This window comes from Brassica napus, chromosome A9 (genome assembly GCF_020379485.1).
Source record: "Brassica napus cultivar Da-Ae chromosome A9, Da-Ae, whole genome shotgun sequence".
NCBI classification, from domain to species: domain Eukaryota; kingdom Viridiplantae; phylum Streptophyta; class Magnoliopsida; order Brassicales; family Brassicaceae; genus Brassica; species Brassica napus.
This window is the reverse complement of record NC_063442.1, coordinates 19,587,246-19,637,919: the sequence shown is the minus strand read 5'-3', so window position 1 is coordinate 19,637,919 and position 50,674 is coordinate 19,587,246. Positions and strand designations below refer to the sequence as shown.

General features: G+C 33.9%; 5 protein-coding genes across 7 annotated transcripts; 1 reads left to right on the top strand and 4 right to left on the bottom strand.

Moving 5' to 3' along the window:
* Positions 1 to 12,296: 12,296 nt before the first annotated feature.
* LOC106360971 (NAD(P)H-quinone oxidoreductase subunit T, chloroplastic) lies at positions 12,297 to 13,383 on the bottom strand. Its single transcript, XM_013800657.3, has 2 exons — positions 12,880 to 13,383; positions 12,297 to 12,813 (listed from the first exon to the last, which is right to left on the bottom strand). The coding sequence occupies exons 1-2, from the start codon at positions 13,281 to 13,283 to the stop codon at positions 12,390 to 12,392; spliced, it is 828 nt and encodes a 275-aa protein (XP_013656111.2). The 5' UTR covers positions 13,284 to 13,383; the 3' UTR covers positions 12,297 to 12,389.
* Positions 13,384 to 20,434: 7,051 nt separating this feature from the next.
* Positions 20,435 to 21,942, bottom strand: LOC106360970 (uncharacterized membrane protein At4g09580). The gene is made up of 4 exons (XM_013800656.3): positions 21,559 to 21,942; positions 21,130 to 21,400; positions 20,882 to 21,052; positions 20,435 to 20,796 (listed from the first exon to the last, which is right to left on the bottom strand). Exons 1-4 carry the CDS (start codon positions 21,810 to 21,812, stop codon positions 20,665 to 20,667), a joined length of 828 nt encoding a protein of 275 aa, XP_013656110.2. The 5' UTR covers positions 21,813 to 21,942; the 3' UTR covers positions 20,435 to 20,664.
* Positions 21,943 to 27,877: 5,935 nt separating this feature from the next.
* Positions 27,878 to 31,529, bottom strand: LOC106360968. Of its 3 annotated transcripts, none has more exons than XM_048740890.1 (12): positions 31,371 to 31,529; positions 30,831 to 31,218; positions 30,431 to 30,750; positions 30,274 to 30,351; positions 30,080 to 30,182; positions 29,905 to 29,993; positions 29,604 to 29,715; positions 29,425 to 29,478; positions 29,283 to 29,331; positions 29,090 to 29,190; positions 28,878 to 28,996; positions 27,878 to 28,390 (listed from the first exon to the last, which is right to left on the bottom strand). In XM_048740890.1, exons 2-12 carry the CDS (start codon positions 31,197 to 31,199, stop codon positions 28,021 to 28,023), a joined length of 1,764 nt encoding a protein of 587 aa, XP_048596847.1. In that variant the 5' UTR covers positions 31,200 to 31,218; positions 31,371 to 31,529; the 3' UTR covers positions 27,878 to 28,020. The 3 variants fall into 3 exon arrangements, with proteins under 3 accessions (XP_048596847.1, XP_013656108.2, XP_048596848.1); XM_013800654.3 differs by having other exon boundaries at positions 30,831 to 31,211; positions 31,371 to 31,518; XM_048740891.1 differs by having other exon boundaries at positions 30,831 to 31,279; positions 31,371 to 31,469.
* Positions 31,530 to 37,234: 5,705 nt separating this feature from the next.
* Positions 37,235 to 47,053, bottom strand: LOC125578367 (protein ALP1-like). Its single transcript, XM_048740889.1, has 2 exons — positions 40,019 to 47,053; positions 37,235 to 39,940 (listed from the first exon to the last, which is right to left on the bottom strand). The coding sequence occupies exon 2, from the start codon at positions 38,900 to 38,902 to the stop codon at positions 37,679 to 37,681; it is 1,224 nt and encodes a 407-aa protein (XP_048596846.1). The 5' UTR covers positions 38,903 to 39,940; positions 40,019 to 47,053; the 3' UTR covers positions 37,235 to 37,678.
* A 206-nt stretch (positions 47,054 to 47,259) lies between these two features.
* Positions 47,260 to 48,249, top strand: LOC106359719 (peroxiredoxin-2B-like). Its single transcript, XM_013799367.3, has 3 exons — positions 47,260 to 47,538; positions 47,613 to 47,692; positions 47,815 to 48,249. Exons 1-3 carry the CDS (start codon positions 47,384 to 47,386, stop codon positions 48,066 to 48,068), a joined length of 489 nt encoding a protein of 162 aa, XP_013654821.1. The 5' UTR covers positions 47,260 to 47,383; the 3' UTR covers positions 48,069 to 48,249.
* Positions 48,250 to 50,674: the final 2,425 nt, after the last annotated feature.

Here is a 50,674-nt window from a genome sequence, read left to right as displayed (position 1 = left end):
TGATTAATTGATGTCATATTGGATTGTATTCGCTTTAGGTACTGGAGTTGGATCCAAGCCGAACTTAACTTGGAAAATAATTTGACAATTCAAATTATGTATATAAATGATAAATCTGAAATTGTATCTGTAAATACAAAAGATGAAAGAATATATTTCGTTGATTAAATCTTGACTTAGTATGGTTACACTCACTAACAATAAAATAAGATAATGTATTTTATTAATTAAATTCGGTTTAGTATGGCTATACTATACTAGAAATTTTCGTAGTAGAGACACTAAGTTTACAATAAGATCAACTTAGACTCACTAATGATCAACTCGCACACTCTATCTCGCTAGCTGCAATTTAGAAGCCCATCACGTTCGAGAAATACAAAAATATTTATTAACAACGAAGGTGGCATAATACATATCCACATAGCAACACAGTATAATAATGTTATGTAAAAAAAAAGTCCAAAATCGTTCAACCAATGACAGATAAACTTAGATAAAAACTAAACAAAACAAGTGCGATTATTTGCTAAAATCGCATAGAGACTTCACTTCATGGAGTTAGACTAACAAAGTCTCTCTAGCTTCAATGTAGTCTACAACAACTGTCTATAAAACAATTAGACGAATTTAAAAGATTATATAAACAATAAAATATTTAAGTTAATACATAAAATAAATAACAAAATTATTAAAGATTGAATTGTGTAGGAGACATAAAATATTTAGGTATTATGAGGATGGGTTTGAAGTAAGGGATTTTTGCCAAAACTAATCCATAACTTGATTTTAATCCCAAACCTATACCCAAACTTGAATCAAATGCAAAACTAACCTAAAAGCTTTGTGAAATTACAGCTCAGCCCCTTATGACCAAACAAAAAAACAGAAGCCATTTTTACGAATATAGCCCCAGTAAATCGTCTGAGTCGTCTGAGATGTTGGAAGTCGTCTGGACGACTGAAGTGTAAGTTGTCTGGTACCAGTTTATTTTAAAAATAATTTATAAATCTTGTAAAAAAATATTTTGATGCGTGAAAAATAAAAATCAAGTAATTATAAACAGTTTTAAGTGATGTAAATTAAGATATGATAAAATTGATTTGTTTTGAAGATAGATGAGTGGAAGTAGTGAATCATGAAATACTTTGGTTTAGGAGTTTGGCAAACATATGTTGTAGTATTGTATGTATTGTTAGGGTTAGATTTTGGAAAACTAAAATGTTTTTTTCAAAAATTAGTTTTCACCTATATGTGTTTATTTCTGTGTATAGTAAACACTTTTCAAGTTTGATTTGGTTTTATAAAGTGTTTAATTAGATAATTAAGTTTAGGGGTTATGTTTAGGGTGTGGACGACTTATATTTCAGTCGTCTGTTGAATAATTTACTCGGACGACGTATATTTCAGTCGTCCACATCGTACCGAACCTTTAATTTTACCAATGTACGTTTTAACCTAACAGGATCATTTTACTCGGACGACTTACATTTCAGTCGTCTGGTGAAGAAATTAAGACAGACAACTTACATGTAAGTCGTCCAAATATTTCCGCCTAAAAGTTTTTTAAAAAATTATTTTCCCGCTTAAATAATTTAAACCAGACGACTTACAGGAAAGTCTTCTATTTTAGTTTCCCGCTAAAAATATTAAACTCTTCTGGACGACTTACATGTAAGTCGTCTGTTTTAATTTCTTCACCAGACGACTGAAATGTAAGTCGTCCAGGAAGTCGTCTGAGTCAAAAATATTTAACCTAATTAGATTTTTTGTCTCCCTATATAAAGAAAAATTTACACATTCTCTCTCCTCCTCTCAAATGGCTGCAACAAAAATGTAATGTTCATCATTCTAAAACTCTTCAACCTCTCTCTAATCTCTTTGACTTGAAAACACCAAACTTTATATGAATTTTTCAGTTTTGTCTCATGTATTTCTTACTAATCTATCTCTTTTGCAGGTTTTTAATCAAATGGTACTCATCTTCCACTAATTTAAAGGTAGATCTATTAATTTTAGATATGTATTTTTGTGTGTTCTATAAATGTAGGTTTATCTAATCTTCCACTCATTTTCTCTATTTTTAAGTCATTTGAACGTTTTTGGATATGCAGGTTTTTCAGATTTGGATTTGATATGCAAGTTTTTCAGATCTGGAAGACTTCTGGGACGACTTACCTGTTAGTCGTCTGGACTTCTTGGAAGTCTTCTGACAAAGTCGTCTGGACTTCCAGGAAGTCGTCCGGACTTCCAGGAAGTCGTCTGGACTTCTAGGAATTCGTCTGGATTTTTCTGATCGTTTTGGTAAGTTCTTATGTCTGATTTTTCTTCATTTGGTAACTTCTTGTTGTATAAAGTTCTTACTTTTTTCCCAAACTAAAACTCTCCAAACCCACTCTAATCTCTTTGACTTGAAAACACCAAACTTTATATGAATTTTTCAGTTTTGTCTCATGTCTTTCTTACAAATCTATCTTTTTTGCAGGTTTTTAATTAGATGGTACTCATCTTCCACTAATTTAAAGGTAGATCTATTATTTTTAGATATGTATTTTTGTGTGTTCTGTAAAGGTAGATTTATCTAATCTTTCACTCATTTTTTCTGTTTTAAAGCCATTTGAACGTTTTTGAATATGCAGGTTTTTCAGATCTGGATTTAATATGCAGGTTTTTCAGATCTGGAAGACTTCTGGGACGACTTACCTGTTAGTCGTCTGGAAGTCGTCTGGAAGTCGTCTGGAAGTAGTCTGGAAGTCGTCTGGACTTCCTAAAAGTCGTCTGGACTTCCTGTAAAGTCGTCTGGAAGTCGTCTGAACTTCCTAAAAGTCTTCTGACAAAGTCGTCTGAACTTCCTGGAAGTCGTCTGGACTTCTTAGAAGTCGTCTGAACTTCTTAAAAGTCGTCTGGTCTTGTCTACTCAAGTGGAATCCAAGCTTGTCTTTGTAGAGGAATGATCTATAATAGTTTTGTTTGTGGTCTGTTTTGTGAATTGCATGTCTACTCTTTTAGTTGTGAATTTTTTGTAAAATCAGTAATAATGTTTTCCAAGATGTATTAAATGTGCTAACAATGTGTTTACACATTTACAAATCAATGAAATAATAGACTTCAGTAGCTTTTTTTCTTATCTTTGGATCTCTCATATGCAATAATAAACTCCAATGGCCTTTTTCTCATCTTAATAAACAAGAATGTTGGTAGCTTCATATTGATACAACATTTTAAGAAGCATTTAACCCTTCTTCCAACTCATAACAATAGTCATCATTATTGTCTATAACAATAATACTTAAGAGATGAAAACAAACAATAGTAACTAGTCAAAGCATATCATATTTTTTTATAGGTTTGTGTTGAAAAACTTAGTCAAATTTAGTAAAACTAAGGGAGAGAACATATTTTGTAAATATGAGTTTTACATATCTTGAAGTTACTTATCACTCTTAAAAATACAAGTTATTCAAAAACTAACGTAGAAGACTTAAAAACTAGCGGAGAAGACGCGGACGACTTCAATCTAAGTTGTCTAGACGATTAAACTATACGTCGTCTGGTCAACGCAGAGGTTATTTTTGCAATTGACTTTGAAATATGTTATTTCGGACGACTGAAAGTTAAGTCGTCTACTATTGTTTGGTTAAAAAAAAACTCCAAAAAAGCTAGACGACTTACATTTCAGTCGTCAGAGGTTAGTTTTGCATTTGACTGGATTATTTCAGAAGTTTGACTTTTTGGACGACTTACATTTCAGTCGTCTAGTGAAAATTAAAATAATAATATTTTTTTAAAAGTAGACGACTTACAATTAAGTCGTCATAGGTTAGTTTTAAAATTGAAAAAAAAACTTCAAGATTTAATTATATACAGACGACTTATAATTCAGTCGTCCACGAGACGACTGAAATGTAAGTCGTCCAGGATTTACCAGGTAAGACCAGAATCTCGGAAAAAAATCCTGGACGACTTACAATTAAGTCGTCTGGTGGACGACTGAATTATAAGTCGTCTGTGTATAATTAAATCTTGAAGTTTTTTTTTTCAATTGCAAAACTAACCTATGACTACTTAATTGTAAGTCGTTTACTTTTAAAAAAATATTATTATTTTAATTTTCGCCAGACGACTGAAATGTAAGTCGTCTGGGGAAGTCAAACTTCTGAAATTATCCAGTCAAATGCAAAACTAACCTATGACGACTGAAATGTAAGTCGTGTAGGTTCTTTGGAAATTTTTTTGAAACCAAACAATAGTAGACGACTTAACTTTCAGTCGTCTCAGGTTACAGATTTCAAAGTCAATTACAAAAATAACCTCTGCGTTGACCAGATGACTTCCAGGTAAGTCGTCTACAGCCAGACGACTTCCCAAGTAAGTCGTCTGACGAACATATCTGGAAAAAAACTCGATGTCATACTTTAAATTGGTGAGATAAGTTCCTTAGCATACATAAGGCTTCTCCAAGCACACAGAATCACAAACGAAAGTCACCCATCCAGAATCGTTAGCTTCTATGACTCTATGAACCATAAAAATTTTAGAATCAAAATCTTGGGTTTTTTTTAGCTCATTGTGGAGAGAAAGTGAGAGATATGTTGTGTTTAGTTCACAAGAATGGAAAAAGAAGAAGGGTAAATCGATTTTGGGAGTATTAAGAGCTTCAAATTGGTTGTTCATGGTGGTTGTGGTATTGATGACAATGGTAATCTTGTAATTACTTGAAGATGATGAGGGTGAGAGAGTAAAGATGTCATTTTCGAAAAAAAAAAAAATTGATGCATTTTCGTAAATTATATGAACTTGTGGGGTGAATAGGGCAAAACCAATTTTCAAAAAAAAAAGAGGTTAGTTTTGTGTTTGGCTTTAAGTTATAGGTCAATTTTACAAAAAGCCCTTGAAGTAAATGATAAAGTATGTTTTCATAATTTATGCAGAAAATATTAGCTCATGACCTGAGAATACTATTTGAAAATCAAAATATTTAAACTCTGATAAAAACCAAAACCGGATTACAACTCAAGCATTAAGAGATAGTTGTAACTTGTAAAGTTAGGACAAATGCAATAAACACACATCACCAATGTACATAAAAACAATGTCATGTGCCCATAATCTCCAGTTCTCCACAATACAGATTTGTAATCACACCAGTCACAAGAGAATCATGTGAAAAGCTGGTTCAAATCAAAAACAAAGACAATACAATAAATTTAAAAATGACCTTTAAAAATATACCCCTGTTTCTTAAAAATGGATGTTTTGGTGTTCGCACACATGTTAACAAAACATATTAATCATATATAGTTTTTTTGAAATTATCAAATTCCAATGTTTTTTAATCAATAGTCTTTCAATAAATTCAATTAATTTTATTGAAATTTGCAATTTTTGTATAAAAACATAAAAAATCTATCTTTGTGATACAAACATTTTCTCTAAAACTTTTATCTTAATGAAATGGAAGGAGTATTTAACAATGTACCAAATCCCGCGCAAAGCGCGGATTTCCCCTAGTATACATCATAAGAAAATAATAATATTACATTTTTACATTTAGTTTTACGAAAAGTTAGATAAGTAAACCTGGCAATTAAAATAAGAAATATACAAAATAATAAATTATAATATTACATTTTTACATCTATACGGATCTAGAAGTCGATCTCAGCATTACAACATGAGTTTACATTTTCTCGGTGCAGGACAGACAAATACCTAGGGATGACTTGGAAAAGTAGAGTTACTACACCATACCGCAAAAAATCAACTCTGAAATGCAACTATGTACTTTGTGTTTCGTTCTCATGGTTTTACATATGTACCACACGGAGTTGATTTACCCATTCCTTAGCTTCTTTCTCTCCATTACTATGTACATTTAAATCTCAGTGACACACTTTTATAAATCCCTATCGTATCAGGCGAGTTTGTATCTTAAAGTTTTGTAATTTCTCAGCTTTTTATTTGCTCCCGGACTGAGAACATGAGACAGGTTGAAGTTAGATTCTACACACGACCACATTGGCAATGTGGCTGTTCTATACATAAGAAAGTTGTGGGGTTTGAGACTCTTTCCGAGCTACAAAACTCTAAATACTTAGAGAAACGTGTTAGATAACCTGAGGAAAAAAAGAGAAAACAAAAGAGACATATCATCAGCGGCAGTGGAAACTCTGGAAGAAAAATAAAACTTGTGAGGCAAAAGATAAGCCAATTGGAATCTGTGGTTGGAGTAGAAAAGACAAGCTACCAAGATGAGAATATACAGAACATTGCATATACAAAGCGCTTACAACAAAGAAATGCAGTTAAATCAAAAAATTCTTACAGAAAGACCGAATTAGCAGAAGATAATGTAACCGAGGTTCTGGACAAAAAGGTAATGGATAAGAACAAAGAATAAAATTAGGGTTGAAGAAGCTTACTTCGGGTTTTATAGAAGTAAGGGACTTCAATTGATGAGGAGATAGAAGCTTAGCTGAGAAAAAGGTAGAAATAACAAACTCAGAAGACGTGGAAGCTAGGCTAACAAGAGTGAAGAACAGAAGTTCCCCAAGGCTGCGAAAAATGAAAATTTCATCCTTTTATCTTTATCTTTAATAAGATCAAAGAGGCGTGGAACATCCTCGGGTGTCTTCACTTTCTCCTTCAATCTTTGTAAATGAATGTTTGTTCTCCTGAAAAAATATATTGTATAAAGAATATCCGTTTTTAGTTGCAGGAGCAACTAGGCGAAAAAATATGAGGCTTTAGTATATAATCAAAAAAATATCTTATAAAAATCAGTTTGAAAAATCAATAAAATATAATAAATAAATAAATATTTTCTTTTGTAAGAAAACATTGTATAATTCGAATTTGGTGAAAATAATTAACAAATAATACTTTTATTTAAAAATTCACATGAGCTAATCCAAAATATAAAAATACAGAAAAACTAGAAAATATTTAAAAGAACGAAAAAAATAAAATTCATTTATGATATTATTTTTGACGCTTCATCAAATCTAGACCATTGGAAATAAAAACAAAAGAAATATCATGGATATTTTGTTTTTGTGGATACCAAGCTTATTCTTAAAAATATTCACATGAAAATTGAAAGAACAACACAACAGTGATTATAACATAATCAAAATATATTTAAAAAAAAAAATCTAACAAATAAATTTGCATTGATAAAGTAGAATTTGTTTTCTCATGAAAACACATCATGAAGTGAAGAAATTTATCACATTTGGAAATTTATCCAATAAAATTTTATCAGTAAAATATGAATATAATGTTATTTTCTACATTAAGCTCTAACTAGATCTCGACCCGTACGACCGTGTGGGTTTTATTTAATATTAATATATTTTATATTATGCAATAAAATATATCAATAAATTAATAAAATTAATGTTATATAGTATCTAATTTTATAGTAATACTTGTGTGGCGTATAATATTATTACTATAAATTTTTAAATTTTATATTTTTGTAACAAAATTTATTTTGAAAATATTATTATGTAACAATACTCATTTACATAATTTTTATGTTATTTCTAAATTTAAATTATATGTAAAAATTAAATTATGTTGAACCTACATGATAAAGAATTTGGTATATAGTGATTAATTAAACCAATTTAGTATTACTGTTTAAATAATAAACTGTATTAGTTTTAACTAAAGGAAATATACAAACATTAAAAATAGTAGTCTAAAGTCTTATATCAACTGTTTTATCTATGAAAGATTGTGTAAATTAATTGTATATAGTTTTAAAAGCATTTAAAAATATCAATTTTAAGTGATATAAATTTAAAAAACTCACATATGAAATAAGTCATAATTTATGTGCTAAATAGATAAAATATTTTTATTTTTAAATTAGAATTATAAATGAATATTTATTTTTAAAAACATCTTTTAAATTTATTACTTAAATTTAATTTTGAAAATTAAATCAATTTAAAATTGTTCTTATCATCAAAATATTATTAAACGTATTTTATATAATTATTAATTTTGGTTTACTATCAAAACTAACTTAAGTTGGTTTATAATTTTACGTTGTGATAATTAAAATTTTAAATAACCAATTTCGAAAATATGTTTTAAAAAGATTCTATAAGATATTGGAAAGACTTTGTTAGATATTTTTTAAGATATATATTAGTATTTAAAATAAAAATAAAGATATTAAAAGATATTATAATTAAGTTATGAAAGGTTTAATAATTTTTTTTAGGGATGGTCTAATTTTAAAAAATCACACATAAAATAAGTCATGACTTTTATTTTAATAGTATAGATGACCTGGTGTTTCGCTGAGTTTAAGCTCTCATTCTTATTCTTAGACTATGGTAATTATGATAGTTACAGTTACACTTTTCAAATGTGTGATTTTAAATATAAACAAAGTAGATTAAAATTATATTTTCACAAACACAAAAATTATGTAACTTCATTAGATATTGATAATTTAGAAATAAAATTTAATTATTAATAAAAATTAGAGTTTTTTTGACATTGAAAGGCTATTCTATTACTCAAACTTGAGGTGGTCTAGGTAACTAAACCGAAATAGAACAACCAATGAAATAGAGTACTCTATGGAAAGATCTCACAGTCCTAGCTAAGAAATCTGAAATCTGATTGGAGAAGCATATCTTGAGAGTCTATATCCTCTCCAATTCGGTCGCAAGCTCGGCCAAGCATGAGGCTCGTTGATCGTTGCAATCAAATCCTTGCAGTCCATTCCAAAATTTTGACAAGTCGAATGCTGGAGCATACTCTCCATCGCCCATCTCAGTGCTTCTTTCTCTGAATGTAAGACAGACTCTCTTCGAATATGATCATGTGTCCCCATAAGTTGAACCTTCCCCAAACTATCAAGCCAGATCCATCCATAACCACTAAATTGTGAAGTAGATGTCTATAACCCATCTATCATTCAGATATTACTCAAGCTTAAGACTTAAGGTTCTTCAATATTAAGGGCTTGTGGAGCTGTTGGTATTATCTCATTGCGCTAAACCAGGCTTGACACTCACGAACTAGCTCCAAAGGATCCCTGTCAATTTTGCTAAAGAGTTTATCGTTTTTAGCCTTTCAAAGATACCAAATTATCCAGAGATTAAGTCCCTGTCTAATTCTAGTTCAACAATATTGTTCTTTCTCCAGAAGAGATAATCCATATTAGCATATATGCTCGGAAGAGGGAACACATCTTGACTTGTTGGTGTCGCTGAGAGAAACCAAGCTTGTAAAACTGGCGGACATTCAAAAATTGCATAAGTTACAGATTATTCTGGTTCTCCTCATTGGAGACAGTAATTATCACATCTCATGTTATGCCGTAACAATAAAAATTAGAGCTATAAATTTACAGCTCTGAAATACCTGCGAGTTTCCCTGACTCTAACACCTCCCGTGCCTGATAACTTACAACCTGCATGTTTTAATTGTTATTTACTACATTTCATTCTCTATTGTTTAGCTTGAACTGAAAACCAAATTCTGTCTATATCCTATATTCCCAAATCTATTTACCAATTAAAATAATTCATAGAAGCATTAAGAACATCTATTCTATTAATAGAAGTCACAACTTCATTTCATGTGTGAAATTTTAAGTTGGACCATTTACCAGGAACTCATTACATTTAGTTGTCCTATATTAATATCACCTTAATTGTCCTAACATTAATGTATACAAATATCGTAGAGCATTATCCCAAAGAATAAACTAATAATCTCGTGCCATTAAGTAGATAAACCTATAATTATGGTTCAAGAAAATCTGTTCAAACATACTATTTTCCTAAATCTACTATTTACATTCAAATAGTAAATCATATTGATGGGACTATATGTTGTAAAATACAAACGAAAAAGACTTTAACCTTTTATAATCAAGCATACTCACACGAAATCATCATCTACGAGAAACAAGGAATCATTTTTACAGCTTATGTTTTTGTTCTTAGAACAGTAGGATTGACATGAGGCTAAAGAAAGAAGATGAGAGATAAGAAAAAAAATAAGCCTAACCGACAATTAAAAACATAAACTTTAATTTCCCTGGAAAAAAAACAGTTACTACTTTTTGGCTGTTTATAATTGGATTAGTCTAATTTGGAATGACTCATTTGATATGTTATCATAATATATTGGCCAATTTAAAAGATTTTTAAGTCACCGAACGGTTGATTAATGTATATGAATGTTTTACCATATATTATTCAGATTAATCCTTTATTCATATGTTGAGACAACTAATACTAAATGCTTAAAAATTAGTGTATATAAATATTTTAAAATTGTTATAAATATCAAATAAAACTACTAAATTATATTTTTTATAACATAAACTGAAAACTTACATATAAAATTTTAGTTTTAACAATATAAAAGTTAAGTTAAAAATAATTTGAAATGTGCTTAACTTTGTATATCTTAGCTTGTCTAATATATGTAACGAAAATCTAATTAAATAGATATAGTAAAAGTAACAAATACGTATGACAATTTCAAATAATTAATTTAATAGAAAAAAATATAAACAACATATATTGTGTTTGAAAAATAGTATAAATATTATATATATATATATATTAAAGTGATAACAAACACTCGTGCAGTTGTGCGGATCAAAGTCTAGTATTTAATTAGTTTACTAAACTCATAAACCAAATATCAGTAATTTATACAGAATTTGTGGATACGTAATTTAACTCATCTAAATTCAGTTCAGGTAATTAATCATGCTGTCTCATCTATCAATTATTCTAGAATCTAATAGCTTTAAGAACAACTTAGCTGAAAAACTAATTGACTACCCTAACAATTCAATCGAGTCAACAATTCATTCATTAACCTTTGAAGAACCCTAAATCTAAAAATGGTACTACTCAGACATGAGCAAGAAAACACAAATCAAAATCTGAATAATTTGCGTAATTAAATAATAGAGTAAAAAAAAAGTTCAAAATCTTCTCTCAACAGGTATGAGTTCAGATCTCTCTCCACAAAAATATCCATGCTCTAATCTCTCGGTATCCAAGCATAAGTTACAAAAACTCTAAAAATTAAGATATAATCTAAACACACAAATTGGGCTCTTTTGCCATTAAATAAAACTTCTGGAACTTTTTAATATCTTCAAAATTGGAATGTATTGAAAAAATGGAGGGTGACGACTGAGGCCAAGGGTGGTGTCGATTAACACATAGACTCATAAATTGAATCCAACTAAATCTTTGCAGGTTCATGGTCCGTCAGTCTCCAAATTTGTCCAAAAGCTGCAATGTTGTCCAAAACGAACCTAAATATGCAATGACTCTAAAACGACTCGAAATATATACGAAATACTCTAAAACCAGACTTATATCATGGTCAAAACCAGTACAATCTATGAAATATCAGATGTCGATCTTTATATTAGTTTTGACTATGATGTGATTCATAGGGAGAGATTGAAGATGTTTTTTTCATCTAAAGTTTATGAGCTCACACACAAAGTCAAAAAGGGGAAGATTGAAGAGACAGTTTTATATAAGGTTTTGTATTAGTTCGCGAAGTATTACAGGAGGTATTACATGTGTGTGTCATGAAGATGGGTTGTGTTAGAGTTTGTGTATTGTAATGTGCGTAGACATGTTAAGCTTGAAAAAGGAAAAAAAGAACATGTGCTTGAAGATAAACATAGATGGAAATTCGAAGAGTAAGTTTTCCATTAAAGAGAAAGGAAAGTTGTTTAAAGTGCTCCGGAAGATCTTGAGTAGCAATTTTATATATGGTATACAAGGAAGACGTGTCTCTACGAAGAAAATTGGCTATGCAAATTAAGAAAACGGAGAGATATATATATTTGGCGCTTGTGTGATCAAGATTTTGGTGCTATTGCTCTGTATTAGGTGATGACGTAGTTGGTGAATTATTTTCAGAGAGATTGAAGTCTAGACTCAAGGGAGTTTAGTTCAGAGTCATGTGATCCTAATAGATCGAATTTTAGACTCTATGGTGAGGTTTAATTTATGACTGAGTTATCCTAAATAGTTTTTTATTGTAATAGAAACGATGGTAATTCAAGAGAATTTTACATAGTTTATGCATTACCAGATTGGTCTAATTTCCTTTCTTGTTCTATGAATTTGAAAGAAAAAAAACTAGTCGTCATTTACGTTTTACTCTTTATGTTCTAGTCTCATCCTCACTAACATTTTTCATTGATATTGAGCCCAGACCAAAGTAACAAATTTGTCAAATACCGATGTCACCGAATCCAACTATGGCTAGACGACCACTTGTAATCGGATTATGTTATAATCTATAAATGTTCCATTTTCCACCTATACAGATTTCCCTGAATTTCATCTTCCCTGTATATAGCTCCTTACCTAGTAATAAGGATCTTTAAAGACAACCACATAGACTATACAACAAACGGCAAATACAATGATCAAAACATCGAACGTAAGGGCAGTCATGGCTTGATCACTAAGATCCATGTTCCTTCCACCTAACCGATCAACCATATCGGGTATAGATTCATAATTCCGAAATTCTTGCTCTTTCGGATCCTCAAGCTTCATTCTCATCTTCTCAGCTTGACGACTAGCAACCTCCTGAGCCAGTGTCCAGTCATAGAATCTCCTACTCTCCTCGTCGCTCAAAACATCGTAGACTTCTCTTAGTTTCATGAACTTGTCTGAAGCTGTTTTAAGTGGTAATGAAGTTGTGTCTGGATGATACTCTTTCGATAATCTCCGGTAAGCAGATTTTATATCTTCAAGATCAGCATCCGTGGAAACACCCAAGAATCTGACAATGATACAGATAGCATTTGTAATTCGATTTGGAAACAATACAAGTATCTTGAGGTCTTACTGGTAATGAGAATCAAAAGAATCTTTGATTAGTTCAGCAAATTTGTCATCACTGAAAAGATTGGTATCGTCAGGTTTGATTGTGTCGGATCCTCCACCGATCCACCCATCGTCCGGGTTTTCCCAGTGGATTCTTGTGTCTACTCCAGGCAATGGTTTTGTTGGACCTTGTGATGCGTGAATAAGCCTCACCCTTCTTCTCGTTATATTTCTAAATGCTCCCATCCTGTCAATGAACTGCGTGCTGTTTTGGATTTTTGGAAAACAAATGCATGTAGTTCGAGCATAAGTGGAAGCTGGAGAAGCCATGGCGTACTGTGTTTCAAGATAGTTTGTTGCTTGTTTCTTCTCTTTTCTTTTTTTTATGATTTTGGTTACGGTTTTGGCCGTGGAAACTTGTCTCATGGCCTCAATATATGTGTGGCTTAGAGTTTCTATCTCTTCTTGTCCTATCTACTGTCCACTAGAATATAAATGAACAAAAAATAAAGATCCATAAAAAATTCAGTTCACACATTTTCCCTGTTGGATAGCTTATGAATATTTTACAAATTATATATAATTTGCGGACCAGATATATCATCATGTAACATCAATTAGAACTGTTGTATATGACCATAAATAATAAATAAAATGCAAATATTCATAAGCTATTCAACAGAAAAAATGTGTGAACTGAATTCTTTTTTTTCTTTTGAACTTTGTTGAACTGAATTTTCTATAGTTGGATTTTAGTTACACTAATTTTCTGTGGTACACTGATTCCAGAAAGCAATGTATTAAAGAGGATATTTATAACCTACTAATTTAATAATATAAGTTATTTATTAATGGGGATATATTTAGAGACTGTTAGACACAAATTGTTAGACGAATTCTGGAGAGACCAGAGAGTTTGAATCAAACTAAAATACTCAACTAACTTAAACCATAAGTTTGTATAGTATTTGTGCAGTTAATCGTTTTTGGAGTTAAAATTCATCTTTCAGCGGTTATGGTTGGTCATAGAAAGATTCATCCAAAGAAATTCAGCTTTTAGGAATCAGAAACGTTAAGAGAAGACTCTTGCCACTACATGTGGAAGAAGATGCACTTTTAATGCACAGTGAAATCATTTCACTGAAATGTATGACTCGGTATTTCACACGTCTGTGTTTTGGAACCGATGGTAAGGATTTGATACCTGTACTTCAAAATCCAACAGAATGGTCTATCTTTTGTATAGAATTGAAGGAAATAGCGCATATGGAAAGTTTTCAAGATTTCCAAATTAGATATTTCTTCGAGCTGGAAATACAACATCAAATTCTTTAACCAAGACGTCTATAATATTTCATAGAAATAATTATTTTGTTAATGGTTCTATGCAGGTCTAGTTAAAACATCAAAACTAAAAAAATATTAGACAAAGTTTATAATTTCAGTGATATCAAATTTGGTATTATTAATATTTATATGCAAATTATATTAACATGCAAATTTGTAAGATTATAATGATACCTTATTGTAGAAATGATCTGAAAATTAGAGTTTGTTAGATTTTTCAGTTAAAAGAAACAAATATTCGAGCACTAAAGTTGTCTTCTCCATTTGGTTTCACTAAATCACAGGAGACGAGAAAAACTACTACCGATTTCTCGCTGCGCTGTATACAGTACATCCGCAGTCCAAGGGGCACAACTGAAACCCCGCCTAACATCACCGATCAGTCCTAACTGGCCACCCTATACCTACATTCCAACACTACAAAAAAAACATAGGCATTACACAACGGTTTTCCTTGTTAATTCATTGTCATTGGAGTATTATGACAATCACAGTTTTATCTTAAATCTCCCGTTGTTACAAATGATTCATCGTAAATTCTTTGTTAAGGTTACAACGAATCGTTTTTGTTGTAAACACAAATCAGACATATCCGTCGTAAATGTGTGGCTAAGTTTCGTCATAAGCACCTCGTAAAGTAGTCCTGAACTTTGAACGTTAACTCGTCGCTCTCTTTCATAAATTTTACGATTGAAGTAGTTGTTAAATCCTCCTAAGTGGTTAGGATGATGTAACTAGAACTTCCTTGTAAACTCTCCGTAAATGTTACGATGAGTTTTACGAGTATATCCTTGTAAAATCGTTGTAATGTTATGAGTATTTAACAAAGTCTTCCACATAAAAATAATTAAAATTAAAACTAAAATTAAAACTATAAAATAATAGAAATTTCATGAAATGTATATTTTTAAGTATTTAAGTTTATAATACAAAAAAAAAAACAATGCTAGGTTGGACGCCGTCAAAGTACTCCGAGTTTCTCCTACCCGCTAACTCGGCCTCCTCCTCCACCAAACAGGATGTGGATGTGGAATCCCGCTTTCCTGTCTTCTAATCTCCAACACCCTCTGGATTTGCGGGTTTCCAACCACCAAAATGTCGAGAAGACTTTCAAGGGATTCCAAGCGAGTCTGCGTCTCAGTCAAATCAGTTTGAATCTGAGACGTCTCCTCTTCCCGTCTCTAAGAATAGGATGATCTCGCCCTCGTGACATCGTTAACATATCCTATTCCCAACATCCGTCTATTTTTTTAGTGAAAACCTTGAAAATAAGGAAAAACATTAATTTAAATTATATCTAATTATTAAATATTAAAAATAATTAAAGTAAATAGATTACCTCTTCAAAGATGTTGTCCACCTCATGTGTGGACAACGTGACGGGTAACCCATCTGGAGACTGTTGGGTCAGCTGCATCTCGTCCTATTCAATCTGATAAGCCACGTTGTGGCAGATTATTTTTGACTTAGGATCCACAAAAATCTCACTCGATCACTGGTTGGTATGCTTGAGTAGTTCAGATAGAAATGGTAGGAATCTTGTCTTCTTGGCCTAAAAATAGATAGAAGTAAAAATATAATTAAAGTAAAAGGCATGAAATTATATTCTATAAAAACACTTACAGTCTCTAGACGGATACCACTGTGGGGATTCTGCCCGGTAGTGTAAAGCATCGGTAAATTACCGTGCTCACCCCGTTCTACAGAAAGCGGAGCACTGCAAGGTGATTCAGACCAAGTGGGCGTAGTCTAATACACGATGAGCCCATCCCATACGTTCTTTGTGATGGTGGTGGGCTTCCACTCATAAAAGTGGATCTCCCATTGGTCCTTCCAGTCTGAGACAGTGTCTGTTAAGCAGGTCTTATACTTTTGCAACAAACTCCGCCTTCACCCTCTCGTTGATCGCTAAAGTCCAATGTCATTTTTTTTTCTAAAACAAGAAAATTTAACAATAATATTAGGATAATTAATTAAATTAAAAGTTTTGGCGAAGTTAAAAAAAATAACTAATCGCAAAATATTTGAAGCACGTGGTCCTAATGTCCTCCGATGTCAAAGTCCAGTTCGGATGAGCCTCGACAAAATACCTTTTAAGGGTGTCAAAAATGCTCTGTCCGACATGATTGGCAAGTCCTAACCTAAAAAATAGTAGTAAAAACGTAAATATTGTAGAACTTAATTGTGTAAACTATAAAATTAATGGAGCAAAATACGTACCAGAAAGTTCTTGGTCGATCAGGGTCCAAAATATTTAAACCTTCTCATCCAGTCTGGGCAAGAAGATCCTCGACGGTATATCGAGCATAAGGTGCACCTGGCGCATCATCAAATCCGGATGAACTCCGGCGGCAGGGGAAGGGGCGAATCGTCTGGTGCAGCAGGAAGAGGCATCAGTGGTGCAATGGGAGCAGCCGGAGGAGGTATCCGAGGTGCAGCAGGAGGATGCATCCGGGAAGCTCTCTGTCTGAGAGTCGGGGATTATGTTCAGATCCGAAGAAGACGACGGGATGAACAACATGGCAAAAAGCTTGTGCCAATTGCCTCGCTGTAATGGGGTTGTTTCCTATGAGCAATCTAAAAAAACGTTCTAATCTGTTTAAATACTGCAACCTAATTTATGAATTCCATACCCTAAGCTAAACTTACTTTTTGGATGGTGGTGGGGAATGATTAGAGAGGATGAGAAGAGGATGAGGGGTGCGAAATGGTTGAGAAATAGTTTTTGTCGTAAATGCCTCATAAGAATACACCAGGACCCGGGTTTTTGGATTATGAGGAATTTACCAAGATCCGCGTTTTTATTACGAGGAAGTTATGAAGAATGCCTTTTACGATGAATTTACGAGGACCCACGTTTTTGGAATACGATGACGTTACGACGAAATCTGTTTACGATGAATTTACATGGACCTGCGTTTATGTATTACGAAGAATTTACGAGCATAATACCTGAATCCCTAAAAAATGAATCCCGAAACCCCATGTCTCTTACAAATATCCCTGAATATTATCCCTTTTACCCCGTTTTCCTTAAACCTTAAACCCCAACTAAGCCCTCTAGCCCATTAACATATATCATAATCAAACAACATACATATGCATTAAGTCTTAAATAGATTTATATACATATGAAAACCAAATATATAAACATATTCAGATTCATCATTCGATTTATCATCATCACTACAATAATCACTTTCACCAAATTCGCCTTCACATGCTTCATCTGTCATATCGTCGAGAAGATCTTCAAATTCACGGTTATGCAGGTCAATAAGAAGGATGTGTCATCAGTTTGTTGTTCATGTACATCAACTTCATTATTACTCGCTTCTTGATGTAAAGGTGGTTCTTCTCCAACGACTATTCCGCCACGAGGTGTAACTTTGATAGCAGATAACCAAGTAATTCTGGAATCTCTGAGCCGAGGCTATGGAATGAAGCTAACTTGGTCGGCTTGTGAAGCTAAGTAAAGGCTTGAATTTGTTGTAGATTCTTCCAGAACTGAAATCAACAACACCGAATTTGTTAAACCAAAAATTTATGTTCACAACGGGTCAAACCAGTCACATTTGAAGAGGATGTAAAATCTTGTAAAACTCAGTTTCATTTTTTACACAACAGCTTCACTAACTCCAGAAATTCTACTTCAATCATCTCCTACAAGATCCCGTAAAATTATGCTCTACTTTCACACATATTCTGTAGTTACTTGTTGCCCCCCGTCTCCCATACTCGTCTGCATAAAAATTAAAACCTTGTGTTGAATACATAGGTGATGTGGTGGCCTTTGAAAACAGACCTTGCACCAATTCGTGAAACCATGAGGCGTAATATGGATCGCAATAATCAACCTACAAAAATAAAGTAACAACGTTAAATTCATATTATATTAAAGACCGAGAAGTATGGCCTTAATATTTGAAGGAGATAAATAGTACCTAATTCCTTAACCACTTAACAAATTGTTGATCTTTCCGTTGGTCCAACTCCGTTGTGGATATTCCTGGTATTGCTTCATCAACTTGATTAACAAATCAGCTGGAAAATCACAGTTTATAATTAACATACACTTTGCAATCAGTTCGATATATGTAATACACTTCAACAATATTTACCTTTCAAATGAACACATTAATGTACCTCACAATTGAGAAGAATATAAGTTTGGGCAGTATGTTTGTCCTCTTCATTCGATCACTAAACTTCTTTCAATTCTCACCCAACCGTCCAATTTGGCAGAGATGTCCAGAACACAGTCCTCCCCTTTATAGGTTCTTCTAGTCAAAATATCAGTTAGTTCCTTCCACATCATGAACCCTTTATTATTTGTTTTCCATTTTACCTGAAGATAGGAGGAAAACCAGGCCCAGAAGCCGAAAGTCAGTGTCTTACTCTAAGCATGAGGATTGACTTCCTGGATTAATCATCCCAACAGTTTGGCCCTTATCATTTAATTTCATTAGCGAAGTCGTAAGATCACTTGTACATTATGGTCAACCACAGTCATACCTTCTCAGCACTTCTCAGCAAGTGTGTGGTTAGTATGAGTAGGACCAGTGGCCGAGGCAGTGCTTTAGCACAGGGTCACTTGACCCACATGATTTTTTAGGAACAAAAGTTTTTACTTGTATTTTGAAGAAAAAAAGTTAAATATTTTCACCAACTTAATTCATTGACCCATGTAATAGATGCTTATAGGGAAATAGACCCCTCTCAATGATTCGGCTAGTTCCGCCACTGAGCAGGACGTCGCTTCTGAAAAGTTCCTTGGGTTATCATTTCATGTAGAGTGTGGTAACATGGTAGTAGGTATCGCATTGTAAAAAGATAAAAGAATATCCAAACTTTTCTTCTTACCACGCTACTTTGTCGGTGGCTGTTTGAGACCAAGGCGACTCTATGGGAGTCCTTTCTCTTCTACTAGCCTTATATTACATGGGAAGATATCTTGGTCGACTATTTCCACATTGATGACATCTTGCTTGAAGAACAGACAAAGAACTTCAGAGAAAACGAACAATACACAGTGCCTGATACGAAAAATAAATTGAAAGCGGAGAACAGGTAGAGATAGAAAATATCTTTAAACGTGGAGAAAAGAAAAAACGTTAAGGTGAGATAACCTATTTATACTAGAAGGGCGTGACTACCAAAATCAACATCATCATTAGGTATATTGGGCCTAGGGCGCCACCTCTTTTCCACTTCTCTGATTAAATCAGCTCCCTGTTTAAAATAAGAGATGGATTGATCAAACCAAGTCCAAATTAGAATGGTACCACATTAAAACGGGTTAAATCGGACTTTGGAAACCATTGATTTCGTCGAGTAAGAGGACAATCTGACCATCTACTTTTGCCTCACCAAATTTTCCAAGGCAAAAGCTCCTCGCCCAGTGAATGACAATTACACTTGTCACGACTCACTCCCAATGAATGCATTGTTAAGGAGCGAGAAAGAGTTCAAGCTGCGATGTCGACCAAGTATACTTCAAGTTGGGAGAAATTCAAACAGTACATGACTGAGCACGAGGTGGTGAACAAGCTACCTGAACCGAAATTGTGTAGAGAGGCTGATTGCCAAGGGATTGAATCTTTCTCCTGAGGTAATGGAACGGCTGGAATGCGATGAAGCTCATTTTGATAAAGATATTGAGGATATGGACGTCATCAAGATCGTGGATCAGGATCTCCCCAATTCTCCCCTTACTCAGCCTCCTGTGGATCAACCTCTCGAATCTCCAGCTTCAAGTCTTCCCGTGATAAACTAGTTTGACTCAAACGCTTGTACAATCTCTTATGTAGCTTTTGTGGCTTTGAAATCAGACCCAACAAACTCGATCGCTACATACGGGACTCAGGAGTCGAACACCCGAACACCTGCCACACTGAATATTGAAAACAGTGAAGAAGTTCGCAGTCATGCCACGAATATTCCTGAAGTTGTAGTCAGGGAATTCTCCTTCGTTCTGGAGCCAATTTTAAAGTTGCTTGTTTATTATTTTTCTTTTGTAATTATGAACTCGCCCACGGAGCTGTAGGATCAGTATAGTAAGATATTATTATTACTTTTATATATTCCCAAAGTTTATCATCTTGTCAAAAGTTTCTTTGAAATTTAAGAAATTAAACTGATACAACTAGGTAGAAATTATGGTCAAAGTAATGTCTTCAAGCATTTACATAATCTATACTACATAAGCCAATAGGCTGAAGAGTACGATATATCTGAATAAAGATACAATATACAGAACCAATCTCGGAATCAAGATTCAATACAGTAGCTAGACAAAGCACTTAATACAAAGGGAGTGAGAGAGACTAGAGAGAAAGAATTTGGAATCCACAAAAAAGTGATAAACCAATCAAAGCCAGAGTTAGCGGTTTAATACCCTGTGATGTCTCCAAAGCGATCTTCTTCTTAAACACCTTAAAATCCCGGAATGCAGCAGTCTTCATTCATAGACTCTCTTTCTCTTTAGCAGAGCAGGGAATATGGAGATGGATCCAATGAGGAATAACACTGACAAAGTCTTGAAATCATACAGATCTTTCACTGACTTGAGATCTCCAAGAGCCAGACCAGCCTGTATAAATGAAGTGAATATATGGCATGAGCCTCTTACAATGTCTCACATAACCGCAACAAGAGATCAAAAACTAGATACTCACTCTAACGGTGATGTACGAAGCTGGCATAAGACCGACTAGAGTCGCCAAAAAGAAGACGTGAAAAGGTATGTCAACGATGGGAGAAGACAAATTGATGAAGAGGTTTGGAAGTGTCGGTGTTATCCTTAAGAAGAGCATGTAGTTTAGTAGCTTATCTCTTCTTTTCCCAATCTGTTCAAAACGATATCAAGGCAGTAAATTCATAAGAACAAGCAAGAGATTTTATTAAAACTAATTAAGCACATTACCTCGGCTTGGAAAAACCTCAACTTCTCAGGCCACAGCCAGCAAACCAGAGGCCTTCCGACCAATTTTGATAAGAAGAAACAAGAGCAAGCTCCAGCAGTTGCATTGAGGACGACAAGAACAAAACCTCTAACCACACCGAAAAGGGCTCCGGCAAGTAATGACATAAAGATTGTGCCAGGTATCATGAAGGTTTGCATAAAGATATATGTGGAACAGTAACCTAAAATGAATCTTGCTGGATACTCACTTGCATAAGACCCAAGATTATCTCTGCATCCAAGAAAAATGTCATATATTATCAAAAGCTTTCTCATTAAGCTAATTCGTTTCTCTCCAAACCAACTTTTCAAGATCATTTCTTTTGAGCTGATATGCAATCCTCTAAACCAAATGTATGAAGATGAGAACTTGAAAAAGCTAAATCGCACTTGAGCAATCGGAGATCGGAGATGGTTCTGGGAAGTTTGAGCTTGCCGTATTCGGCGGCCGGCATAGTGAGGTAAATACAGAGAAGTCCGGTGGTGAAGACGAGGAAGACGGTGAAAAACACGACGAAATCCCAACGTGAAAGAGGAAAGCGCTCCGATTTGGTGCGTTTCGAGGAAGAAGCGGCGGCGCTTTCTTCGTCCTTCACGACTAGCTTTCCGCCGCCGTCACCGGTTAAGTTCCGAGGAGCTGCCATTACTGTAAAGCTCTCTCCCTCCCCTTCACAAAACCAAATTACAAAGAATTGAATTTCACGAATGTTTTTAGCTTTCCTTCTTTTGTGTTTCCTTTTCTCACATTTACATTTGTTGGAAAAGGTTTAATTTCAGACGCAAGAGCCAAACTAATATTTTATACATTAATTGCAACTGGAGTATTTTTTTTTTGTTGGTAACACAAATTCATTAATTCAAAACTAAAATATTTCAGCGATTACAATCGGAGGTACGCTGGACAGTAAGATGAACAACAATAAACAGTACAATAAAATATGGGATAGAAGTATTAATAGGTTGAAGTTGCTCAAAGTAAAGAGACCCGGAGATAATCTTCATTTGAATCCTAGAAACCACAGTTTGGAAGAGCTTCAAATAGTCTGAGCAGACGTTGAAATACCCTAGTGAAAGGGATTTGGAGGAGTTCAATACCAGCTTGAACACCGGAAATGATTCGCCTCGTGAAAAGGAAGATTCGGGAGTGTTTCTCTCAACCGCAATAACCTCAACAAACCTCACTAAAGAGACTAGGTGAATCTCAAACAAAGGTGAGGTGGACAGTGAAGCATAGGCATCAACAGTATCCAAAGGCCTTAATTGCCTGGATTTGAAATTGAAACGCACACGATCAGCTCTAAAGACCGCTAAGCTTATCCAAGAGACTAGGTGAATCTCAAACTCTAGCTTCACTTTCAGAGAAGCGCTTAAAACAATGGAGCTTGGTGACGAAGCATACGGTTTAATCGGGTTAGAAGCTCGGACCTTGACATTACCGTGTCGAGGCCAACATGTTGTAACCGGAAGAAACTTGAGAAAACTGTCAACGCACTCGTTCTGGTTGAGCGTAAGTGAGTAATAAACGGATAAGAGGCGGAGAGCTTTTGCATGGTCGGGTTGAAGCCTTACTTGCTTGGATATGGACTTAAGGTTTCGAGCCATAGCAGTGCTTGACTGAGAGGGTACATGTACGACGGAGAGGATAGCTCCTCCGGTGAGGCAGATCTGAGTTGTCTCTGTTCTTGACCCACGGTAGCAGATCTCGTGGGAGAAACAAAGACAGAGATCTCGGTGTAAAATATCTCCATGGAAACCTCGTCGAGATGATGCAGTCTCAAAGTCAGATGAACAATCAGTAATCAGATGACCGGTGAGGCAGCTAGTGAGACTTGGTGAGTGACAGCGGCGAGTTACGGTAGCAAAGAGAAGATGTGGTGAGGAGTGGACAGAGGATGTGGCGAGGAAGTCTGAACATGAGTTGTGGCAGAGGCAGCGGCGATGGGACTGTCAGAGGAGGAGTCGAGGATTTGTAAGGGAACGAGGAGGAGAGGAACGTCTGGTGGGTCTGGAGGTTCAGGAGGGATGACGGGGATGAGGGCTTCAAGCAGGACGCACTTACACGGCGGCGGATCTGGAAGGGGCCTGAGACACGGCGAAGGATTAGTCACAAGCAGCACCATGGAGAGGAGCAGAACTGCTTCAAAGGGAGGAGGAGGAGGAGAGATCAGCGTGGCTGGGGCAAGGGAGATCCATCTGAGAGGCGCCTTGGGAAGCAGGCTTGAGAGAGTTTCTCTCTAGGGCGAACTATTAAATTTGAAATTTTCTTTTAATTGCAACTGGAGTATATACCATATATATATATATATATCTTCGAAACGTACAGTTTACTATAGTAATTATTTGTATCTATCTATCTATCTATAACAATAAAGTATATTTACCTCATTTCTCCTGATGCCACATCATTCTAGAGAGAGGGGCGTTTTGCGCCACGTGTCGGCCAATCCCTATTCCTGAAACTTAAAAACTGTACTATCGATTTGGACTTTTAAAGCTCTCTAGGTCTAGATTCGTATCAGCCCAAACTAAGCCTTTTATTAAATCTCTGTGTTCTTAGTTTTGCCGTCTCTTCCTTTTCACCTTACCAGAAACAAAACGTTTCCATTAGAGTTTATGGTATAAAGCTTAATACAAACAACAACGCTCTTTTCACCACCTTATTCCATCTGCGCCACCGCCCTGCGGTCTCTGATCTAGCCGCAAATGTCAAGCCTACCATCGCTCTCTCTTAGGCTTCGAACCCTTTCAGTATTAAAGCCAGAACTCTCACTTCCATTCTAGACCCTCTCAGTCAGAGCCTCGATAGGTTCTCTCTTGCCGGATTTGCGGTTCAAGTTTACACTGATTCGTATGAGAGTAACGAATGGTAGCAGCAACAGGCGTGATGGGTTATCATTATCTGAGCTTCTGATGTCCCCGGAGATTTTCAAAGCTGTGAATAATGGAGAAATTTAGAAACTCTTTCCTATTCACGTACGCTCTTCTTTCTGGAATGGGGTCAATCAAAGTTATTTGTTTTTTTTTATTTAAACTCAGTATTGATGTCGGTTGTTTGTATGGAAAGTTGTGCTTGAGCCAGGATGCAAGGTGTGCTAGAAAATGAACTAGAAAGATTCTTGCTTTTGGAATTCTCATCATTGACAGAATCATAAAATTCAACTTTAAACACAGGTTTGTTAATCCACATGAGCTGAAGTTAAGGCAGGGAAGCCACTTAAAGTAAAACCTAATGAAGACTGTCTCAACCACCTTTCACAGGTTGGTTTCAAATACCCTTATTAACAGTTTTGAAAGATTCATGATTGGTTTTCCTTACAGTTTCTTACTTTTCCTTTTTTAAAATATGTGTAGGCATGTATTGGTAATAGGAAGAAGGGTGAAACTGCTTTCATGTATGTGACTGTTAATTGGGAAGAAGCATTTATACCATTAATTACCCTAAGGAGTAAATTACTCTCTCAAACAAGAGGTTCAATTGTAGTACTTAGGGATCAAATTCACAAGCAGCTAGGGAACCTATTAAATCTAGTTAAATTATTAATTCTAAGTGTTTGTTGTTTTATGGGTTTAAAAGTAAATAGCAATCCTAAATGAGCAAGTCTATTGCTCGACTAACAAGATGATTGGGGGTGTAACTTATTGGAAAGGTATTAGACGCAGGGTTTCTATTCAGGTGTTGGAGATTATAATCCTATAGATGCCTAACAGTTGCATGCATGATATATTAGAGCTCAACTCCTTAATCACAGTGATCAGCGATGGCAATTTTTCACTGGTTAACTAACTAGATCTTGGATCTCAACGGTTAGTCTTTTGATCACAAGAAAGTGTCGATTGATGATCTTATAGGGATATCGATCGATACACCTTTCGCAATGTCGATCGATTGTCAGAAGACAATATCGATCGACACTTCTAGCTAAGCCCTATGCGCAGGTTGATAATGCTCACTAGCTTCCTAGATCATCGGTTAGCCTTTTTCTAGCAGTCCTAGTGTAATAGACTAGATTCAGGAAAGGATGGTCAAGGATGCTTGACTCATGCAAATTCCTAGGTTCATGTTCTAGTTAGCAAGGCTAAAACAAGCAGTAAGAACAATCTATCAATGAATACCACAACTTAGAAATTCTATAGTTGGGGCTAACTAGAACATGAACCTAGGAATTTGCATGTGTCAAGCATCCTTGATCATCATGTCCTGAATCTAATATGTCATGTTAGGACCGCTAGAGAGAGCTAACCGCTGATCTAGGAGACTAGTGAACTTTATCAACCTGCGCCTAGGGCTTAGCTAGAAGCATCGATCGATATTGTCTTCTGACATCGATCGATATTTGCGAAAGGTGTATCGATCGATATCCATATAGGATCATCGATCGACACTTTCTTGTGATCAAAAGACGATAGTTGAGATCCAAGATCTAGTTAGTTAACCAGTGAAACAATGCCATCGCTGATCACTGTGATTAAGGAGTTGAGCTCTAATATATCATGCATGCAACTGTTAGGCATCTATAGGAATATAATCTCTAACACCTGAAAAAAATCATGCATCTAATATCTTCCAATAAAGTTACACCCCCAATCATCTTGTTAGTCAAGGAATAGACTTGCTCAATTAGGATTGCTATTTACTTTTAAACCCATAAAACAACAAACACCTAGAATTAATAACTTGACTAGATTTAATAGGTTCCCTAGCTCCTTGTGGATTTGATCCCTAAGTACTGCAACCAAACCTCTTATTTGAGTGAGTAATTCACTCTTTAGGGTAATTTGAGTGGTATCAAAAACGATTCTCCGCTCTAGATTTCAGTTATACGACGAATATTTCGTATAATATGACCTATAGTCTTATGAAAATCGAGTCTTTTTGTCTGAGGAAGACGAAGCCCAAGAGGTTTGCTACATAACCAGTGTGGAGTCAGCGGCGGGATGCCTGCCTTCTCGAATGTGACAGAGGGAAAAGAAAGGCAGAAGCCAGCGAGCCGCAGGGAGGTTTGCGTTTCCTATACAAAACATACTTCTTCATAAAGCCTGTTATGTTAACTTTAGAAAGTTTCTTCATAATACTTGGTCTGATTGTACGAAGGATTTTTCGCGTAAGTAATGGGGACCGGTTTTACGAAGGTTGTAAATCGGTGATATGTATACATATGTCAAAGTAGCGTAGTTTCTGCGGGTTTTATGAGAAATGTTTCTGCTGTGATTTCGATCTTAGGTGAAAGTTGCTTGGAGTTACTCATGGAGTGTTACCAATGTTTATTTCATTACGATCTAGTCGCAGAACGTTTTTCATAGGTTTTTTGAGAGGATTCTCATGACACATTCGTTTCTGGAACGAATTGGTCAACCAGAGGTGGATCTAGCCAACCATCGGGAGGAAAGTATTCCTTTTAATGTGCACGATGCTACATCTATTCTAGAGTTTTTTGGTCGCAATTGCTTTCGATGCTTTTCCGTGACTCACTTGGTACAACGGAAACTGAAAATTTTAAACAAAACTGGCTTTCTAAAGCCGTAAAGGGCTTCAATACTTTGGCTAATCGTCGAGTTTCAGTTTGATATTGGTACAGGTTTTCTGTATGCATGATTTGCCTTGACGAAATCGTTTTCTTGAAATTTGGAAGTATACGAGTATAGTATAGGTGCCTACTCCCCTTTTTTTACGAAAGAAAACGGTTGAACCGATACTTTGAAGGGTTGTGTACGTTTCTTCTTCTGAGGTTTGGAATGATGGATAATTCGGGACGATTTAAAGACGACGCTTGGACTTTGATTTGGTTGTTTCCACGTTGACGACTTGGAATATGTCAGTTCCGAGAAAATTGCTAGAAACGAATCGATTTTAAGACGACGTTCGTGTCTCTAGTTTTTTCTCTCTCTTTAGGAAGCGAGCTTGATATGCGTGGCGATCGTTTCTCGATTTTATGAGAGTTTAGATCGGTTTGCAAGATTTGGCTGAACAGTTATGGAACGATATATCGAGACAGGAAAAATCGCCTAAGACTTAGTTCGCTAGACTATCCACCTAGGCTTTACGTTCCCTAAAGTTCTATGGTAGTCTCAAAGGCGTTTTTATTTCTTAGTAATTTCCTACGAAAATTCCAAGTCTGATTTCAAAAATTTCAAGTCGGAAATACCTTAGTTCTCTCGAAGATGCAGTTTTGCTTGCTTATTTCCCATTCCTCTTCTCGTGTATGTTCGCCATTTTCGATATTGGTGTTTATCCTTTGAAACTTGACATTTATCTTCCGAACTTGACTGTTATCTTTTCCTTAGAAACGACGTCAATTTTTATAAAAAAGGTTCAACGTAATCGTATAGTTGAGGCAGCTAAGACGTTAAATTAACTTTTACCGTTTTATACGATTAATTTGAATCTATGCGAGAAAACAAATCTTTGTGATTTTTTTATCGTAAAATTTCATTGGTAACTCCAATCGAGACGATACAAGAGATGTTTCGATCGAGATTCGAAGGAGAATGCAAATATGGAGGTATGAGCGAGCAAAGCCAAGGAGGTTAGACGAGTCTAAAGATATTTCTTACTTAAGAGGTAACGAGGAAAATAAATGGGAAAACGCTATACCTAAAGATATTTCTTAATTAGACTCCGCTCATTTCTACCCCAACTGAACTTAACATCACTTCATAGAACACATACAATGTACTATTGTATGTATGAGATTTGTTGAAAGAGACAACATACAAAAGTAAAATAAATTTGGTAGAAAATAAACCAAGTTTATTTGTTAATTTCCCAAATCAAGAGGAAAAAGAGTAACTTTACTTGTATAGCCTCAAATAAATCTTCTGCAATACATATCTCATAACATGTAAACAAGAGCTTCAAAGAAAGCTTCTTTGGAAATTGCCAGAAGAAAACTTGGAAGCCAAACCTTCAGCCATACCCTCAGCGTCAAGTTTTACCTTCTGTCTCCCGGCGGTGAGGTCGTTCTCACGGTCCCATGGCTTCCATGGATGTTTCCCCACCCACTCGTCCTCATTTTTCTCCTTGGACGAAGACGAAGACAATTTCTTCTTCTTCTTGAGACGGCTTGAAGATGAAGAAGTAGACTCTTCCCTGTGCTTCTCTACCAAAGACTTTGATCTTTTCTCTTTGTTGTACTTGTCCACAAGATCAGCATCTAGGCTTCTTTTCATATTCACCTCTTCATTTGAAGCAAGCGCATTCGCCTTGTTGTACGCCTCTAAGTAGCTGCATCACCCAAAAGAACAGTGATATAAGAATTTTTTTATGAAACTGCAATCACAAAATTACTGCAACTCGACTGATGAGAAGGTTCCCACTCTCAACCAGTATGCAGAGATAGCCTACAATCTGCTGTGTTCAGTCCTAGGCTAGTGATAGCAGAACTATAGCTAATACTGAACCTGATAAGATTGAGACAATGTATCTTTAGCTCTATTACTACAACTTCTTGAAACAAACAAGTGGTTTGTGTCATTGTGTGTTTCTTACTTTTATCTTTACGAACGCAGCCCTCAGTAACTGCAATCTAACCACCTCACTACAACTACACTCAGTTCTAGGCAAGCTATAGTAGTCCTATAGCTAAAGTTCGAGTAGTTAAGCGTCTTCAAATGGAGAGACACAATGCGTCTCTGGCACAAAATAACCTCGTGGATCAGAAATGCAGTTTACAAGTGCTAGCGAGAGGTTAGAAATATATGTGTATTCTTACTTCATCTTTGCCCTTTCAGCTTTGTCCATAGGAGTATCAGTCCAGGCAGTAGTGTCTCCGCGTCCTTCTCTAGCATTTCTGCTAAATGTCGTGGTTGATTGCTGCACAGGCACCCCGGTCTGCAAAAGAAGAGCTCCAGATGAGACTGAAAAATTTGAAGCCTAGAAAGGTAGTTAAAAAGCGTTTTCGAATTCAAAAGTGGATTCTCTCACCTTTCTTTCAGGAGGAAGGGTCGTCATCCACTCGTCTCTTTTAGGTACAGGTTTAACCTCGGTTGCTGCTAGGAGCTCTTCATCGCCTTCCATTGATATGCCTGCAAACCCGAGAAAGACTCAATTACTGATTCATCACATAATGACAACGAGATTAAAGAGCTTGCATGGCATTCTGAATCGTCATTGTCACCTTGGGATCTTCTCCACTGTGCTGCTTCTTGCATTGAGCGTAATTCAGCCTGAGGAATAAGTACACCATGTTTCTTAAGTGATTTACATACACAGACTTATCCTGAAAGATAAAAAAGCGATCAATTCAGCAGGAAAAATACCTTAAAAGCCTCTTGTTCCTCCTTAAGTTTAATCTTGTCATCCATAGCTTTTCGCTGCAGAACATAATCTATTAGATATACACAGACGAGCCCAACTTTAAGACAACCACATAGAAAGAGATGGACAGAATCTTATGCTAGCCTCGTGATTCAGAGAGCAAAGAAGTTCAGAACCTCACCTTTTCTGGATCTTGTAATTCTTTGAAAGCTTTATTCAGCAAAACGAAAGCTTCCTGAGCTTGCGGATGAGAGCATTTGTCTGGGTGAACTAAAAGAGACAGTTTCCAATATCTGCACACCAAAGTTGTCTTAGTTCTTGCATATTATTGACACATCAGGAAAAATTACAGAGACCTCAAAGTTGAATAAATGAACAAACATATCGTAGAGAAGCAATGGCAAGGTGTATATACCAATCATAGAACTGATTAGTTAGCAATCATTTTTATTGATCTAAAAAAAATGTACCAGACACCCTACCTCTTCTTCATGTTATCAGCAGCCATATTGTGGTTCACTCCTAGAACATCGTATGGGCTATCAGCTTCAGCTTCCATGATCCGTGTCACCTGCTCACGGGAGGGGTATGAGTTGCCACTCTATAGAATACAAGAATTGCAATTTGAACGTCAGAATAAAACTAAGAAGTAAGAACCTCTTCGAATCGCTCTGCCTCGTTCGACGATGCGACTTCTGCAACAACAGCAGGTGGAGCAGGTCCAATAAAATATGCTGAATCCTCTTCTAGCTCAGCTTCTCTGAAGCATTTTCAAAAGAATCTTTATTAAGAAACGAGTTAACCATATTAAAAATTGATAAATCTTTGAACTGGCAATCGATTAAACGCACCTGAGTTCAGCTTGCGCTTCTGTTAGCTTTGCTGCAGCAGCAAGTAGCTCAGCCGATGGCATTGCAGGTCCAATCACCCTGCATTAAAATTACAACACCATCACAACGTTTGTTCTCTATAAAACTTTTAGATCTAATAACTCAAAGCGTGAATCACCTTTTCTTTGGACCAGTAACATCATCTACTCCCAGAGTGTTCTCATCTGCTAAACCCTTATCTGCCCCACCAGCCACAGTAGAAGTAGCTGCTTCAGTGTTGTTCAATGGGGCAGAATCATCAACTTGTTCCTCGCCGGCTTTAATTAGATGTCCCACCATATCTAAAGAAGGAGAAGCACCCGGTGGTAACAAAAAGACTCTATCCCCACGTTCCTTTAACTTCAAAGACAGAAACAGCTTCTTCAACCTCTTCTTCAAAGCGATCTCCGAAATACCCTTTATATCAACTGCTTGGCCATCATCTATCATTTTCAAAAGCTACAACAAAAAAAAAAAGCATAAAAGATCAAAACTTAATGAATAAATCACTAACACAAGCAATGAAATATCACCATTACCTGTTTCAAATCATTGCCAACGTTAGGAAACTCTATGAGCATCTCCTTGACAACTGTTTCAGGATCATCCCGTGAACTCTCTTGATCAGACATGGAATCAGAATCAGAACCAGACTGAGACTCGTAATCACGCTTCTTCTTCGTCCTCTTCTTCCTATCTTTCCTCTTTCTCTCCATCTTCTTCCTCTTCTCTCTCTTCCTTCGCTTCTCGCGCTCGTAACTTCCGTCGTTACTTCTGCGCCGCTCCTTTTGCTTCCTCCGCCGTTTTCTAGAAGATGAATCGGAGTCATCGGAGCTGTAAGAGGAACAAGACGAAGAAGATGCAGTTTCATCATCCGAATGAGCATCTCTCTTCCTGTGCTTACCCATATCGTTCAATCCCTGAACCCTAGAACCGAAAATTGATTGATAAGCCACTAATACCTAATCATGATACTCCAAATAGCGATCTAGGTGAACAAGGAACGCGATAAACAGAATCAGCAAAACCCTAGATTCCCTTTTCAACGATTACATGATTCTAAGAAGCTCAAACAATACCTGTGAATCGAGCGACGACGACAAAGTGGAGGAGATAATCTAATCTGCACAGTGAAACTTCACGTTTAAGAGAGCTCTACGGCGATGGAGATTATTTGCGGAAAGAAAATTCTTTTAAGAGCATCTATAACTCTACTCTATTTTTCAGTCTAAAATAAAGTTTAAAATAAAAAATACTCCAATGGTATTCTATTTTGGACAATTGTCAATAATAGCACCTTTTAAAGTTTATATCACAAAAAGAGCACTAGAAGGAGAAAGTCACAAAAATGACATTCATTAAAGGGTAAAATGTCCCTAATATCCTTGGTTTAAATTAAATAAACAAACAAAAATAAATAAAAAAAAAATAAAATAAAAAAAAAAAAAAAAAAAAAATAAAAAAAAAAATTTATAGTTTCAGATTATATGTTTTCAGATTCGAAATTTTTATAATTTTTTTAAAAAAAAAAATTTGATTTTTTTTTTATTTTTTTTTCAAATTTTCTTTTTATAGTTTAAAAATAATTTTTGAAACTGTTTTATAAATTTTTATTTTTTATTTTAGTATTTATTTTTTATAAAATTTTAAACCCTAATTCCAAAACCCCACCCCCTTAACTCTAAACCCTAAGGTTTGGATTAATTAACCCAAGGGGTATAAGTGTATATTTACCTCTTTAATGAAACCTATTTTTGTGACTTTGAGCCTTGAGTGCTACTTTGGGAACAAAAACTTGGTTTGGTGCTATCCTAGTCTTTTTCTCTTCTATTTTTCATTCTATAATAGATGAAAAAATAAGTGTAGAGAAAAAGATCAAAATAGCACTAAATCAAGTTTTTGTTTCCAAACTAGTACTCAAGACCAAAAGTCACAAAAATAGCACTCAAGGGGTGGGGTTGAGGATTTAAAATTTAGGGTTTAGGGTTTAGAGTTGAGAAGTGAGGTTTTGGGGATAAGATTTTAAATTTTGAAAAATAAAAAAATTTAAATTTTTCAAAAGATAAAATGCTATTTTGATCATTTTAGTTTTTGAGTGCTATTTTTGTGATATAAACTTAGAAATGTGCTATTTTGGAGATTTGCCCTTCTTATAACCGTAAATACAATGTGGTTTACACCAAACCAACTAATTGTAGAGACAGTTTATTTTAGAATCTAACCAAACCGGCATAAAAACATAGGACGATAATAAACAAATGTTTTTTTTTGTCAAATAAACAAATGTTAACTAATGAAAAACAGCAAGTGTTCAAAATAATCTCCTATTTATTATTTGACATCTTTTTTTCTGACAATCAAAAGTTATTCTATTACTTAAACTTGAAGTATCATGGATAACCAGATTGGAATAGAACAATCGATAAAACATAATTCTCTATAGAAAAATTTCGTAGTCCTAGCTAAAGAATCTGAAATCTGATTTTGCATTCGTGAAATATGAATGATTTTAAAGTCCAAAAATCATATCACTGGAGTCTTTATCCTCTCCAATTTTATTGCAAAGCGTGGCCATGGATAGGACTCCTTAGTCATGGCAATCAAGCAGTATGTCCAAAATCCCTTACATGTCGAATACTGGAGCATACTCTCCATCGTCTATCGTAGTGCTTCTACTTCTGAGTACAAGGTAGACTCTCACCGTAGGTAACTTTGTGTTCCCATAAGTTGAACCTCCCTAAGGTATCCATCCACACCTATTAAAATATGTTGTGGATGTCCATAACCCATCTAACATACAGATATTACAAAGCTTAAGGCTTGGGGTTCCTCAAAACTGTGATCTTGTGGAATTGGTGGCACTAACTCGTTCGCATTGAACCAGGTATGACATTCACTTTCTGTATAACGAACTAGCTCCAACGGATCCTAGCTATCCCCCTAAAGAGCTTGTCATTTCGGGCATTCCAAATATACCAGATTATCCAGGGATAAGGATCTTTGTCTAATTCTGGCTCAATAATGTTGTTATTTTTCTAGAATAGATAATCCATATAAGCATAAATATTCGGCACCGGAAAGATATTAGGACTCGTTGGTGTCGTTGTTAGGGACCAAGCTTGTAAAGACGGTGGACATTCAAATATGGCATGAGTAACAGACTTTTCTTGTTCTCCACATCGTGGACAATAGTTATCACATCTCATATTACGTCGTATCAAATTTCTCGTTACTGCCACATGACATGTTATTAATTGCCATATAAGATTACATATCTTCTGAGGCGCTTTTATCGTCCAAGCAAAAGGTTTGAAGCTTAGTTATACTAGGTTCCAGTACCTCTTTCTTTTCCGCAGTCTTCAATAAGTTCCGAGCTACCCAATATCCATATTTAAGCGTTACTGACCATTCTTAGTATAGTTCTAACAGAATGTGTCACGACGATGAGTTGAGCTTATGGCCAAACATCTTATCAAAGTTATATCAGCAGCGGCAACATAACCCTCTAGTAGTCGAACATTCCATTCTTTCGATTTCTGAATCAATAAGGTCGGTGACTCTCATGTTGGGATGCAAAACTAGGGTGAAGGGCGAGCTGATCTAGCTAGTGTTGTAGGGATCCAATGATCCTCCCACACATTGACCTCATATCCAGAATGTATCTTTTATTTAATTCTCAATAGCAGTAGCTTTCGAGCCGATGATTGTCCACACATAAGATGGGCTGGTTACAGAGATTATTCGTAAAGGTGAACTCATTCTATAGTGTCTTTGGGATGAGTCAGATATTTGTATCATTTAGTCCACTCGCCATCAACCCTTCAAAGAGGAATTGATTAACCATATGAGTTAAATCCTCCTCGACAATGTCCCAAAACTTCTGTTAAAAGAGAGTTGTCATCCCATACGGCCCTGGAACCTTCTCTAGATGCATAGCAAGTGTTAATTTGACCTCCCATTCAGTGACCAGAGCTGTAAGATCCTCACTAATTGAATTTGTAATCGTTGTGGACACCTCATATAGCGCTTCCTCTATTTCGGGTTAGAGGACTCAAAGATTTGCCTGAAATAACTAGTAGCAATGGCTACCAATCTTTCCTCATCCTCAACAACATTTCCATTTGCGTCAAAAAACTGAGTGATTTTATTCTTTGTTCTCCTTTGCTTTGTCAAAGCATGGAAAAAATTGTGTTTCTGTTGCCTTTTCTTAGCCTGAAAACTTGACTTTTTTTTCTAAAACATCTCCTCTACCTTAAGAGCATCAGTTAGTTCCTTCAAAGCTTATGCTATTTCCGCAGACATGGCATCATCATTCGAGTACATACCCTCCACATTCTCTTTAAGTTCCTACGCAAGTTTTTCTGAGTTCAAATTTTGTTCTCTCCTCCACTTGCTTAAGGCTTTACGACAACTTGAAATATGCTCCACAATATTTTCAGGGAAAAGATATAGAGATTTCCATCTCTCAAGAATAACTTGCCTAAGTTCCTCATTATCTAGCCAAAGTTTGTTAAATTTGAACTTTTTTATTTCCTCGTTGGATTTGTGAGAATGTTTGCTAGGATCGGATGATGATCTGATCCCCAGAACCTCATATACTTTACAGCCGAATAAGGAAATTTCTCATGTCAATTCTCATTTCCAACGGTTCTATCTAGGCGGCATCTAACAGTTGTTCTTCATGCCTCTCTTCCCTACTTATGATAACATGTTCTAGTAACTGAAAACTCCAACATCCCACAATCTGCCTAAAAGTTAGAAACGAGCTGTCAAGACGTTGTTTTCCACCTTCCTTTTCATTATGACCAGTGATTTTATTAAAATATCCTATCATAAATCAAGATCCAGTTCTTGTTGTTGAGAAACGCAGAAGACGTTCCTAAACTTGATCTCTACGTTCTAGTACATGGTTTCCATAACAAACGCCACAATAACTTTTATTCCATCAATGACTGTCTCAATGTTAATCATTCTGTTATTCGAAAATAAAACATTAATTTAAAATTTATCCATAGAAAAAAAGTAGCTAAATCTTCGTTGAGACCAAATGGTTTAACGGTAAACAAATTATCAAATCATAAGTCGGTCTGAATGTTTTGCAACAGCAATTTCCTCTAAACTAATGCTTTTATTTAAATGAGAGGAAATATTCTGTTTTATAATATTTTTTATTAGAAAATCATTACTTACACCATTAGATGAAATCTATCTATAGAAATAAGCCAATCGAACAGTTAACATCAACCAATACGTAGTAATTGTAGTTTTGTTCTTTTGGTTTGTGAATGCTTTTCACTGAACCACTTCATTATTACATGTTGATGGTGGTTTGCTATAGTTAGGCTATATTTCAGTTCAACATAGGCTATATATCTCTATTATTAAAAGAGAAGTACCCATTAAAAAATACCCCTTAGTTTTTAAAGTTAATTACACTTTCATACCACTAAGAATTAAATTGAATTTTCTATTTTAATGCTTGTTTTTTTCAGTTAGATTAATGTGTTTTCCTTATTCAATATAAATTTAATGCTATTAAATGAACATACTTATTTTAATGCTTGTCTTTTCCAGTTAAATTAATGAGTTTTTCTTAATCAAATTTAAATTTAATGTCATTAAATGAACCTAAAAATACATCATATTTAACATAGCTTATTACGGACTAGTACAGCCCAATAATGAATTTGAATCTTATTTTTACGAAAACATGAATCACTTGACATATGTAATATTTAAAATATATTAACTACAATATAACAAATGCATAGAACCTAATTATACTTTAGTTTGAAATGATCATGCTCAAGTTTTATATAGTCAACTTACATCATGCATCTATCGATGTACAATATTCAAACCACCTATAGTTTTCGTTTTCTTTATAGGATGTATCAACCAACCAATCATCCTATTGATTTTCTAAGCTTTATAAAAAAACAAATCAATAAATACAAACTCAAAATCCAATATCTTTTATTAATCAAAACATAATATCTTCAATGTCGTATATTTAATGTACCTATTAAATATAAAAACTGTAACCATAATTACACTAATTATAAGAATAGATTTTATTCCAACCAATTGATCTATTACTTTGGTAATTGATTTGCTTGCAAAAGACAAAACAATAAATTTAAAATTTGTAAGAATATAAAGATATAGAGATTCCAACCAATTGCCTATTTTTGCGTATGATTTTCGCATAATAAGCTTCAAATTGAACATTAAAAAAAATAGAGAGATTTTTTTAATCTCTTACCGACACAGAACTTAAACAAAACGAAGAGTTAAAGGTAATTTTTTTTTTGTTACACTTCCTGGAAAAAAACGGTTTCAACATGGGCTTTCATAATACGGCCTTTTAACATATTAATGTTATGGACATTTAATAATCATCTTGACGAAAAACAAAGACTATAAATAATTTATTATTAATAAAATTATGAAATTATTTACAATTTGATGACTAATTCATCGTCCTTTTTATATGTTAAATTTTTCATAGAAGTTTAAAAATCATTGTATTTCCTTTAAACATGTATAACTGATTTATAATCTTTTATGTCATACTAAGTCATAATATAATATTTCTTCATATTTTACATTAATAACCATTGTTTTTATATATCGTCTACAATTCTCTAATTACGTCTATTTGTTCAATTTTTTATATGATATTGAATATTCGTCGTAAATAGATTGTTTAAGATGCCAAAAAAATATTTAATTGGTGAATATAATACATCAAATATTACAAATACATCATTTAGTTAAATAAATAACCAAAAACCAAAAACCAAAAATTCATATCCGCGCTGGCGCGCGGGTCAGGGTCTAGTATATATATAATGTATGTAAATTAGTGTCCCAATGCTGGCCTATTGTACTTTAGTTAATGGTGAATCTTTTTATGAGTGATTTTTTCTTCTTCTTTTTTATTGAGAGATTAGGATAGTAGTGTGTCATGACAATTCAGACCCAATTGTGTACTTATTGACATAAAAAGTCACTGGGTCTGACTGGTGACCTTTTCGGGAACAAGTGGAACAATAGGGAAAAGGAATCAAAAGGAATGAATAGGAACAAATTAAAAGGAATAAATGCAGAGAAGGAATGGAACAAAATATTGCAATGAATGGTAACCACTAAAAGGAATGAGTATTTTTAATTAAAGTAATTTAAAAACTATTGTTTAAAAATATTTTAAATATAAATAAACTTTCTTGTCCATAGGTTTTGGTGTCTCTTCCTTCACACGTATCTTTCACCTGCACAACAAACATTTGTATTATTTTTCACAAGAAAAAAACTATAATGTAATACCTATTACATTTCACGTATCTATAATTATTTGCAAACTTGTATTAATAAAGATACAAACCTATAGTCGACGAGAACCAGGTCTTTTATCAGTCCAGATTTTTTCAGCGATATGATCTCGCACAATCTTCATATAAACTCCTGCCGATGTGTTTTGGTTCACTTGTTCATCACTCTCATCATCTGAATGATTGTTCACATTCGAATGTGAATGAGTAGTGTCCCTCTCCACATCAAATTCTTCGAAATCAATATCTTTAATTTTGTTCCAACGAATAAAGTTGTGGAGCCCCATTGTTGCAAATATAACCTTTCTTTGCGTTGAGATATCATACCTTGGAAATTCATTTAAAACCCTCCATTTTTGTTTCCAAACACCGAATGTACGTTCAATAACTGAACGTAGTGACGCATGCCATCTGTTAAACATTTCCTTGCTGTTTTTTGGAGGTTCATTATTAAAAAAATCTTGGAGATGATATCGTGTACCTTCTATTCTTTCTTTTCGATATGGAGCTAGATAAGCACGCCTATTTGCATAACCAGAATCTACAAGATAATATTTTCCTTCTGGGGGATGAGGAAACATTGGATCCTCTCGCATAGCGGTGTCCAGCACTCTAGAGTCATGTGTTGATCCCGCCATTCCAACGAAGCAATATGTAAATAACATATCATGATCACAAATTCCCAAAACATTAAGGCTTGCTGTTCCCTTCCGGTTCACAAAACGTAATGCATCTCGACCTGGAGTCACCATTACTGGTACATGTGTTCCATCAAGAGCCCCGACAAAACCATTAAAATAAGGCGAATACCGCTTGTCTCCATGTAAGCTATTCGATATTGCTTCAAACTCACGAGTTGTTCTTGGTCGTAGATAGTTAACTGCCAATTGTACCACTGCTCCAAGAACATAGTGAAATTTTCTGCATATAGTCTCTTGCGCATGGCCAAATCTTAAACCAATGTCACGTTGAGTGTCGTTTTGGCCACACAAAATCAAGAAAATTGCAATGCTCTCATCCACTTTGATATTATTTGACTCTTGTAATCCATACTTCGTTTGAAGAACTTCACATAAACGAATAAAGGCTTCTGGACTCATGCGGATAAGAGTACGACATGAAACTTCGTTATGGTAGATTTGGCTCCGTATCAACTTCCAACCATTTCCCCAATCTTTGTTCATTGGTTCTTTAAAAAAGTTTGTCTTGTAGTACTCTAATATAGGATGCATGTACCTTTGGAGAAACTCTTCTTCTTCCAATAACATTAGCTCCATCAACTCATCTTCATTTAAGTTTTGAATTCCACGTGAACGTAATTCTAGGATACGAAGTTCCTGCAAATATTTACATAGATATTATTATTTAGAGATAAAAAAAAGTAAACTCAAGTGCTCATAAATAAATAATTATCTTTATAAATAGAAAACATGCAATACAGCTTCAAAGCACTATAATATCTGTAAACACCAAAACCAAATTCTTAAAGTCAAAACTTATATAATAAAATATTTCTAGAAAGCTTAGACGAGGCCATCATCATTGCTTTCATTAAGTAAGTTGACAAAACTTGTTGGTTCTCTACGTGGCTCTTCTAATTCAGTGGAGTGCACACCAAGAAAACTCATGTAACCACCTCCAGTATTAGCTCCTATTGCAGTACTTCCACCCATTCCAACACTCTGAAAATGGTTTTGACTTGTCGTCAACAAATCAACCTGATTGCATGGACTCCCATGTCTGTCTGTGCCAAGTAAACTCTCCATATATTTGATCTTAATTTCTTCATTTTCCAATTTCACAAAGGCTTCACGTATATCAGCATCATTCTTTAACAATTTATTTGCTGCCCACCAAAATACCCCAAGCTGTTCTATTGGTAACTTTTCTAGAATTGATGTTGCATCACCATATGTTATCTTTTGAATTTTTCTTGATCGTAGTTCTTCTAAAAATTCTTGCCGAGTATCTACGACACGCTGAAATCCACTTTCCACCTGTGTTTCGAAACTAGTTTTTCTTCTTGCAAGACGACATGACGACGTGCTTCGGATTGATCGGTTGCATCCTTGATCACTAGTAAGATCCACTATTGGTTCAGCAGTTTGAGTTTCTTGCAGTTGGTTCACCATTGTTATGCCATCAACATCTAAAGTAGGTTGAACTTGCTGGAGTTGTAGGCCAAGCATATGTGGTGAATAACGTTCATCTTGATCAACATCATGTTCACCAAAAATTTGATCCAACAAATCTTTAAATGGCAAAGGCTTCTTTTGCAAAACATGAACTAGTCTTCCTTTAGTTCCTCCATATTCCTGTGAATAATAAAAATTAGTATAAAACAAATATATTTAAAATAAAGTAATTATATATGATATACAGTAGAGAATTACCGCAATCCGATCACTCCACCAAGTTTCCACCATATCTATTTGTCCAGAAGATGGATCAACAGCAACACCGGTGCGTTTTACCAATTGACTGTGAATATTCCAAAGTTTACGCAAGTAACCAATTTTGCTAGTTATCTCTGGATCCCAAGAGATCTTTTCACCTATCAGCTCGAAGTATTTTTTTCAATTCTTTTTCTAGCTGCCACATCTGGCATTCTACTACGGTAGTCATCGGCTTTTAGCTCCGCAATGACGAGTTCAAGCATAACTTCACAATTCTTATCCTTCCACAGATACTAAAGTATATATGTATTCATATAATTAATTCACATGTTTCATAGTAATACAACAATGATTTAAGAAGAAAAAATGCAAATATAAATACATGTCCTTCACGAGTTGTTCGCCATCAGTCGTGGTTCTTGCCTCACCACTGGATTGACGTCCACGACGTTGTGATCCGCTAGTGTTTCTTGAGCTTGACATGATATCTAACAGGCACACATAAAATATTCATGTTATTTTCTATCTTAATACTCGTGTATTATACATATAACTTTCTCTTAAAAATTGTAAGAAAAAGTGTGTACCTCTTGCTGTAGAACTTTAGTTGATTGTATTAGGTTATTGAATAGAATAATTCTCACATATATAGTGGAAGCAAAACGTGAAAAGAGTAAAAAAAAAAGTTAATTTTTCTGTATAGTTCAACTCACGTTAATAGAGATTTGCCTTTTTTTTTATTTTCCATTTTGTTCCTTACCTATATTGATAGGGAATATTTTTCTCCTATTATTCCCCAAATAAAGAGGAATGAAGAGGAATTGTATGTGTTCCTTATATATCAAAAGTTACTTGTGAATGGTGAAAAAAAAAAGGAATGAATAGGAATGAAGTGTTCCCTCTCATTCCATTCCTTCTTAGCGGTCACCATTCATCCTCACATTGTTTCACTAATAGCCGATTCATGTTCCTCGTGAATATTTCAAAAGTTCAGGTTCATTAAATGTCAAATTTTCTTTTTCCTTTCTTTTTGCGCCAACTTCTATTAGAAGTAATACCTACTCCCTCCGTTCTGAAATGTAAGATGTTTAGAAGATATTCTTTAAAATCATGTTATTATAATTGTTGTCGAGAGACAAATACATACAGCCCAAATCTAATGACTCTTAAGAATTAAAAACCTAAAGCCAAAGAAAAAACAATCACAACTATAGTTCTACAGTTAAAAAATGAAAGCACAACATATACCAATCATACCCTAAGTTTTGCTATTAATTTTCCTGGTTGTACTTTGGAGCAAATGGATTAAATCTTAAATGCAAATAGAACCTTAAAAAAATTAAATGCAAACAGAACTTGCTTAATCATAGTGTTGAGTACACAACTACTCTTAATGCATGATGCTGACAACTATTTCAGTTTCTACGTAACGATAATGATTATATTTTTAAAAATAATAAAAAATTTGCTTTTACAATTGAAATGACATAAACAGAATAAAATAAACAGAAAAAGTAATGACATTAACATAGGCTAACTTAAAATTTATTAAACAACTACGGTTTATAAGAATTGATTTATTAATTCACTGTAAAATCATTATTAAAGATTCTCGGAAATCAAGATCTTTTTTTTTATCGTCCTCAGTTTTAGTTCACCAAAAATATGTTTCTTGGTTGAGATTATATAAATCTAGAATAGAATCAGTAACAAAAGTGTCATCTACAAAAAAACTTTTGGTCAAAGTCTCAAAAATTGTTGGCATAAGAAAATAATGTTGAAGCATATTATGTTGGTATATATTATGATATGAACTAACTTCATTTTCTTTGGCCAACATAATGATATAATTTTGATATGAACAAACTTTTAAGCGGAATGTTTGTGGGATTTACAGTTTTAAAGGTTGTATATACTGACAAATTGACTTATCGAATGTTTAATTTTATAGCAGATTTTGAATACCGGAGATGTCAAATATCTAGAACATGAAAAAAGAAACGGATGCATTATGTCAATTAGCAACAACTGGGCGTAGGAAAAAAAAGATTATGAAGGATAAGTTGATTCAGCAAGAGAAGGTGATGGTCGTTGTGATGAGTGACCAAGAGGAGAAACTCAATGACCAAAAGAAGTGTATGAACCTGAGGGAAGAAAGCTAGGATATGGAAAGAAACAACTTTGAGAAGCAATTCAGTGACTTAGCGATGAATATGGAGCTGAAGCTAATTGACGGAGAGAAGCAACTTTAAATAACGGTTTGAAGAGTAACTCCATGGCAGAAAGATAATTATGAAGCTGAAGGAGGAAAGCTGGAACATCGAACTAAAAGCCTTGAAGAACAGTTGCAGAAGCAGCTCAATGATCAAAGGCCGAAGGAGGAAAGCTGGAAGATGGAACAAAGCAAGCTTGAAGAATCTATGAGAAACTTGTCCAAAAAATCTTTGAAGAAAAGTTTGAGAGACGAAGGTCTCAAAATGTACAATATAGGCACAATCCTGGTTTACAAAATTGGGAGATAATTAGACACTTGAAAATTCTTCCTTTTTAGCTATCAAATGAGTTTAGATTATGGTATTTACCTTCTCACATTGTATTAAGAGAAGCAAAAGAAGGAGAATATTCATTTAATTTTTAAATGAGCTGCCCAAGATTTGAAGAAAAAGGTTGGTAAGAACTTAAACCACGTTTAGACAATAGTTATAATTTTGCTTAATTTGAAGGTTTAATAATTGTATAATGTTTCAGGAACTGAATAAACTTTCTGATGATTTAAAGAAGTCGAAGGAAGTTATGCTTGAGCAACTAGATTCTAAGGAAAAAATCATCAAGGAAAATGAAGGGGTTACACAAATTATAATAATTTATTTAGATGATATTTAAAAAGACTGTTTATTTAGAAGATGTTTGCCATATTTATTGTTTCAGGAAATTTATAAAGCTGCTAATCAGTAGAGAGTTATGCTTTCTATACTACATGACAAGGAAACTTCCATCCAAAAACTTAATGAGGTTAGTTAGATGTCTACGTAGGCAATAGTTATATAGATTTTACTTCCAAGTGGTTATTCATTGTATATTTTTCAGGATTTTTCTAAACTTGACGAGGATTTAGATAATCACGAGAAAGATAATGCTAATTTACTTGAACAAACTAGCTGCCAAAGATAAGATCCTCAAGGAACATGAAGAGGTTAGTAAGATGAAAGTTTCTAGTTACACAGCTGTTAAATTTGGTAATTTGTAGACTGGTTAGCAGTAAACTGTGAGTAGGATTACATATTAATGAAAGATGTAAGCATTATGTTGAATTAGAAACAATAAGTTATTTATTTAATTAGCACTTGCCCATCTACTCAAATTTATGAGTTTGTCTCCACTTTTACAGCACATCAAATTTGACCCTTGCTTTCAAAGGCTCCTCAAATAGATTTTTTGTTGGGTCAGCGTTGATAGCAGGAGCCTTGCAGCTATATTCTCTCTCTAATCTATAAATTTTATCCCCCACTTTAAAAGCTCGATAGCTGATTCTTTGGCAGTTAGCTCTATCAGACCTTAATTGTAACTTTTTAACTGAAGTTAGTATTCTAAAAGTTGACAAAAGTATGTTATTATTTTATTTTAATATTTTTTCTTTGCAGACTTTACCTAAGATAATCTAAAACTCACCACTACAGTGGGTGTATGACTACATTCATGCATGCAGAATTGCTTAGCTCTTGAAGGTTTAATAACTGGGATGAACTAGGCACATTCATGGGAAGTATTGTGACAACGACATCATACAATGTCATTTTCTCAAACTATGACTTGCATGAGTTTTTGATTATGAATTTATTTGCCAACTTGATGGTTCAATTTTTGGTCAGATATGCAACAACATAGTAACACATATATCTCATCTGGAGGTGAGTCAGTCTTATATATGTTGTCATACTTAACCAAAATCAGTGGATTCTTATTGTTTCCACTTTGTGTTGTAGATGGGAAAAATGGGTCAAGGAAGCATTCAAGATTGTTATGAAATCAGTGTTTTGGATCTTTTTGGGAGGACTGATTCCTATGTTAGCTGGAGGATTTATAAAGAGGTACTGGATTAGTTTGGTTGTTACTACAGCATCGGCATTGGCCATGCAGTGCGGAAGGACAACATTGTGGAAAAACTCCTATAAGATCTCCATGTCGTAACCCGTGATAATTTTCCTACTTGGCATACTTGTAATTGCCGTAGCTGCTGCTATCAAGATTAGTGATTGATTTGACTAAGTATTTCATTATTTTCTTTAAATAATTTGTGTTGATACAAACTTGTCTCTCTTCCTTAAGTAGTTAGGTTGCATTTGGAAAAAAAAATTGAAGATTTTGTGGGTTTCAAGGCTTTGATTCAGGTTTTAGAACATGGTTTGAGAATATAAGATATTGTGGGTTTCAAGGCTCTGATTCAGGTTTTAGAACATGGTTTGAGAGCCCATATTTTAAGCTCGAGTCTATACGACCCTTTAGTTGCATCACAGACATGACAGATCCTCCGGCGTTGCGTGTATGCCTCTCCGTCTCCGACTCTGATCCTTGCAGTACCACGGTGGCTCTGCGTTATTTCTTTCCAATCTCTCTAGCTCCTTCACGGTAATGCTGGAAAAAGAGGAGTATTTCCGAACTCAACGCTCGCCACTGCTTTAGAAGCTCTCGTCAAGCTCAGCTCTACACTCATCGGTGTGAAAGTAACAAGGCCCTTACCTGATTTGAGAAATCTATGCCTTTGTGTCACTGCCATATGTACCTTTCAAAAATCTTACCCGAGAAGACCTCCACTTGCGATCTATCCAACGTCAAACACCATCACTAGTGTAAAATTTAAGAATGCTTCTCAGACCCTGGGTCTCCTACCCAGTTTTATACCGTCTTGTTCATCCAATCTGATCTTCAGTGTCAAAATCCCTTTTTCAGATGTTGTCAATGGTTCACAGCAGATATTGCTGGCCAGCATCCTCCGTCACCACCAAATAAGCTACTTCACGGTCCTAGGCTCTGCTCCATCTCCACGAAACTGCTATGTTTTAGAAGCCAACCGCTTATTACCACTATGGTCCTTCGGTATGACAAGATAACTTCTCTCTTTAATGAAGAGAACATCATCTTTCAGCTCTACCACAAAGGAGATCATCTCACCACCAGAGACAGTTTATTCTAATCGCTCTCAAACCAAATTCATTTGGGTATTTCAACGTCATTTTCAACTACTCTATGTTGTTTCGAACACCAGTTTTAGGGAATCAAGTGAAGCTTCTTTACAGTTCTTCTCAACCCTTCAACACATCTGTCTTTTATTTCATTGTAAAATAGTTCAACAACGTAAACCTTAGTCATTACAAATATTTCTCTTACAGAAAAGCAATATTATAATTAATTCAGATAATTGGTTATAGAATTACTTTATATTTTATTTTAATACGTAAAAAAAACGGGAACACTCTAGCTTTTAAGAAATAAAAAAGAGAGTTTTTTTTTGTGTAGGATCAATACAATGATCAAATGCTTTTATCATGAAGATAATTTGTAAACGTTTTTGTGTGGACTTTAGAAAACATAAAAAGTTCTAATAATTTTTACCTACAAATATAATTCATCTATATAATAATATATAACCATTAAATTTCTTTCAATAAAAAAAAGTTAAAGTATTTTATTTAATTATATATAAATAATTGATGAAGAAAAATACATTGATAAACATATATATTATTTCTCTAATTCTACAATTAGTTACCATAAATCATTATTTGTAATATTACTTGTGTTATTTGGTAACTTATATTAATTAGTTCTATAGTTACCTTTTATTTTTAGATCTGATTTAAATAACTAATAAGCGTCAACAACCAATCAAATTATAACTTTTTTTTTAAACTTAACATATTAACAATACATAACAAAAAATCATTTAAGTGACTTCTCAATTAATATATAGTATGATTTATCTCCTTAAAACAAATGATAAATTTGGTTAATGTAAACATAAAAACATGTATTAGGAAAATGGTAGTCTAAGTAATTTCTCTCATAAATTTGGTAAATGTAAACGTAAAAACATTAATTTAATTTTAAATAACTTACTATATAATAATTAAATGAATTATCATATAATATAATTGTAAGTGACTTACCATATAATAATTTTAACTCATATGCTTATATTAATAGATGAATTAAATAACATTTCTTGATTAATATAATTTTAAATGGCTTACAATATAATTTTTATGTTTTAAAATAAAAAAATATTTTAATCATTTCTAAAAGTGATAACTTTTCTATGATATCACATTATCATTGGAAAATGATGAGATTTTTTTTAAAAATTATATATTTGATTGTTTTGCATTCATTTGAAACATTTTAGAATATATATAGAGTGAATGAGTGAATTTAATTAATATTATTAGGTTTACATTAATTAGTTTTTTGGAATCTATGATTTATTGTATTCATTACTAATATAAATATTTAAAACCATTTTTATAATTGTTTTTGTAGTATCATATGTATTTAAATGTATATTATCAATTTATATAATGTAATATATGATATTTAACTGTTTCTATAAATAAATTATATTAATAGATAAATTATATTAATCTTCCTACATATTAATTTAGAAGTCACTGATTTGTTGCTCATAGGAGAGTTTTCCAATTAATTGTTATAATTTGATTGGTTGATGGTTTTTAAATTTTTTTGCTTTGGAGAGAGAGGTCATTCTATAAGCAAAACATTAGCATAAATCACTTAATTGGAAACGAAACCATAAGCAAAATATCATTCTAAATTTATTAATTTTAAAAAATATTCAGGTACAAAATAAATAATCCATTTTTATAATATACAATAGCTAAATTCAAAAAATATTTATAATTTGTTACATGAATATATAAATTTGACATAATAACAAATAGTGTTGGAAATTTAGGAATCGTGGAAAACCAACAATTCTCAATTCTTTCCATCCCCCCAAAAAAAAACACCAAATGTAATTTAGGAATCTTGGAAAACTTAAAAATATTTAAAAGGATTTCGGAAATTTAATAAAAACATTTCATAAAAATCTAATTTTAGAAAATGTTTACTTTCTGGTAAGTTCGTCAGGCTTTACGGCTAAAAAACCGGAGTCAATACAATTTTATAAATCAATTAATAATTATATTAAAGTGAACTTATGAAAAGAACCGAAAAATTGTTCGAACCCCCTATATATTCATCTCCTTGAAGCCCATCTCTATAGACTCTTTCATTTGCTCTTTTCTTTGTGTACTAACATTTTCATTTGTTCAAATCCATTTGCTCCTTTAGACACCGATCTCCTTCATGGCTCCGATTGCTGTCGGTAGTGTTTTACCAGACGGAAAAATCTTCCTCTTTGACGAGAACGATCAGCTCCAGACGGTCACCGTTCACTCTCTCTTGGCTGGTAAGAAGGTCATTCTCTTTGGTGTCCCCGGTGCTTTCACTTCCGCCTGCAGGTAAAATTCTACAGACATTCCCTTTTCATTATAGTTAATGGATCTAAGCTAATTGACCCTTTTCCATGATTTAGCTTGCAGCATGTGCCTAGTTTCATTGAGAAAGCGGACCAGCTGAAAGCAAAGGGTGTTAATGAGATCATTTGCTATGGCAGTAAGTATTAGATATGTTTCTATGTCATGTCGGTTCTTTGGTATCGAATCTGGCAAAACTATGTAAAGTTTGCTTGGTTGCTAAGTATTTATAAGACATCATTTACATGGATTTTGTTGCAGTGAATGATCCGTATGTGATGAAAGCATGGGGAAAGACATTCCCAGAGAACAAGCATGTCAAGTTTGTCTCAGACGGCTCAGGAGAATACACAAAGCTCCTCGGACTGGAGCTTGACCTTAAGGACAAGGGTCTTGGTATTAGGACAAGGAGATTTGCTATGTTGCTCGATAACCTCAAGGTGACTGTCGCCAACATTGAAACAGGTGGCGAGTTCACGGTTTCCAGCGCCGAGGATATCCTCAAGGCTCTCTAAGAAACTGCCATCTGAAAGTAGAGGATCTCTAGCCCGATTTTCAGAATAAGAAGTTGGCATAGTAAATTGGTTTTAGTTGTTTAATTCCTCTTTCTAATTATAATAACGTACTAGTTTTTGAAAGCGCGGTTTGTTTCCAAAGTTTAATAATTTTTTAATGAATTTCTCTATAAGCAGTTTATTGATTTAGGAACATTTATTTTGGACCATGAACTGAACCGTACCAAACTGAAAAAAACGAAACAAAAATTGAATTGAATTCATAAATGACCGCGCATATCATATTTCTAAATCCAAAAACTTGAAACCAAACCGAAAACCAAATGTATCATTAATTTTTTAATACAAATTATTTACTTGAAAATATTAACTATATTTAATTTCTAAAGAATCAAATATCATAAAAATACTATTTATAAACTGTATTACCTAGTAAACCAAATTATCCTAATAATTTAAACTGAAAATCCTAAATTATCCGATAATTTAACTATAAATCCATAATTACCCGAATATAAGAATCAAACCAGAACTGAATTGGACCAATATTTTTTTACATATTAGCTGGTTCCCAACTTAGCTGCTGAACCGAACAAAATAACTCAACTGAAACCAAACCAACCAAACTTTGTAAATACCTGAATGGTTCTTAAATTTATATAACCAAAACACCAAAACAAAAATACTGGAACCAAATGTTGAGGACTAATAATACATCTACATTTAATTGGTGCGAAGAAAACATTCTATTTTTACAAATGATTTAACTCCTTTTAGTGGGGTATATATATGGTTTATAGATGGAATAAGATATAAGCAGTATTTTATATCTGATCCGGACCCACGGTCGAACCGGTAAACTCGGTGGCTGTATATAATTTGGACTGGTTTATGTTCTTCATGTAGCGTTTTATCAGAAGTTTTATCAATTGATATGTAGTTCTACAGAATTCAGATTTAATGAAAATGTATTAATTTAAATCTGATAAAATCCACAAACCCATTATTACCCAATGAACAAGTTGACCTGAAAAAAAAAACAGAAGAATCTCATCATATGTTTTTCAAAAATTTATTAAAGTTCTCTTATAGTAGATAACTAGGTTAAGACCCGCGCAATTACGTGGGATGAATGTTATATGTAAAACTAATTTTTACATATTATTATTTATTTGTATTCATTTACGTATTATGTATATAACTAAATTAGAGTAAATACATAAATCAAAACAATACATCTTTTTTATTTACGATACTTTTTTGGTAAATAAATCAAAACAATCATTTTGTTTATTTTATATGGTATATAACTAAATTTCAATGACATGGACATAGATATATAGTATATTTTAATATGAATATTTATTATTGAGAATTCATACTCATATCATAAACACAAAATTTCTAATATGCGATTTTTTAATGCAAATTTCAAAATTAAAATATTAAGGTTTCAATAATTTTTCAATACAAATTTAGAAATTATCATATTTAAGTATTGTTATATGTTATATAGTTTAATTTTAAACTATATTATTATATAATATGAATGTATATTAAATGAGACTTCATATTCATACGATTTATGATCATTTGTATTTTGTTATTACCAAAAAAAAATTAAACCATTGATCACAAAATTTTAGTGTGAGACAGTTAACGTTTTTAATAATTTATTGTCGTTTTAAAAATTCAAAATATAACATATAAATTTTTTTATTTTCTATTATATGGTTAATGTAGTTATTAAAATATCTTCTAATAATATAAAATTTAAAAAAAAAAGAGCTAAGATACAAAAATTACTATCAAATATTTATTATTCATAATCATTAATTATTATATATACGTTAATCATATTAGGCAAGTTCGTAACTTTTATTTAAAGAAAGTGCGAGAATATTTTTTTTGTACATTTAATAGTTAGTTTAATAAAAATTATAATATAAGTTAAGATGGACCAACCTATTTCTCTAAGAATTCTGAATTTCATTCTCATGGTAACACGTGGCTACAAAATATTGTTGTAATGTTTCTCAATTAATATATAAGCGATCTTATTATATAAAGTAGATTTTCTCTCTTTTCTCTTACTGCCACATCATTAAATAGGGGAGGGAGAATTCGTAACGTATCCAACTCTATAGTAGATTTGTTGCTTTCTTCCGATTCTTCATGATTGGGCTTGTACGAAATATTTTTGGGCTTCTAAATCGGTTATTTGTATTTTGAGTGTTTAGTTTGGAATTGGTGTAATTGGGCTGGTAACAAAGAAACTAAAACTAAGCTTGATTGTCGAGCTCTTCTTCAACCATGGCAATCTTCAGATTATGAAGGTTCATCTCATCTTCTTATTTCTTTATTTATTTAGGTGGATCAACAATGGAGTTTCTGGAGACTTATGGGAGAAGAAACATTTTATGAGGAATCTCTTAAGCGAGCTCCGTTGGTGTTGGTGTCGTTTCGTCTCAGAAGGTCTCCCGTCTAATGGTTACCTGCACCATAAATGACTCATGAGTAACTAGTTTACTCAGTGAGTCTAAACTCGCACTCCAACAACATATCGATAGCATCCCGAGCAATCAACTCCATTTCTATGCAGTGGA

Coding starts and splice junctions, on each gene's coding strand:
- LOC106360971 (XM_013800657.3), bottom strand. CDS start 13,283: ATGAGACAAGTTTCCACGGCCAAAACCGTAACCAAAATCATAAAAAAA. Junction 12,814..12,879: donor TCTTTTGATTCTCATTACCA/GTAAGACCTCAA, acceptor TATCATTGTCAG/ATTCTTGGGTGTTTCCACGG.
- LOC106360970 (XM_013800656.3), bottom strand. CDS start 21,812: ATGGCAGCTCCTCGGAACTTAACCGGTGACGGCGGCGGAAAGCTAGTC. Junction 21,401..21,558: donor TCCGATCTCCGATTGCTCAA/GTGCGATTTAGC, acceptor TCTTGGATGCAG/AGATAATCTTGGGTCTTATG. Junction 20,797..20,881: donor CTTCGTACATCACCGTTAGA/GTGAGTATCTAG, acceptor TCATTTATACAG/GCTGGTCTGGCTCTTGGAGA.
- LOC106360968 (XM_048740890.1), bottom strand. CDS start 31,199: ATGGGTAAGCACAGGAAGAGAGATGCTCATTCGGATGATGAAACTGCA. Junction 30,352..30,430: donor GTTACTGGTCCAAAGAAAAG/GTGATTCACGCT, acceptor ATTTTAATGCAG/GGTGATTGGACCTGCAATGC. Junction 28,997..29,089: donor CCCTTCCTCCTGAAAGAAAG/GTGAGAGAATCC, acceptor CTTCTTTTGCAG/ACCGGGGTGCCTGTGCAGCA.
- LOC125578367 (XM_048740889.1), bottom strand. CDS start 38,902: ATGGAGCTAATGTTATTGGAAGAAGAAGAGTTTCTCCAAAGGTACATG.
- LOC106359719 (XM_013799367.3), top strand. CDS start 47,384: ATGGCTCCGATTGCTGTCGGTAGTGTTTTACCAGACGGAAAAATCTTC. Junction 47,539..47,612: donor GCTTTCACTTCCGCCTGCAG/GTAAAATTCTAC, acceptor TCCATGATTTAG/CTTGCAGCATGTGCCTAGTT. Junction 47,693..47,814: donor TGAGATCATTTGCTATGGCA/GTAAGTATTAGA, acceptor ATTTTGTTGCAG/TGAATGATCCGTATGTGATG.